We start from the raw sequence: 72,089 nt of genomic DNA, 5'->3' as shown, positions 1-72,089 counted from the left end.
AATCAAATAATAACTTGAAGGTGAAGGGAAAGAAAAAAACCTGTTGCTGGGATTCCCACGCCGCAGTGCCCTTTCCTGGCAGAATATTTACTTCCGCTCTCCGTGTTGCATCCTTTTGATCAGCACCTCGTTCTACTCTTCCCCACACAATATGCAGGGATGGGGATACGATCATATGCCTCGGACTGTCTGTCCGTGGTTTCATTCCCATTGAGAGGTTATTGAAATAAAGCACGTGAAGGACAAAGTCCTTCACAGAGTGGCAAAAGACCATCATCAGTGTCATTCTTCAGCTGGGCGAGACTTCTGTGAAGCACTTGTGACAAGGCTCATTCCTCAGAATACTCTTCTTAACAGGGTGAAGGCTCCGCCATTTCGTATACAATCCATCTCCAGCGATTTGTCTTTCTCCTCTGCAAAGAGAACACTTTCAGACAGGCCTGTATGAATCTTATCTCGGTTAACATCAGCAAATAAACCCATGGCTTTTTCAGCTGAAACACAGAAGTCTTTATCCCTTACACTGAAGAGCTGGTAAATTCATAATTTTTCACATCCTCTTTTCTTTGGGAGCAGTTACACACACACACATACCGGTGGCTTACACAAAAGAAAAAAAAAGTAATTATTGAAACATGATTCCTGTTCATCAGGAATTCTACATTATTTCCCTGATTTTGGCATAAAAGCAAGGTTTATAGTGGGCAAAGGCTGAATACTCAGAATTTATAAACTGGACATTAGTCTTCAAGACGGGCACGATGCTGTTAAAACTGAACACATTATGCAGCCAAAAGATGTTCCTTCATCTTGCAGAGCATAATTTACACATAGATGGTCTTCTGATGTGTTTATACAATGTTTTGAGCATGCAGCATTTGAGCCAATAAATTATATTGCTCCAAAGTTGAGACAAGTATTTAGAGATCTTGCTGGGTTATTGCCTATGGAAAGGCAGGTACTTCCCAATGGCAATCCGGTTTTGTTGCAGGGAATGCACGAAAAATCCTGTTATTCTGAAGTCAGTAAGGAACAAGAGGGGCCAGTTCTCCCTCTTTGCAGTGAGCAGTTGCTCTAAAAGAAGCCTCTTCTGGCCTTTTCCTCCATGCCACACTCTCATCGCTTGTCTGCCTCCCTGATCCTGGCTATTCCTACCGTACAGACGCAGTTCTTGAACATTCCTGCTCCAGCCGTCGATGCCAATGCTTGGCCCGTAGAAGCCTGTAGCCAAGCTTCTTCCCCCAGCCGCAGTTTGCACTGGTTGAGAGCTTGTTCTCACACTCACAGGTGCTTCTCAGAGTGAAAAGCAGAAATGCACTCAGGATCTGATTGATGTCATCAAATAGTAAAAATAAATAATTGCTGGAGAAGTAAAGCAGCTTTTTTTCCATGCCGCTGTAATCTGTAGGTGGACACACACGCTTGAAAATTTTATTAAGGATCAAATCTGCAGAAAAACAGTATCAAGTAGAAAAATCACTTGTCAGGAGTCAGCTCAATAATAAATAACAATAACAACAGTAATACATAACATTATATTATTGCTATTAGTAATTGACATTGTCATCCTATTATTCTAAGTTGGATTTAATTAGCTGCACTGTCTCTTCTACTCTTGCCTATTGCTCAAGGCAAATTGGGAGTACTTCATATCTACTGTTGCTACTCCTTCTGTCTGCTTTATAATTTCCGTTTTCTTTCTGTGCCACTGTGCCAGGCCCTAATATGAACCTTATTAATAATTCTTTTTTCCTGGCATATAATCCAACAGTATTGGACTTTGAGATTTCAATGCATAAACCTCTGCTGCTTTTTTTCGTTGTGGTCAGTTGTCTCCTTTGCTTTTTCAGCGTTAGGTCTTTGGTAGTGTCCTTTCAAATGAACTCCTGAGATATCTTTCCTGTTTTCCTGTTTTCTCAGGTGTAGACTTTCCTTCGAATTCTTTGTATTTTCCACTGGCTTCGCCTACCTCTACAGCTCTATTCTTACTCCAAATGTACTTCAACTCTCATCCCACTACCGTTATGGCTCAAAAAAATTAATCACATATGATGGTTGCATAAATCAGTAGTTTATTTAGTTTGGCATCATGCTAATCTTCACTACCTGTGTATAAACCTGCTTTTCTGATAAAACATTCTTTGCAGTTGTTTTTTTAAGAACACCTTAAAGACATACGGCTTTTCCCTCCTGCTAGAGCCTGCAGCTAAGATGTGACAACCCTTTATTTTGTTACCTTTCTTTTCAGTTCCATTGCAATGTCACAATTTTGTGATCTAGAGCATTTGCTGAAGCCGGGTATCTGATATGCCACACTGTATTTTTCCCTTTCTGTCCTGTTTTCATTTGCCAAGCATCCCAAAGGAACCAGCTTGTCTCAACGCGCTGCTCAAAGGCAAGTGAGAAACGAAAGTACCAAGAGCAAGAAACTTCAAGGCTTTATGCTGGCTTTATCCTTCTCCTAAGTGAGGCCAGACTGTACCGGTAACTTTGTGGGAGATAATCACACAATGCTAAGACAGCACTTTGCTCATCGACGTAGGCTGTTATAACCACAATAGCAGTACTGTTGCTGCCTCCGTGCACCTTGCCCTCTCTCAAAGAGCATGTCTTGAAGGTAGTTCTCAAAGTCGCTACACGCATAAAGCTTGAAGAATATAAAAGCTTGTCACCTTTACAACCTCTCTTGGCCTGGGGAAGACCATGCACCACCAAGCAATTGTTTCTACTGCTAACAGTAGATTTTATGCTGTTACCACTTCTATTGTGAACGTTACTCCAAACTCTCCTCTCTGATCAGTCTGTTTTATTAAGGCTTCTGGGGCCTTGCTACATCTCATACACAGAGATGTAATTTACTGTTCTGCAGGAAGAAGACTGTATTCCAGATAAATTTTGTTTGGCAGAATTACAGCTTTTTCTTTTTTTTTAATATCTGTTGCAAGTAACCTTAAGCTTGCTGGAGAAAAACCATGAGGCTGCTTGTCTCTGGGCCTCATAAACTGAACTCACTCTTAGGCCTCCCTTCATCCACAGTGCTCTCCTGCTCGTTGCCTTGGGCACTGGAGGTGTGCATTGCTTTCTGTTTGCTGCTTCTTGGTGGAAGCTGGGGGCGCCTCAGCCACGGAAACCCAGTAGTAATCAGGTGCCAAATTCACGCATACGCCTCGAAGTCCTCCAGCCTTGTGCGTTATCTGGGTTTACAGTGTACCTCATTAGAGGCTTATGATAGCTGAAACAAATAGAAGCCTCAAAATTTATAAAATCTACGCTTTATTCCTCACTCCAGATAACATAGAAGTGTGTCACCATTCCCGCAAAGTTTTAAGACTGGACACAACCTTTTTCGTTACCGGCATTTGGGGTTCTGCCTCTTCACACTTCTAGGTCTGTTCTAAGTTCAAGTCAGATTGCTCTACGTGTGTTCTTGCCTCTGCAAAAATATCCCACTGCCAGGCCCTGGGTGCCTCTATCTCTCCCAGAGCCGTTTCCATTGATTGAGTTTGGGGCACAGCCCTGCTCGCAAAGGCTCACAGCCTTGTCACGCTCCGGCCTGCTCCGTAAGGAGCTCTCCTGAGCAGCCCGAGCCCACACTTGTCTCCAGACATTTAGTTTGTGGGGGGATGGGGTGGAAAAAATTCTGAATTTTCCAAAGAGACATGGGAAAAAATCGAGTCCAAGAGACCTGAGATCTAGAAAGAAGAACACAATAACAGAAAGCGGAAGATTTCAGTTATTTCTTTTCAGGTCAGCTCCTCAGCAGTAAACACATGGTTTATTTCCCATGCCATAGGTCTCCATATACAGCCAAGAAGATGAAATTTAAAATGAATTTAACTAGCATCCTTTTATTTCAGCCAGTGAATCACTTTTATTTGCCTAGTTATTTTTATGGCTCCCTTCACCATTGTGTATGTAAACCTCTCAAATAATTATGGGTTTGTCATCACAACACTTCTCCAAGGTAGACAATCATTATGAGCTTACTGTAACTGGAAAATTGAGGTGCAGAAAAATTAGCTACTTGCTCAAGGTCAAGTAAGGAGTTTCAAACAGACTCAGTCCCAGTTCACTGACTTCTCTCCCCTACTTGTACACGTTTATATATACATGTATGTGCTTTTGTGATTTTTGCAATTTTTGAGAGTTTTATAGCTGTTAAACGGCTGATTAATAGTACTTCATTCATTTATTAAAAAAAAAATAAATTAGAACATTCAGTACTGCTGAGAGGCATACTGAATTGGGATTCTTGGCATGTGAGTCACAAATTGCATGTATTATTCAGAGGTTTCATAGACAGCGATATGAGTGCAGTTTATAACCCTGCTCTCCCAAGGGATACACACTAATTTGTTCTGATGGAATCACCAGGAAAAAAAAAAGGTAGGTATTTATATCCAAACTAATGCAAGGAAGACAGGTGGTTTTGGTATCTGAACTTCCTCTATCTTTTTGTGACTGCGTAGGCAAAATATCTTACTGGGCTTCTCTGCACGTTTCTTTATATTTATTTCATTACATATCCAAGTGTCGTTGTTGCAACAGTAGTTGAATGTGAAAGGTTGCAATTCTAATAAAAAAGTGGAATGAACTTCTTTGCAACCCCATTGCTTTCCATTCTATTACAGCTCAAAACATTAAAGAAATATAAAGTAGTTTTAGTAGATAATAGGTTCTCTAGAAAGGTGAATCAAACCAAACTTAGTAAATATATGGAGCTGTGCAAATAATACTTTTTTTGTTCAAAGGCTGAATTACAAAATTTAATTAAAAAAATTGCTATCCTTAACATATTCTTTTTCAAAATGGTAATAGAAATGAAATTAATTTAAAATAATTTGAACCAAAGTAAACAGACCAAAGTAAAGACTTAAGGAAACACTTTACTTGATCAGATCAATGCATAATTTACAGCATTTCAAATAAAAACAACGAAAATTTCGTAAAAAGTAGGATACCATTTTCCAGTTCAGCACTGGTAGCCTCACTCTCCAAAGGTTACAGCATTCAATTACGGTGCAGTAGAGAACACAGAAGTGACTTCTCTAATTAGTTTTAAGTAGCCATTGCAGCTGTTTCAGTCTGAAACAGGTTGAAGCTGTTCTGCTTTTTAGCTCCATGTAGGGTCTAAAATGGTCTGCAGCTGTTCACATCATCCCTGTCCATCATTAGGTGTTTGAGTACAGTGTCGTTCTCCTTCTTTTTCTGCCTGGGGCATCCTCACCCAAATTATTTCTAATAAGGTCACTGGAGAATTAACCTAATCTATGGTCATATTCTAGTGTTTCTTTTCAATAAATAAAAGCCAAATTTAGGGGCTCAGCTCCATGCTAGGTTTTGGTGAAGCGGGTCCCAAATGCAGCGAGGTACCTGCCAGGCTGATGACATCGATACTTGTCTGTGGACTGAAAACTACTTTCACCCATAAGCAACTGTTATTTTTTCCTCGTTTCATTTTCAGTTCACTTTAGATGACTCTTCTGTGTAATTGCTGAGTGTTACCCAGGGAACCTGAGCACCCGTGGCTGAGGATGCAGGAGAGTTAGTTCTAGGAATCAAACATAGCATTGCTGAACTAAGGAATGACAAAGATCTTCCTTATCTCTCTGAAGACAGTTTCTGTTGGGTTGTGATGTGACTTGGTGGTAAAAGCTGTACTCAAAACCAAAAGTCTTAGAGCATTAGTTAGTTTTGGTGAGTTACTAAAATACGCAGTTAGGGAATGAGTGAAATTTCATTTGGCAAAATTCTGTCCCAGTTGCTGTCACTAGGAATTTTATCAGCAACTTTAACGGAGTAGCAAATTCGCCCATTTAAAGAAAGTAAATGAATGAACAAACCAACCCATATGGGTTTTGGTAACACATTTTCCTTACATAATTCTCAAAATAGTAAGCAACCATTTAATTTCATTTCATCCAACTTCCATGAGCCTCTTGGACCGAACCCACAGAAGACCCATATTCAAACATTAATCTTTAACTCAACCCCCCCGGCTTTCTTGGAAGCAGCCTTCCCAGGTTTTCCTGTTGAAAAGCCTCCTGCTGCCGTCCAAGTGCACGTCACCGGGGCTCCGGGAGGAACCTCTGGTTACGGCACGTTCTGAAGGCGGCTCACCCAGAGCACCGGGGAGGGAGGAGAAAAGGGTGTTTATTTCCATAGTGGCTAACTTTCCAAACGAAGAACCTAATTATTCAACTCCCACGCAGAATTTATGCCTGTGAATACAGTAGATGTATGTCAGTAGCTGTGGTGGAGAGGGCCCGTGGTTCTGGAGAGCAGGTGCTGGGGTGGTCCCTGCTCCCCAGCAGCACCTGTTGGACCGGGGTCTGCTGTTGAGTAACCCTTCTGCAGTACAAAGGGATGTTATATTGTTGGGTACATTTTAATTCTTGCTGGTATTAGTCATAGCCTTGGTGACTCATCAATCTGGCTCACAAAGTAAAAGCAGATTTACCCTTTATAGGGCTTGGCAGTTGGCAGATGATTGTTTCCCCTCTGTGAATCAGACTTTTATTTATTTAGTGTAATCAAGAAGGAACTGTCTGTTTTGTGACCTTCTAGGTTAGTGAAAGGGAACAAAGGATTTCTCTTTATTATTATTATTTTTTGGCATCATGCAGTTAGCAGAACAATGCAAAACTATGATAAAGGATCGTACGCTGGTTGGCTGGCTGCTTGGACTGTAGCTGCATGTCACATTATTATTCCAGTTGGTCCGAAGAATTCTTTTAGATGAGCAGGAATAACCATTTTATTACAACTAAAGTAGAATCCATACTCTTTAGAATCAGTCGGGAAAATTTACTCCCTTCCAGCAGATACCTAGATAACCATTTAACATGTAAGGCACTGAAAGTTCCTCGAATAATTTTGCTAGGCTAGACAAAAACAATAAGAGAGTTTTGCAACATGCCTGGCTATTGGACAGAGTACATCCTGCCAGATTACAGACATATCTCATGCAAATTACAGAAAAAAAAAATCAGACAGCAGGCAGGGACTGTGGTAAGCAGCTTAAGGACAGCAATCTGGGTAACAGACCTAAAATACATATAAAAGATGGCTCAATGACAGTGGAGGTGAAAGAAATTATAAAAAGCTAAGAGTAACTAACCAGAAATAATTAGTTGGTTACTGCTTCTTATACAGATAAGGAGAAAATCTCATTTGGAAAGTTCATGAAGTTCTTAAACTTTGTATTTTGTTTCAAGAAAACAGCTTCACCAGCACGAAGCACACTAATTCACTCCCTGCTCCTGGCACTCCGTAGGCATTTTGCTGAGACCTGTAAATGATCTGCAATATGTTCAGGGAATGCCAACAAACATTATTCATCACTACAGCTGCATTTGTTGCATAGTTTTCGAAGCCGGTTATTTCGAAACGTTTTTCCCTTCTACGTTTAGCTAGCGAAAGGTTTCAAATGCAGTGAAAAAACGCGGTGCTCAGTGAAGCCAAGTAGATTGAACTGTGTGGAATGGAACATCACCGATAGCGAAGGATAAAAGAGGGCGCTTTTTTTTTTTCCAAGTTTATTTCAAGAATTTTTCATTAGCGCCCCCTGTGGAAAGCTGCAGCGGGGCCCGGTGTCCCGTCAGGGTGGGCAGGCTGCAGGTGGGGTGTCTCTGCCATGGGGGGGCCACCGGCCTCCCTGCTGGTGGGGTGGGGGCTCTGGACGTTGCACCCATGAGGGGAGGGCTTCCTCTCCTCCTCGCTGCATTTCTGTGCTGCCACGCGGTGAAGGTCACAAAGTGCAGTTATATTAAGAGCCTTGGTGGTGGAAGAGTATATTTGGAAGAAAAATTAGAAAAACTCTAGTTCATTAAGCTACATACTTGAAAAGGTACATTGCAGAGTAATCCATGCTTCTTTTAAATCAACACTTTCTAGGATATTAAAAGGCTCCAACTTTGAGATGGGGGAAAAAAATCTGTGTGAGGTACAAATAAAGCATGACTGCCTAGTCAGTTTAGCGGGGATGGGGGCATTACCGTGAAAGCTCTCATGAACAATTTCATTACTAAGCAGATCTAACTAAGATTAAATTACCAAATTCAGAGTGTTTTCCAGCAAAGGGTATGATTTGCTTAGCAGTGTATTGTCAATACATCAAATAATCAGGGGATGCTGCAGATTATTCTTCATTGGGATCTATAAAAATAGGATAAATAATCATCTGTGGGGAATGGTTTCAGTGGAAGGTGAGTTAGTGATCTATTAAGGTCCCTTTCAACCTTATATTTTTATCTGCAAAAGAAAGATAAAATGATGGAAAAACATGTCAGTGGATCTGAATTCAGATACGCATAATTTGACCTGAAAGAAGATCAATTCTGTTGAAGCTAATGGAAATGGAGATCTCTGAATAGATCACAATTCATGCTCAGAGCTATTGTGGCTTTTGACTTAAAAGATGACTTAAAGAAGTGCTTATCTTGAAGAATGTTCTTAGAGCCATTCCCAAATTCTTTGACCCTGATAATACAGTGCCACATCACTGTGATCACAATTTTAGTGTGGCTTCACCTCAAATACTCGCAAAGCAAATGTTATTGAATTTCATAGTGCGGGCTGTGAGTTAACCTTTTGCAGGTAAAATGATCAAGAATACAACTAGACCAAGGAGAAAATTACTTGTGGACACACAAGCGTTCTTTGTTCTCCCACTTTCTTTTCCTCAGAAGCATAACGCTCCCAAGACCAGCAGCTGTCAACAATATAAGAGTAAAAATAATACACGGTATTAGTTCCCTGTTGTGCTGGGCCCTGTGTAAGGATACACTAATTGAAGTTAGAAATATTCATGATTTTATTATGGTTTTTTGTTATCTATTTTTAGTGTTCTTCTTCAAGCCTTTCTTCCCATTTTCTTGTGCTATGTGAGAATCTCAACTTTTGCTTAATAAAAGAAAATCTAATTCACATAACTGTGTGGGAAAAACTTAAGAGTTCAAAACCACGCACAGAACAGAGAGAAGACAGATTTTTTTTCTTTTTAATTTCTCAAGTGTCACAATTTTAAAGCCAACCTCGGAGTACCCGCGCTTGCCCTGGATTTGGGGGATTACCAACGCTAAGCAAAAAAGCAGACCCTCTGCCAGACAGATGGTTCTGTCTACGTATACAAGATAAGCAAAGGGTGGGGGAAGTTAACTATTGTTAAGAACGTGGAAATTAAGCATAAGGAGATTAAACTGCCAGCACTTTCAACACTTGGTTATGGAGATAAGGTCAGTGCCCAGGAAGGCGCAGAGGCAGCCGGTGGGAGAGCTGGGAACTGACCCTGGCGGCTCCTCGGGAAGGAAGACAAGTGGCATCAGGTGCAAATGAAGCAGCGCTCACCAGTGCAAAAGCTGAATCATCTGCAAAGCTTGGCACTTTCTTAATGAGCATCACTGTGAAAAATCTCACCGAACCGCCACGGCTGTCCTTGTTCTTGTCTCTAGGTAAAGGGAGGTAGGTGTGAAACTAAGAAAAGTGCAATTACTGTTCTTCACAGAATAGTTCAAGCTTGGGAACTGCTTGCCACGGGATGCTAAAAGTTTACACAGCATTACAGGGGAACGGGAAGAGCCCATGGGTAAGGAATCAGTAAATATCACCAAATAAAAACCAAACCAAACCAAACCCAACAACCCACCAGTACTGATCTCAGGAAAATTAGTTTCATTTTTACCATCTGAAAGTGACTCAAGGGTGAGAATGCATTTCAGTGAAATATCTTCTGTTTTCCCTGTTCTCACACTCGTCCTTAGACACTGACTTGTGGTTGCTGTTGGAGACAGGATGTTGGTCAAAACGGGCTTTTGGTGTGACCTACTGCAACTGTCCCAGGGCTATAATGTCATGAGGGACACGTATTGACAGCAGCTGAAGATTTAATCCATCAGCTGTTGGAAGTTCTCTTAGATGTTACGTGGTTTTTGTGGCTACCAAGTAGTTTCCAGAGATGCCTTTTCCCAGAATCTCTTTGCCCTACAAATAAAGCAATTCTGCACGGTTCTTAGCCACTTCAGACTGTCTGTGAGTCACTTGTTGGGACTGCAGCTTATGGAAGGGGTCAAATGCTTCGTTAACAAGGGTAGGCTGCTCCACACTGGAAAATCTTTTTTCCTCAGTATACCCTTGATAGTTCTAAAATCTAAGAAATGGGTTTCTACAAATAAACAACATCTGTGTGTTATCAGTATCATCCATCTTCGGGACGGAACACATTCATCTGGGTAGAGCCTGAAAACCCTCCCAGAAATATTTCAAATCCATTTCCGAGGTAAAGCAAACAGATACTTATGCCCCAGCCCTTCATCCACCCTGACTCCTGCATTCACCGGGAAGCCCAGTGACCTCTCTGGGTCCGTACAGGCTAACCATACTGCAAGACAGCGCATTACCTTTTATAATTAGTGCAGTATGGTATTTTGATGGGTATACTTCAATTTTGTCACCTCTTCCTAACACGAAAATTCAATTTAAATTGACACCCAAGAATGAATTAAAATGTACAAAGGGTCTTAAATGAAAAAGTGTCAATTATCTATCTAAACTCAAATTACATATCTAAATTATCAGATGACAAATGTAGCTCTTGAGAACAAAGGTACACCAGTAGACTTATTTCAAACAAATACATCTCTGTGTGATTAAGAAAGACCTGGAGCTGATGTAAATAGTTTGGAAGCGAAATAAACCACTCTGTAATCATATATTAAGAAGAAATATGCATGAATGTCAATGATTAGTAGAAACATAGTCCAAATTTGTGGAAAAATAATCACACTTTAACTATATATATATAAAAAATAACATATATATATTTTACATATATATGTAATTTAAACTTTATTTTAAATATTGCCATGTTTAGGGAAAACAAAAGAAAAAATTTAGGTGGCACTTCAATTTTCAGTCTTCAAAAGAAAGTCTACGTTTAACAAAAAGCTGGAGGATGCAAATAAATTATTTCTTGAAGTGTTTTTACTCAGGTAGGAGTTACTCTTCCTGGTAACTAACCACGTGTGAATTATTCCTTCAGCAGACTGACCTGTGCATTCAAACAATTTAATCAAACTGCGGCTCAAACTTACACTGTAATATAATTATTTGCAGAGAAATGTAGTAAATGGGAAAATCGTACCTTTTTTTTTCCCCCAAAATCCATTGGTGAAAGGGTCAGTAGTTCTCAAGGTTCCCATTTCTAATTCCCTTTGCCTTCTTGACTGCAAGATGTTACTGGCTTTCGATTGACTGGTGGTGACCGACTGCTCCAAGCGCGCTACTCGCCTGTCGCAAATGCAAAGTAAAATGGGTTTATAAAAAGTCACCGGTGGAGACTGGCTAAGCCACCTGCTTGGCGGCATGTTTGCAATGGGCTAGGACCATGCGCACAACCTGTGGTTTGACTGACAGGTAATTAGGATGGGCTGACTTGTGCTTGTGGGAACATATCATTAAAGTGCCTTATCCAGGACTTCACCACATTAAAGAATATATTATGTCAAGGTTTCCATACAAGTTTTATTTTATTGATACTGCATGTAATTAAAAATGTAGCCACGTACCAAGTGAAATTTTATGTTTTCTGTCCATGTTTTACTCATCCTAGTTTCTTATGATTAAGCTTTCTGTGTCTTCCTTTCAGTACCAAGTGTACTTACACAGGAAAAGACATTAGATATTATCACTTATTTTAGGATTTTTATTAGCATTCAGAGGATCCCGGGACCACACAAGGAGGTCCTTGGCAAACGTCGAGTATGGAGTTTTCCACAATGCTGGGTGGTTGCCTTTTTGAGAATCTTTAGCTTCAGTTGTGATCAACTGGTTACGAAAACATTTTAACATGTAAGAACTGAAGTGCTGTGCTCTTCTGTCTCAACAAGTTACTAATTCATTTTTAGTTGACGCCCCATATCTAGATAAGAGTTCCACTCCTAACACAGAGCTACCTCTCCCTGCCTGAATTCTTTCCACCAGCAAACTAGATATAAATTTAGCGTTGTTTTTTTTTTTAATCACCATGGGTGTGACAGAAATCTGTAGATTCAGTAGCAGATAGGAAGAAAAGAAATTGCTTCTCTCTGACAATTTGGTGGCCAAATGACTTCACCCCTTGTATTTCTGCATTCTGTTTGTGTAATATTAAAACATTAAAAGTTTAGGAAACTGATAGCATTAGTTTTCTCTTTCTGCTTACATGTGACAGCAGAGAGATGTAGTTCTTTTAACTTTGAATTTAAATTATATCAACATTTTGAGCTGATAAGATTTAATGTTTTAAATGTAATCTGCAGAAGATGTGCGTTAGATGTGGAATCAGTTCAAACTTTGTAGAAACAAGTAGATAATTAACCGGGATTACTTTGACCCTCTCAAAGTCAGGTATCTAGTCTAAGCTGAAGACTAGCATCAAGAGAGAGTGAGAAGGAGAGACACATGCGGGGTATGAGTCAGTCTATTCAGAAATAAATGTCTAAAGTAGGATCACCCTCTGGAGATACTTACCTCCTCTCGTTAGTAGCAGGCTGAGCTTTGATTTGACACCTTACTTTTAAATGGCCAAAATGAGGTGACATGAACCTTATCTTGCCATTATCTATTTCCACCCAATAGACCAAAGCATTTAATAGCAAGCTTACACTTAAACGTTAAGACAAGTGCCATAAATCTTTCTAAGTGTTTTGCTGGAGCAGGTCCAGAGTGCTCATCAGTTTGCGGGATCAAACACTGTGTCTTTAATGGTGTTTGGCGCTTGAGATTCCTACTGATATCCTTGCTCTAATGTGCAGTTACAGCTTTGAAATGTGAAAGGCAGACTTGAAAGGATTTGTTTATCACTATTGCATGCTGCTGTCTTTACCAGAGGGAAGTGAAGGTGTAGAAAAAGATCTTGCACATCTTACATCTGGCTGAATACTGAGTATCTGAAAGCTATTTTCATTGGGGATCTTCTTAAAAAGCCACAGACACTGGAGTGGGAATAGATTCCACATACAATTATTGAATTTACTTAATGATCTACTAAGCTTACTTCAGGCATCAGGTGCAATTCAGGACATACAAGTTTAGGAATCCAAATTTCCTTTACGGTCCATGGGAAGAGACACTCAGAGGGCCAGTGGGAACATCAGCGTTAGCCGCCCGTAATCTCCCGTGTTACCCATTTTACTGTTTAATTGCAACATTTGTGCTTGGTTGTTTCCTGGAAAGGTATAAAGTACACATGGAAAAATAAGATATTGCAAGAACACAGAGCACCTTTTTGAGCCCATTTGACTCCCCTGTAAATTGGCAAGCAAACTTTGCTTTCACTGAAGTCCTGCGTCTGGGCAGCACAAAAGTGTTTTTCACACGGTATTTACCATATTTTACAGTACTATTTCACAGCAATCTAGATAAGTGGCCTACGTAAACCGTGTTGCAGTTTAAGCATGAGAGGCTAAACTCTATTTGTGTACGTATCACAAAGATAAAATAGAAGCGACTTAACAATGTTATGCCTTGGCTTTGAACGTGGTCAGTATAGCACGTTATCACCCAGCCAAAACAAACATGTTGAATTTGTGACAAATTTCCAGAAAAATAGATTTTGAGTCACTTAGCCACCCAGTTCAGTTTCCAAAATGACCTGAAAGAGTAAAATACTTCTCTCGCCTACATTACTGTTGTTTTAGGCCAAGGAGAAGGTTGGCTTAAGCAGCTCTGCTCTGACTTTCATTATACTGTTTGACTTATTACAAATCTAGTCAAAACAAAGGAAAGAAAACATTTCAGATTTTGAAGACTATTACATACTAACTTATTTGCAGCTTATATAAAACAGGACTTTGCATTTGCTGCTCCGACTCCGGTTGCCACAATAGGTGTCTGGCAGAGCTGCTCATCCAAGATGACTCACATTTTTTGTGAGGCTCCCCTCCAAATAGCTTCATTAGGAGAAAAGTCTTATCTAAGATAGTGGACTAAATCTTTTCTCTCCCACCCATGGCGGGAAGTGAATTATCAGCTTTAGTTGGCAGACATTGGCTGGCCAGTGTTCTGGACAAGTGCACCAGCAAAAAAGAGATTTTGTGTGGGATGGATCCATTTCTACACTTGCATCACTTTCTTACACAAAGGGGAAGGGAAATTACCACCTCGATCTATTTGTTGATGTGAAACATTGTTTATTAGTTTAAAGAAAATACCTTATCCTGACATGCTTATTAAGGTAAAATGTGGGTGTCAGTATTTCTGATAACCCTCAGATATGCTGCAAACTCAACAGTTTTACAGATCCCTCTGGTATACTGAGTTCTGAAGCCAAACAGATGTCTAACAAACATCCACCTTCACCATAGTCAAGGAAAGAATGGGAGCACAGGAGGCACGCTGCAGTTATCTGCAGGACCCTTCCATCGTCTCAGGTATGGCATTATAAGCAAAACTGTAATAAAGGGCCTGTCAAAAAGGACCTGTTTTGTGATATGCAGTTGTTAGCGAGCCCTGCATACAGCTCTGGCCTTGCAGAGGTGCATGAGCTGGCGTGGCCAGCAGAGAGAAAGGCGTTCTTGCCGTGGTAGGAGGGTTACAGTCCCGTCTCAAAACTGGAATGCAGTGGTTTGGATTTTCACATCCCTTCTGATGCCAGAGCCGTCAGACTCCAGCAGAGTCAGAGCGAGACAGAGATCTTTAGATGTTTGCTTCCATGCCTACGTATCAGAACAGATGATGTAAAGTATGACTTCTTGCAAGGAAACTTGCAGAAAAGTTCAGAGATTTCCTCTTCATTATCCCATCACCTGTACGTGATTGTGCTGATGTTGCTGAGGGGCCATAAAGTCAATCTAATGTCAGGTCATGTCTAGGCTGCTAAATAAAAAAGACCAGAGACAGTAGAGCACTTGTCTCCTCATCATCCACACCGTTCAACAGTTTTTTCTCGCTCTGTTTTGGTCATGTTCTGACAGCTCCTTCTAAGTCAATACCTAGTGCAGTCTGGTGGACTAAGAGACAGTTCATTTTGGGGACCCAAAACCAACATTTCCCAAAGGAAACCATTTTTGGCTTATTCAGAACACAGTTTTCTACTATTATGCACTGGAATTTGCGTCATCACTTATCTCCAAATGGTCCCATGCTACTTTTCCAGGCGTACAGTGCATACTGCCTCAATGTCACGGTCTAAGTAAGCTGCGGCCCAGTCCTGAGAGTACGAGCATCCAGCAAGCTTTGTTTTAACACAAGAGAAACTGCCAGCTGCACCCAGATGTTCTGGACAGTGGGCTTTTTGGCCTTTTGTCCTTAGTAAAGCAAATTCTTCGCCCACAACATGTTTTTGATTAAAGCCCAAAAGAAAGAAGTCCCTCCTGAACCTGAGAAGAGTCGGGCAGTAAATGGGCTGCGGAGTGGTACAATATTTGTGCGCAGGTGGCCAGGTCTCAGTTCTGTGTCTCCCCTTCTGACAGTTCTTGCAGGGGTCAGTACTAGCAACGGCAGAGATGGTGGCATTGGCTTGGTGTAAAAGAGCTGTGCTTAAACAAAAATTATACCTTCTTTTTTTTTGTTTTCCCCACTCTGTGTGAAGTGGAGGATCCTGTGAAAATAATGTGCTGGATTAGATTATTCAGATCTACTGGTGCTTCATTTATGGATGACAGCCCTACCCCTATGAATGTAAAGTGGAGGATCCGTGACAGCTAATGGGCTGGGGCTTTGACATTCCTCAGAGGCTTCTAATTCCTGTCCTGTTATGGGAGTCTCTAGGGGACCCTTCCAGCAGAGCTCCCTCTTCCTGTTACGTCCACTAATGGGACTGCAACCTGTGTACCACCACGTATGACGAATGCTGGCAGGCTCCTTTGAGATGGGAGCCTTAAATTCCACATCCTATTCCGTTCCCACAGACTTCTGTCAGTAGCAACCTGCTCTAATTGATTTGAAAGATGAGGAACTTGCAGGTACAACCTTTTCCTGTGCTAACAAGATCTCCTACCCCATAGATGTTCTGTGAATGAATAGCAGTAATAGTGCTGCCATAGCAAACAATACTTAGAACAAGGCAATCAGAAAAAGAACATTTTGGATTATTTTGGATAAAATCACAGAATAATAGAATAGTTTGGGTTGGAAGAGACCTTTAAAGGTCATCTAGTCCAACCCCCCCTGCAATGAGCAGAGACATCTTCAACAAGATCAAATTGCTCAGAGCCCCGTCCAGCCTGACTTTGAATGTTTCCAGGGATGGGGCATCTACCACCTCTGTGAGCAACCTGTGTTTCACAACCCTCATTGTAACTTTTTTTTCCTTATATCTAGACTAAATCTACCCTCTTTTAGTTTAAAGCCATTAACCCTTGTCCCCATCTTCCCTGTAGGTCTCCTTTAGGTGCTGAAAGGCTGCAATAAGGTCTCTCCAGAGCCTTCTCTTCTCCAGGCTGAACAACCCCAACTCTCTCAGCCTGTGCTCATAGCATAGGTGCTCCAGCCCTCTAATTATTTTTGTGGCCCTCCTCTGGACCTGCTCCAACAAGTCAATGTCTTTCCTGTGCTGAGGGCTCTAGAGCTGCGCGCAGTACTCCAGGTGGGGTCTCATGAGAGTGGAGTAGAGGGGCAGAATCACCTCCCTCAACTTGCTGGCCATGGTTCTTTTGATGCAGCCCAGGATGCAGTTGGTTTTCTGGGCTGCAAGCGCCCATTGTTGGCTCATGTCCAGCTTTTCATCCACCAGTACCCCCAAGTCTTTCTTGGCAGGGCTGCTTTCAGACCCTTTATCCCCTGGCCTGTATTGATACTGGGGATTATCCCGAACCAGGTGCAGCACCCTGTACGTGGCCTTGTTGAATCTCATGAGGTTCTTGAGCCTGTCCAGGTCCCTTTGGATGGCATCCTGTCCCTAAGGCGTGTCACTGCACCACTCAGCTTGCTGTCATCAGCAAACTCGCTGAGGGTGCACTCAATCCCACTGTCTATGTCACTGATGAAGATATTAAATGGTACTGGATGGATTTGTTTATCTATCTATTTACTTATTTATTTATTATTTAAAATGTTGTCTCACGGCAAGTAAATAAATAGCTGGAGTCAGCCTGGTGTACAAGTTCAATTGGCTGAGAGAGTTGGGCTTGTTCAGCCTGGAGAAGAGACCTTATAGCAGCCTTCAAGTATCTGAAGGGCCTACCAGCAAGTTGGAGAGGGAATTTTTACAAGGGCATGTAGTGATAGGATGATGGGTAGTGGCTTCAAACTGGAAGAGGGAAGATTTATATTAGATATTACGAAGAAATTCTTCACTCTGAGGGTGGTGAGACACCGGAGCAGGTTGCCCAGAGAAGCTGTGGATGCCCCATCCCTGGAAGTGTTCAAGGCCAGGCTGGATGGGGCTTTGAGTGACCTGGTCTAGTGGGAGGTGTCCCTGTCCATGCAGGGGGATTGGAGCTGGATGACCTTTAAGATCCCTTCTAACCTAAACCATTCTATGAGTCTATGGTTCTAACTAAGTATTGAAAGTTACCTGCAGTGACAGCACTAGGGTATTTCTTAAATACAAGAAACTGCACCTTGAGACAATATTCAGAGCATGGGAGCTGAAAGGCAGGATACAACCAGAGTCTCAAGGCCCATGTGCAATGGCCAGGTAATGCTGTCCAAGAAAACCTCCATACTGAATTAGGTGAAACTGGAATGTTGAGAATGCAGGCAATCACCTGGGGTAGAACATTTACCACCTTCCACCTTCAAATTATTTTAAAGTAATTAATTGGCTCCAGAAAATTCCAGAAACATTAGTGCTGCCATCCTCATTTGAAAAATGAGACCACAGAATTAGAAAAGGTAATGGCTTTCTGTAAGCGGTTAACAGTGAAAGGAAAAAAATCCAACACCAAAATGACACCTCAGAAGTTCTGGTCCTGCATGAACACCATTAATTTTGTAATTATCACTGAAAGTAAGTGTGGTATTATTATCTTTCCCCAGCAGTGCATTACTGTAGTTCTAACTAATTAATTAACGAACTGATTAGTTAACATAAGCATGCGTGAAATTCAGAATTCCCTATCCTCTGCGGACTTCACACTTTACACTGCAAAATTGCATTTCTAACATAATCAAAGCTGGCAAAAATATTACTGAATTTGATCTTAAAATCTTGTTTTCCCCTCTGTATCTTTCACTGTAAGTAGCTTCCAGTAGAAAAGTAGTATTTCCTCCAAACAACTCACAATACAGGCAATACTGCACTTTTCTTGCTAAGTTGAAACAAATCCTCAGTTTAGGGTATCAAATTTGGGTCAGGTTTGGATGCAGCACAGCCCCGTCCCGCTCTGGAACAGCGTGTGCCTTCCAAGTCTGGTCAGATGCACGTTGTACAACTGCGCCTGAAGGCAAGTGGCAGCCGTTTACATTAAGAGCAAAACTGGGCTTGGGACAGTGAGTTCAACAAGCATGAGAATAATGCTTCTTTCTTTAGCGATCTCTGGCCTCCACCCCATTTCTCAAAATTGCTGAACTATTTACAAATGTTTAAGAGAACCTCAGTGTTATTAGAAGAATGTTTACGCCGCCGTGCATTTCAGATGCGGGCAGAGCTGTACAATCAAGGCCCACCCCAAAGACAAGAGCCGCGCTGGATTATCAAAATATGCACTGGTTCTACTCTCCACCACCATACAAGGCAGCTCTGCATTCCTGCTCCTAGCTTTTTATTACCTCCTAAGTTTTCCAGATCACTGCCAGATTTCTTGAACTTCATGGAGTGATTACAGGCTTCATAAATAATAAACCTCAGATTCTGGTTGGCAGTTTTTGTATGGGAATGCCAAAATGAAGAAAACAAAAAGTATTTCAGAAAAGACTATTAAGACCGTTAGCGTGTGGTAGCGGCTGCAGTTATACAGTTTACAGTTTCAATAAACTTCAGCAGTTAGAGTGAACCGAGCCTCAGGGTATCACTGAGATGTTGCCATAACATCCATCTTACATAGGGTGTTAGCTGAGGCGCAGAATGCCCAAGGAATTTAGACAATGTCCAGTTGCATTCAGCTGAGGACTGGAATTAGATGTCAGATGTTTCTGCTTTGCAGTCATACTCTGCAGTCTCCTAAACTATGCTGACTCCTTATGCCTTTAGCCAGGAAGAAAATATTATATAAAAAGGATTCCACATAGCTTGCATTGATACTGTCAATGCGTTATGACTACGTTAGAACGGGCCAAGAGTCCATTTTTTCATTGTAAATAAGAAATTTATAGAGGAATATTCAGTTTTAAAGATAATTCCCCCAATATATAAAAAAAGAAGAAAAGAAAGAAGGGGCGGAATAGATACAAGTCCACAAAAGCAGCCTGAAAAGCTTCTGAAAAGCGTATCATATAGAGAGTTTTCAAGTTGAAAAACGTGCTTTGAATTCCTGGAATGAGAGAGATGCTGTTTGTATTCTGCCCACAGTGTTCTGGCTTCCTATTCTGGAAGGTCATTAAAATGTTTTCTAAGAACAGATTAACTGTTTACTGATTTTATTCTTACTGATCATTCCTGATTTCTGTCCTGAATACACTTTCAAAGTTACTCGTTAAAAATGCCTCCCAGCTTGTTTCACCTGGAACTTTAGGCTATGTTGTCGGTTTTTTCCATGTTTTCTTTGATGAAGACCTGTGTCCAGCTGAGACAAGTTAAGCCCCAATAGCTTCCACTGAGTCAAATTCCTACACAACCTAACTCTTTTCTTTGCACCTGGAGACCACATAAAGGTCAGTACCTAAAACTTAGCTATCAGAATAGCTCAGTTTTAGGTCCAGAATTTGAAATGCGGAAAAGGTTAGTGCCAAAATAACCAGCATGGTGAGCAGTCACCCCACCAAAACACACCAGTAGGAAACACTGAAAATGCTGAACAGTGGATTTTTCAGCCTGTTCTGAAGCTTACTGGTGTCAGATAGAAACGGGTCCGGACTCAGCTAAAATGCTAGTTAAGGAACTTTTGGAAAGACTTTTCGGGCTGAGTCATGTGTGGACGCATTTTCCATGGCGGGGTGTGTGTGTGAGAGAGACAGAGTGACCGAGAAAGCGAGACAGGGAGATACTTCTCCTGTAACCTCAGCCAGGCTTGGCGAGGGGATGGAGATCCAACATGTATTAAGTTCCTACAAGTGTTGGGAAACTTGCGAAACAAGTTTTGTCTGTTAATGCTGAGCCTCTGCTGAGCCTCAGCCTCTAGAAGATGAGAGAAAATTCACATAGGCAAATGAGAGCTAATGAATTCCCTAACCATGGGAAACGCTTTAGTCAGAGTTTATGCATTAAACAGCAGAGAAACCTCAGACTGGCGTTCTCGCCTGCGTGGAGTCTCTGCTGCCTAGTAAAATGCAAACTAGGATTGAAGTCATAAATACATTTGTAAGTATGGTTTCCCAATTAGATTCTCTGAAGTCTGAAAGGGATAAACTCCTGCCGCAGCTTAATATAATACAGTTAGATTGTCAATTAATCACAAAACCACTGGGAGTTAAGCTGCTTTGGGTCAAGTACTCGGGAATGCTTGTTCCCAGGAGCCCCAGGAGCATCTCTTTGCTGGGGGCTTTAGGCTTAATTAGGGGAGACACAATGGAGCAATAATCTCAGCTAGAGGGAGAAATAGCACCTTGCGGGTACCTTTTTGTGATGGGTGATAGTGAAGACCAGAGGAGGCCACGAGATGCAAAGAACTAAATCGCACCCGTTGCTGGAACAGGCAGGTCGGTGCCTGTAACTCGGCTGGACAAGGCTCCGAGCTGGACAAGGCCCCGAGCAACCTGATGCACCTGTGAAGTTTGTCCTGCTTTCAGCAGGGAATGGGACTAGGTGACCCCTGGAAGTTTTCTTCTCCTTAAATCTTTCTGTGATGTTATGAGCCCTCAACTGTGACTTCACAGTTAAAAGAAACATAATTATTTTGCTGGAGTAAAGCGTTACCAGTGCATGAACATTTGGCCTGGATGCCCTTAGCTTTTGGAAAACCTAAATATCCAGCAGTGTCCTGCTTGTTTGGGAACACAGGGATCGTCTCAGTCTTTTCCAAATGCCTTCTATCGCTATTCCTGTGTTTCACTCCCGATCTGATTCCTCAGAATTCCACTTCCTAGGAGGTGCCATAAAGTTAACCTCACACTGCAGATTTCAGCACAGAATATCAACCTATTATCACACAAAAAACACTTCGCTTTTTTTTTTCTAAGTGGGACAAGTCTGTTAGTGTACAGGCACAACTGATGGGATTTTAGATACATCATAAGCACGCAGCAGTAGGAGCTGAAGAACACCCTTTCCCCACGGCCTGTCCTCTTGATGTCCTCTCTCCTTGTCTCAAACCTCGATTATTGCAGGCTGTTCCCTAACCCCATGGTCTCTCTTTTCTACCCATAGCAATTAAACCGCATCATCAGCTTTCCTCGTTTAGAGCAATTGCCCTTCGCCACCTTTAGTTTTCTACCCTTTCTTAGTGAGTCAAAAATTATTCCAGAGTGCCTCCATGATCAGCATTATCTCTCCTTGCTTATTTCACTTTTTTCCCCCTTTTTCCACTCTACTCATGTTCACTCTAAAATACCACCCCTGTGTCTCCTCCTCCTATTTGAACTCATGATCATGCTGTTTTCCACTCCCGCACAGTCTCCTGCGTTCGGAGCCCCCTCCTCAGCTTATTCCTTTCTTAAAACCTTCAGAACATCTCTCTTTCAGCTCAAAACTGCTTTTTTTTTTTCTGCTGGGTATTTCCCTGGGTCTTGCCTTGTGGGTGCAGCACCGTGCTCAGCGTAGCACAGACGGCATCTGCTGGGTAACTGAAGAACATCATCCGGCTGCTGGGAATATTTCAATCACTGCGAACATAAAAATCAGGTCGTGACTCATGTAAACGACTCATCCAGGGCAACCAATAAATACTCTTGATGTTTTATTGTGACACTACTTTTTTTTTTTTTAACAAATGAAAAGTTAACAAATATATGAAGCTTGACTAGTTTCTCATAAACTGGGCGCAAAAGTTTTCTACAACAATGCTAGGCTTGAAGCCAAATCTCAACAATGCTGGGCTTAATCTGTAGCAGAAACATCCTCTTATTTCGGTCATTTTTCACTTGTTTAGGGGGGGAGGCAGGGGGGGAAACTCTGACCTGTTACATTTTGTTGTGATTGCTCATAGCAACCACAAAACTCAGCACTGGTGCTCTTCGCGGTGGCACAGCGAGGCAGGTGGTGCCTAGGTGCTTGCTAGAGTGCAAGGCAAAAAATAGCTGTCTCGGTTTCGGTGATTTAAGCAGTGAACACGGGGTGGCAACCTACAATCTGAGCCTAGTCCTGGCTCAGGTGGTTTTGGACTTTTGTTCCCTAAAGCTCCTTTATCCACCTTTTTGTTAATAAAGACATTGAAAAAGTTAGCATGTCATTTTCAATATTTTGACTGAATTTTTCTCTCTCCGCTTCTCTTGGACTGCTGATGATGTTTAGATGATTTGTTTTCCGTTAAATACCTACCTCTGGGACCTCTTTGGCAGTACACTTAATTTTATTAAGTACCATTCTCAAGCCTTATACTTAATAAACTCAATTTGCTTATTTACTGAAGGAGTGAGTAAAGATAGAGTGGGAAGGTGCTGGGCTGTAGGCTTTTTTAGCCTCAGCACTTGGAAGCAGTAGAGCAATAGATGTGATACGTGAAAGTGGATGATCGCTTACAGCCCTTGTAAGCATGGAGAGTCTCCAGCTTTATGCCATTAGCGAGCAAGGCAAAGGCAAGGCAAAAATCACCTAATCTAGCTCTGCGTGATCCTACACAGTGCTGATGCTAATGACGCAGCGATACAATTTTAATAGCGTATTTTGGTTAACATTCGCAACCAGGTATCGGCTGCCCCATGTGGTTTTGATTGACTACGACATTCTTAATTGCCATGGCCTACCTCTAACAGCTGGCATAAAGAGTGCCTGCCCAGAAGTGACACCACAGCTCAATGACTGGGACACTCTCCTAGAAGGTGTGAGGCAGAATTTGGAGATTAAATGCTTGAGGGCAACCTCGCATCCAGACTTTCCACTTCCGGAAGCAAACGCTTCACTCATCCAGACATACAAAAGAAGATAAACACACCCTTCCTGTTGTTTTACACAGTAATATAATGAAAATAATATTTGTGCTCAAATATTGTGAAGTGTAGAATCATAGAATGGTTTGGGTTGGAAGGGACCTTAAAGATCACCTAGTTCCACCCCCCTGCCATGGGCAGGGACACCTCCCACTAGACCAGGTTGCTCAAAGCCCCATCCAGCCTGGCCTTGAACACTTCCAGGGATGGGGCATCCACAACTTCTCTGGGCAACTTGTTCCAGTGCCTCACCACCCTCATGGCGGGTACGTGGGCAGCAGGCCTTACACCAGCAACTGGACTGGGTTCCTGTCAGTTCTAGGATAAAACAGGGCACTCTACAGTCCTGGCACATGACAAGGTATGGAGGCCTAGCAAAAGATTTTCTATTGGCCTGTCACATCCTTTTCCACCACACACAAAAGCATTCATATATATTGATGTGAATCAGACTGGAATCTTCTCTTATAGTGTGTTGCTTGGGCTGGGAAAGGAGAAGACCACATTGGCCCCAGTGACCCAGTGGACTGCTGTCATAGAGGTGATTTTTATGATGGCTTTCCACTGAGATGCCACAAGGTATGGAGCTCTGCCTTGGTGGGAGAGCACACCCAGGACCTGAGGACATCATACAGGAATTCTCAAGTTTTTGGAGCAAGTCCTTGCCCTTGAACTTCTGTGCCCTCATACTAGCTCCCTTCATCCTGTTCTTAAAGAACAGCCATTGTGCCCCTACTCCCTTGGGGACGCTGGTGCTAGCTGAATTGTTGACCCTTTCTTGTATTGCCAACCTTCTCTTTGCCACCCATTGCTAGCTCTAGCATCCCAAAACCTTGCTAAACTTGGCAGAGGTTTTTGAGCCAAGCGTTACCGTCCTGTCACCTCTACCTTGCCAGTTCTTCTGGGAACAGATGGTCTAGAGCTTCCAAGCACCTCAAGCTAGTCCTGAATGTAAGTAGTTTTGTGCTAATGGCCATTACTTCAACAAAGGCAGATAATTTTCTTCACACCATCAATTGTGTTCCGTAGCACTCAAACCCTAGGATTCTGCAGGAAAAGGGGAAATTACTGTGTTGATTGTTCATTAGCATGCATTTTAAGAGACACAGATGTTAGATTTCCAGAGGTAAAGCATACATACAAAAAGCTCCTTAAAGTATGTTTTTCTTTTCTTTGTAGCATATAACCATAATAAATCTGGGATGCGATGCTAATCTCAATAAAAGTTACAGGTTATTCCAACCATTTATAAATATCTGTTACTAATTCAAGGATGCACGTACTTAACTTAGTTCAAGTTTTTGCAAAGCCTTTGCCAGCCTGGACTTTACAGGCCTACAGGATAACTCTTCCTTAAATAAAATGTAATATTAGATTCTGACTATATAATAGTAGTAGCAGCCTCATGAAATCCAAAGCTAACTGCATCTGTATGTAAAGTGTGCTCCATCATGTACAGAACTGAGTCTGCTTTGACTTTACCTCTTCCCAGAGAAAGGAAATGTTTTGCCACAAGTTCACATAACGTGTATTTTTGTAGCAGTAAGTCATTAAAAAAAAAAACAAACCAAGAAGCAACCTTGTTCTTCATACCATAAGAGCTACAATGACGTTACCATATTTTCTTCACCCAGAGCGTAAAGACACCAATTAATGCACTAATATTTGGAATGACATACACAACTTAATTCTACTGTATAAAGTGGTTAAAAAAAAAGATTAAAATGTAAGTGTGCTAAAAGCCCGTATCATGTGCACAAGCATCCGTAACTCCCGAAGAGCAGGGGGAGTTACGTGTGCTCAGAGTGCCACAGACATCCTTTGCTCTCGGGGAGCGGAGGAGGCCGGGTTGCAAGGCTTGTACAATGGGCCTCCTGGTGCTGGTGAAGGCTTCTGGGCTCTGTGGACAACCAAGAGGCAATCCCTAGATGCTCCAGCCAAGGTTACAAACAGGTTGTGTGAAGCAAGACTTAGCCACGCTCTCCAGGGCACTGCGCCTTGTCTGTAATTTTTGGGCACAAGGGAATTTTCAAAATTTCAGGAAGCATTAGAAGCATAAGTGGACAAAAACCTAATAGAGTCTTTTTTTTTTTAAAAAAAAAAAAAAAAAAAGGAGGCTGACTGCCCCATGGAACAGAACATTCAGGTTAAGTCAGAGACAAGATGGTCTCTTTGGTGCCCTCTCCTGCCATGGTTTAAGCTACACCCCACTTTCATTTAATCCTTACTGTTAAGTTGTTCTACTGTATAACCCCACTTGTGCTTCACAGCCAGTCGCTAAGAAACACAACTCTATTCTAGAACCTCAAACTTTGAGTCAAAACAACCTCCCACCGTCACAGTAGCCACGCAAAATGCAACACAGAACATAAAGCTGTGACAGGCAGCAAAGTTACATCCCAAAGGTAAATTTGGGCTTTTCTTTCTCACACACGGCAATAGTGACAAGGAAACACTTGCCTTCTGCTGTGAATCTTTGTCTTCATTTGGTGCTCAACAAGCGAAGAGTTAAAATCAAGTGTGTCACTCTGGCAGTGACATGATAAATAGGGCTGGCTAAGTGCCTCTTCAGGCTCTTTCTTGCAGCTAATTAACTATTTCTGTAAAGAAGAATATATTGTTATAATGAATGCTTATAAGGCTTTCTTACCAAAGTTTTACTCTTAAGGGTAGAACTTCAACTTTCATACTTTGAGTTCAAAATTTTGTCTGCAAAGTATGTACTTTTATTACTGAAGTATGCAAAAGCTTCCAGCTTCTATTCTTAGCTTACTAAGATAAATAGATCCAAAGGGACCTCCATAATAAAACAGCCAAAAAATACAAGAGGAAAAAAACCCAAACAACACTTCAACTGCCAATATTTTTATTATGGCAGTGAGAGAATGAAATCTCCTTAATGCTTGTTTTCAAGCTCCAGTATGTTGATGTATCTTTCAGCTAACACCAAAAGCATTATCTTTAGGAACATGAATTCCTTCCTAGCTCATTACAAGAACGGTTCAGCACTCCTAATCACCCCCTGATCTATTGTGCAGTCACACAGCAGTATCTTTGTCTCACCCCTCTCATCTGCACATTACACTTGACCTTCCTGTGACACGATCCTTTCCAATTACTGCACGGAGCTAGATTAAACTTTGGCTACCCCATAGCACAAACACCTAGAGGCATCAGGTTCCAGGGAAGAGAGCCAGAGGGGATCAAGCAGACAAGAGATTAGGCTTCTCAAGAAGAGAGCTAGCTAAAGACAGCAAGCCAGTACACTTCAGAAGAGGCACAGAAAAAGCCAGGCCCAGAAGATGATGGACTATTGAGATGTTTGGTTTGACATGAATTTCCTTAGCAATTCTGTCTTGATGGAGTAAGTCAGGCCCAAGGTAGCACCTGTTCATCCTTTCAGATGAAGGTTACACAGTAATGAAGTCTGATAAACAAAACTACACAGAACAAGATTTGAAGTGAAAAGTAAGACCTGCCATCAGTGCAAGAAATTGCATTAAGGAAAAACAGAGCTGTTACATGGGGTGGGCAAGGGAGGGGCAAAGCTGCACAACAGCTTTTCAGAGCATTCTTTATAAAGACCAGCTGCATCTTCTAGGATAGATGTTAGTAAGTGGGTGGGGACAGATGCACTGCAAGTAAAACCCAGGCAATATTAAGCCAGCCTTATAGACAATAATTAAGTAAGACCTTATCCTACCCCGCCCCGCCCCCAAATGGCATTCTCACAGTATGTCCTGCAACAGATAAGGAACACTTAAGTGGAAAAAAGGAAATACCTGCTCTTACTGAGGCATCCTGGTTTTCCTTGGTTTAAAACAGCAAATCTGGCAAGAACACTTTTTTTGTATATCCTGAGGGTCCCTGAGAAAAGCTGTACAGGTTTCCAGAATGTGGACCTAAAGTTTACATCTCAATTTAGACAACATACATATCTCATACCAGTGTCTTATTTTTGCAGTACGCGAAGGATCATGATGTGCTTTATTTTCTCAGCACATTAGCTCACCTGTGTGAATTCAAAACTTCCCATGCTATGTCTTAGTATAATTAAGGCCATAGTTTACATGAACAAAAAGTAAATTCACACTAAGTTCCAACAAATACACAACTTCAGAACAAGACTCATTGTTTTGCACCTATAAGCACATCAACAATATCACACAAGACAGTAAGCACTTTACAGTGAATACAGGACTTAAGTTTTTTCAGAAATAGTGTCAAAGCTAAAGAGAAGCATGGAAACATTTCCCCTTCTCTTTGACTCCCCTAAAGGAGATTCAACAAGAACAGAATTAGTAGACAACTCACTTGAACAACACTAATTTTTATTTGTAAGTGTTACAACCACCATAAAACATTAAAAAAAAAAAGAACTGAACATAAGACTTGCATAGGTTTTTTTTTTTTTTAATTTTTTTTTTTTGGGACAAAGACTCTCCATTCACTGGCACAAAGGTAGCTAACAAGTTTCAGTGTAGATCTGTAATCCTTAAGAAAAAAGAAAGAGAACCTCACATTTGGTTTATCTAATAAGCAAAGCTAATATAACACCTGTGACTTTTTTCATTCAAATACCGGAAGTCTTCTGGGAAAGACTTCTTTGTGCTTTGGTTAAGAACTTACAAATGAAAAGCCTAAGTATGATCCTTCTGCAGAATTACATTCTTGAAAATGCATACGGTATTGCGCGCCACCTCTCTCCAATAGAAGGCACAATTATGAAAAGAACATTCATGAAAAAACAGAAGCCGGTTCTGGAAGAGCGAGAGTGACACCCAGTAGTGTTGGTGGATTTTTTTTTTTTTGTATCTTTAATCTAGACAAGACCTCCTCACATTTTCTCCGACAACCACCCACCCCCCCACCGCTCCCCCCAAAAATAAAGTAACTTCAATATTCATAAAATGAGCAAGTTTTCCAGGCATGAACAGTTCTAAGAGAGAGAAAAACCATGAGCCACAGTCTTCTACTGTTGCAGAGTTACTTTACAGACCAGATGTGAGAGTGGTCACTATCCTCAAGAAACCATGTGTCAACAACAAGCAAATGATTACCGACAACTTCTTTTTAAGCTTCATTCTCCCTGCATACTTGAGGTCAACTGAACAAAACTGCATGTGGCAGTAAAGCTGATCATTTTGTCTAAAGTGCTTGATGAAAGCAGGGAAACTATAAAAATGATAAATTAGTGAAACCACAAGTGTAAGAGTTACATTTATCGTACAAAACAAGAAAAATCGGAGCATTTTCACATTTTCGTCTTCCATTTGACAACATACAGCAAGATGATCCTTCACAGTGAAGAGCTCCCTTAAAGTATATAGAAAAAAACCCCATTTTCTTACATTTCTGGGATACAAAGTCATTTGACATAAGACTCAGGAACAATATTCCAAAAAAGAAAGTATTATTACGACTAAGAAATGAAGGTTACATAGCAGGTTTTAGTCATTCAAACAAAATCTTTGGGAAAATGCTATTTAACACTTTCAATAACTTTAAATGCCCCAAATTACCATATAATTTACAGTAGAAATGCAAGAGCCTTTGGAATGCAGCAATGCTTGGTTCTGTGCACATCTTCTCTTAAGACATCATCTTTTTCTTACATTCCACTGAGCAAAAGACCATCCCTTCCACCGGCATGAACTTCTGGCCAATTAGACACTTGCTGCAACAGGAACACAAGAAGCATTCCTGCGTAGCATGCCAGTTGAAGTTGTTGTACGCCACACGCTGAACTTCTGGATCTATAGCATTATGACAGCCTTGGCAGATCTGCTTAGAAACAAAAAGACACTTAAATGAAGCACGCACACCCTCTCTACAAGTACAATAAAAGCTGGAATCCTTAAATGTTTTTGGAGAAGACACAGGTGTTAAAAGAGGCCTTTGAAACAGGTCTCCAGCTTTTGATTTTCCTCTAATTTTAAAACAGTTTCTAATTAAAATGCAGCTGAGGACACAAAATGAGAAAATAAAATGCATACAAGAAGTTAGTTGCTGCTGGGACTAAACTTAGACAGTTACGATGGTTAGGATTTCCCAATCCCCAAATAATGATAAAAACTTGCTGTGCCAAACAGCATATTAACTCATACATTTGAAGAGACTAGTTACAAATCTTCCTGTGCATTGGCAGCTGTAAAGCAATGCCAAAGTAGTAAAGGTTACTAGAAAGCCTTGGATGTAATTCATCTTAAAATCTGGTTGTCAAGAAATATCATTTAGATCTCAAAGAAGTTAATGTTTTAAGAGGAAAAAAAGCCTCTCCAAAAGATAATTCTTTGCATCTACCTCAGCAGATTATTAACTGCCAGCTAGAGATAATAGTTTTTCCCCTCCATTAACTACATAAACAGTCTACATGCATATTAGACTGAACTCCCAACAAATAGTGTGTTGATTGGTAGATATGAATGGACCATCATCTCATGTTAGAGTTCCTAGTCTAATTGGGAATCAAGAACTACATCCTTTCCCAAACTTCTAGCTTTACCCCACCAGTCACTCTCCTGATCCCATCAGTCACACTGCTTATAACTCAGGCAGTTAGAAACACAAAGAAACAAAGTACCCAGACTGCAGTTGCCACCACAGGCTTTTAGGAGACCAGCTGAAGTTGAATCCCACTGCTCACAATGGACTATGATTGGTACAAACTAAAGGTTTAGCAGCATTGCTCATCTTCACCTACTTTACTCCTGTTACAAAAATCTTGCTTCGCCACTTGCAAAGTTAAAGGTATTTTCAGAACAGCCTCCCCCCTCCTCCAGTGGCTTTTGTTTAAGTTTAAAAGCAGACAAGGATTTTGTCAATTCATGTTTGTTTTCAAATGGGAAAACGACGATTGACTTGATCTTAAACTTGCACTCAATTTATACTCTTCAGATACTCCCACACAGGGAGAAAGTAAGAATTTCAGGCTCCACAGATGTACGTTCCCTTCCTTCACAGCACCAACATGTCTGTACGGATCTTACCGCAGCATGGTTCTTCACGTAGCAGGGTTTGCAGACTGGGTTGTCGTTTACCATTACATAGATTTCCCCAGCCAAAACACAATCACAGTCAAAGCAGCAGAAGTGTTTCAGATGCCAGTTTTGACCTTCCGCTTGAGTATATTCATTGCTGAATATAAGCTATGTGGAAGATACAAACAAATATTAACATATGCATTTGAATAGTCTTTCCTTTGATAAAGCTAGCCTCAAGGTATTTTGCAATTTCCCAGAAACTCCTGGTGGTTCCACTGTTTCAAACAATTTCAACAATAAAAACAAATACATTCACTTGTTACAGTTTTCCAGAAGACTCCATTTGTTTATTAAGAGCCAATAGATGCCAAAGACATCAGGCAGGCCTCTTCGTGCTGCACAAAGTGTAATTTAGTCAGGCGCTCCCCCTAGTGCCCTTCATGAGGAAACCACCACATAATTTGCACACACGTGCACATAGACCACACAAAATCCCCACCAAATCCAAAGCAGATTCCTGAATGTGGAGTGTCCATATCAATTTTGGTTCCTTGAGACTATGATCAGCTAAAACTGGTGAAGGCACATCATGTCCCTGCACTGAAATATTTTACTAAAAATCATACTCACTTCTCAGAGGAGCAAACCTGTATGACAAACCAAAGGATAAGGATATTTCCTACCTCATCACATCCAGCACAGCGGGGTTTTTCGCTATCGCAATAATGTCTTCCACAGTACAGGTTACCATTCTTCCAGAAATAGATCATGTCTACTAGAAGCTCACTGCAGGTGCAACAGACAAAACAAGCTGGGTGCCACAATTTGTCATATCCAGCACGTTCTGCGTAGACAGCCGGGTCACCTTCTTTCATGTTCAGTTTGCAGCGATAGCAGGACTGGAAAGAAGTTATTACCAAGTTAAATAAGTCTTTGAAGAGGTACATTTATAGCATTTACATATTACTGACATATTTGATAAATCCCACCTTCCCAGACTGAAATTCAAGCATTAGTTTACTCCCATGATCAGATAGTAGCGTGACACGATGCCATTGTACAGGCTGAACTAAGAAATTCAAGGTGATGTACATTCTACTGACATAGCACTAGTGCTACTTAAAGGGATTATTGTATTTTCCCATATTCACATTCCTGCAACTACAGTCCAGTTCTTAAAAAAAAAAACAACAACAAACAAAACCAACCCAGGCAACTAAAATTCATGCTATGTTCTATAAGCCTTGCATACTGAAGAATAAGGAGAGAATAATAAGAGGACTCCAAAGCTAACTGACTAGACTATGACTAGAACACATGACAAGGAAATGCTCTATTATATAGGTCGTGAGAAGATAGAGCAATAGCTGCATCACTACTGAGAAAAAAAATAATTGTGAATATTTCAAACTCATTCTGTTTAAAGCTGTGTTCTAGGGATGCTAATTACTCACAGCTGTTGTCCAATAGTCTGTGATTAACAATGTTAGGATTATAGAAAAGGAACTACAAAGTTCATGAACACAACTACACTACAAATAGTTTCAAAACATTTATAGTCAGCCTTTTGTCCTATACCTGCTTACAGAGAGGGTTTTGCCATCGAGTCAAAAAATGCAGGTGGTTTAGTTATCGAAACAAAAATTTTAATCTACAGTTTAATCACCAGTTTAGCATTTCCTGCACTCCAGTTGGTCTGTGGACTGGGCTGAACATCCTGGAAAGGTTTTTTCTATGATTCACATTACTACAAGCCCAGCCACAAATGGCCTCAGTTTTCAGTTGTGTGTATATATATATATATATATATCTCTGTATTTTATTTTTTCAAAGTGTCTCAGCTGTAAGGCGTATTGATCAGATCCCCACACTAGTTTTAGATAAGCAGTTTCAAAATATACATGGAAAGAAATCAAATATATCAAAATATACATAGAAAGACATCACTGTTTTGCTGTTGTTTTTAAAAAGAATAATTACTCAAGATGACAGAATGCCTCTTGCCCTTGACGTAATGTCGTCCAAGCCAGTTGGCCACAGGGTACAATGCAAGGTGTGCATTTCTATAGGTTTTTCCTCAAGGAAGCAAGTGAAGAATTGCTGTGGTGAAGCTAAAGTAAGCCAGCAGGAGAGGCTGGGTTACACAAAATGACAGCAACCTCATCAAGCCATGATAAAGTAACTTTTTAGTATCTTAAGATCTCCATGACAAGATAATGGCAAAAATAACTGAATAATTAATTTTAGAAAGTAGCTACAGGTAACCAAATGGCACAGCATATGATTGACTAAGGTAAGCAGGCATGTTCAAAGCTAAAACTTAAGTGTTAATTTTATATTCCATTTGTATTACACCAGAAGTAATATACTGTGCCAATTTAAACAAGCAACAAAACCACATCAAAAGCAGCACGCAACACCCCCCAATAACACTGAAAGCCATATTCTGCAATGATGTTAACAAACTTTTATCTCCATCTAGAACTCATATATTTGTTTTCTCTAAGTAACCTGGAAAGAAATAAGTTTTGCGATTCATACATGTAATAGCAACATTTCTGGAAATCAAGTTACAGGATCTTTTGCCACTCTGAGGTGAAGGTCTACCTTCACTAAGCTAATTTAATGTTGTTTCAGTAATCCTACCCCTATTTTGTATTCATAATTGGTAGCCGAGACATCTACAACAGAAGTTAGCAAGTTATGTCAAAAATACTTTATTAAGGCTACAGTTTTAGAAATACCAATGAAAACTGGATAATTTTACATACCTTATTTTTTGTTGAGCTATTACAAGGCAGAAATCAGATGCCAAAGGAAAAAAAAATAGACCAAAAAACCCAGATCTGAATATGAAAAGAAGGCTACTCAAAAAAGCCATTCTACGGCTTGGCTTGTTGGACATGGGAGAGAGGTGTTACTTTATTTCTTAGTTTCATTTAATTTAAACACAATTGGTCAAGTGTGTAATTTTGGTGCTCTTCCAAGAAAAGGAGAAAACAGACTTCTATAATTAAACTAAACTCTTCAAGAGAAGAGTGTAGCAATTAGTCTGTAAGACTATACAAATTTCTTTATTATTCTGTAAAAGCCACCCTGCTGTAGTATATCTCCAAGCTAACATGTTTTTGCAATGAGGATGAAAAGGTCATCTAGGAAGTTATTTGCTGCAATGCACTAAATACAGTCAGAAACCAGGGCTCGGTGCAGACACTCACAATGTTTTCCAGTTTCCCTTCTTTCTTTCCCTCCCTAGATTTTCACTATTTCAAGTTCACAAACAAGTTAATTGCATTAAAATGACCAAAGAGAGCACTCGGATGGTAATATACCTTCTTGGTTTATCTTTCCTTTCTTATACTTACATATTGAGATGCCTTCTGACCTGGGGATTTGTCCTCCATCGCTCCTACAGCAGCTGAGGCACCTCTGTCACCATTCTTCACATTACTCTTCTCAGTAGCTCTCATTTCCACCTCACCAGGGAGCTTGACATCTCCTACGCCAAGAGCCTCGGTTTTGTACTTCTTCACAAACTGTTCCATCTGCTTAACTTCATTGGGGGAGAGCTCGTGGCATTTTGAAGGATCCTGATCGTGAGCAGGCAGCTGCTTAGCCAACTGCTTCTTCCTGTACTGTGCACCTTCTGAGCCAGCAACAGGCTGCTTCTCCTTTGGTAGCATCTGCATGTACTGCCTAGCCTGAACCAGGAGAAATTAGATATCAGATGCCACTTCAACTATAGACCCATCCTTTTAAGCAAACACCCGACTATAGTCATCTCTACTGTTGTTAGCGACAGTCAAATTTGTCAAAAACAAGGTTCTTTCTATAAACATTAAGCTCCCAAAATACAGTAGATGGAGATAAAATACAGCAGATGCATTAATTGGCGTCTTCCCAGAGTAAAAGACAGGCTTCCTTTTAAGCCTTTTACGGAATACAGTTATTACTTCTCAGAGTAAACAGTAATTAACATTTACACAGCACCTTGTCTTTTCAAAGCTATATAAAACTACTGATCAGCAGTAGAGCTTTAAAAAGTAAAAGCTGAAATAGTTTGCCTGGGGCACACAGTCTATTGCAGAAATGATTCTAGCTAAATAAAGAAAAAAACGCTAATTTTAAAAAAGCAAGAACGAGCCTAAAAATCAAAGTCGTAACTGAACATTAAATAACAGTTGATTTAGATGCACAAGGTTTGATTAATTCACTGAAAAAGGATATTTTAAGAGGTAGGTCAGAGAAAGTGATTCCGTCATGGATCACACAACACGGCAGTACAGTAAGTTAGCAATCAAAGCTTGAAAAGTGAAGTAAAACCCTCAGAAGGCTATCTACCATCTCATCTACTCAGCTGAAAACATACTGGAAGGGAGTTGCTCTTTTAGATGTCAACACTGACCTTGTTCTTACCATATACAGTAAAAGATATATGCAAGACTGAGTGTTCCCCTTAACTTTAAGCAGTGACATAAATTGTTGTGGGGTTGGTGTTTTTTTCTTTCTTTTTTTTTTTCCTCTTTTAAACACACAGTCCATGCAAATTTTTCAAGTGTACTAGAAAAAGGCAGGTTAGAGAAATCGGACTCCATGGACTTAGAAGATAACACTTAATCCTATCTATTAAAAACCACCTTATGTCCCCAGTTCTTGAGAAGTTCCATAGACAAGCATCCATATCTGCAAGATGACACAGGCAAGACTCATTAAACAGGCAGCATATTTTCGGTTTTGAGGAGGAAGAAAAGAAGAGGTACATACAGAATGACTACAAGAGGCAAATTTATACTTCCTGTAAGTTCTACTTCTCTATCTCCCATCAATGCCTCCATTGAACATGAAGAAAAAAAGTGGGTCGGACTTACAAGTGTCTGATTCTGAACAGGAGGAGCCCACTCATAAGTCACAGTATTGATGGATATGTTCTTCTTGGCTGGCACCGGATTAGTCAGTATCATTACATTGCGTTTATACATGGGAATGCCATCATTCTTCAGCTTTGCAATAAGGGTTGTGTATTTTGTATCTTCAAAGAGTTTCCCCACTTTCCGATCTTCCTCATTGCTTGTGAGGATATCATGCTCTTCCTGGCCACATTTGCAGTTGCGGCATATTTTTCTGAAATTTAATGGCAACAGCAACAAAGTTACAGTCTCAGCTGAAAACTACACCTCACACCACCTGCATTCCTAGTAACACCACCACTGGGAACCCAAAATCTTGTTTTCAGTGCTTTGATTAGTTATTCTATTAGTTATTCTACAATGTGTCAAACATCTCTTGATGATACTCTTTATTTCTCCTGTTGTAGTATTTACATTTTTTTGTTCACAGAGATTATGATCAGATAGATATCAGTCAAGTACACTAATACATTTTGAATACGATGCTATATCATTCCTACTGTTACACCTCAGTACTGATCACACACATACATGTCCATTATCACCCACCTACCAGATTTATTATGGGTACTGACCCATGAGTTATCTTCAATGCATTAACATGGTACCCCCAGAAGTCATTTATTTGGGCTTTTAGTTTTTCATGCTCTCTTTATACCCTCAAAATTACACATGCTATACTATTTTCTTCATATGCATTTCACTGTATGCATGATATTTGCTTATCACAGGGTTGCTATCAAGTGGAAACAAATATTTCCTAGAAAGGAAAAAAATGCACACGGCCATATATACAGTGTAATTGCACTGAGTTCTGTTCAAAGTTCAGCATTTAGAAGATGAAAGAAAAGTGAAAGGCTTATATGGACAAAGTCTTTCAAAGGGCTCTGAACCAAGTCAGAGGTACTCCGGCACAAGCTGTACAGAGAATTTTCACAGATAACATCCTTAAAAGGTAGAAAGCTTTACTTAGATAGAAAGGGTACTCTTTCATATACAACACATTTGAACTCTTTTTGATTAAGAGGTATTAGATAGCAATTTATTACCTTAAGCATAATTAAACAATTCACATATATTAAACAGAACCTTGGATTAGACAAGCTAGTTTACTAGTTATTAATGACTTCCCCAGAGCTTCAGTTCAAAGCAGTCAGCCACAATCTATGGAAAACAGCGAAGCTGAAGGTTAACTAGAAGTTCTTATTATAGACTAAGAGAACAGATCAAGCTTCTGAATCTCTAGAGTTTGAAGAAGTATGAGTAATAATTCACTCTATTATTTATTCTTCACATAGCAAATAGCATAAAACTCCTACCTATAAAATACTTCTTAACCCTGCTTGCCAAAACCCACCAAATTCTAATGTTGTTCTGCATCTTGCTGTCTAAAGTCTTGAAGGCAAGATACATACCTTACCTTAAACCACCTGACAGGTGCATGACAAGAACATGCCATGATTACAGCAGGCCCATTAGGTGATGGGAAAAGAAGGAAGGAGGAAGAACCGGCATATAACTGGTCTTGTGAAGTGATGCACAGCCAGCCCCAAAGATGGGCACTGCATATGTACACCAGTTTATATGGTGTAGGGTACTAGCATTTTGGTGTGCGATGGATGCTGCCCTGGCCATAAGTTATGGTAATCTAAGTTATGAAGCCCACACCAAATAAAAATAGCTAACGCTGCAATAGAAATGAGCCACTAAAAATAACAAGCCAAATAAGAACATTAAGCAGAGCAGACTCTGCTTTGCAACACATAAAATCCTAAAGAGATCAATAACTGAAATGTAGGCTGTCTGACAGCTTGCATGACTTCCAACTCATATCCACAACAAGAAAGATGCACAGAATTTCAAAGCTGATACTTATCTGGATACCTAGTAAACACTAAGCACTTTGCAGTCTCCCAGCTTACTACAACATTCAAGAATGAACTAGCATTGCCCATTAAGACTTAATGCTGTACTATGCATCACAAGCACTCACAACATAAAATTTTGCAGGATCTTCACCATCAGTCTACATGAGTCCTTTACTTAGCCAATACTTAGAGACTACTTAACACACTAACAAAGCAATTTATATTCACTTTGCTCATCTTTGAAGGTGTGCACATGATTATACCCTATTACCAACTCCCAATCACGTCTTCTTTGAGATCTAATACTAGGTGACAGAATCAGACCTTACTTTTTGCAGGTTTAGTTCATTATTAGATCACGACCATCAGGCAGCTATATGCCTCACAGGACACATGCAACTTGAATTCAAGCAGTTAGTCCATCTGAACAATAGCTTGCCAGATATTTCCTTCACGTTTTTGACTTAAATCTTTAGCAATAGTAAGCCACAGCTTTAGTCTTGTCTCTTGACAGGGTGTGATCTAATAGGATTGGTGAACAAACAGGCATTTTCAGGTAACCTGCACAGACGCATGGAAGTAAAGTATAGTCTTGCTGTCTAGAACTGCTCTGCTTGCAAAACACAACTCATTAAGAACAATTCATATTGTTGTGCTGCCTGTGTGGTCACAACAGCAGTGTGACAGTTTGTGTAGCTCTCTCCACTCTGTACAGCATCCAACTGCAGCAAAGCAGCATCAACAGCCTGCAGAGACCAGAGCCAGCCCCAATAAGCCCCAACATTCTTCCCCTGAGAATTTCACATGGTTTGGAAGAGCCACAAGGGCACCTCTATTTTCGCTCATGCTATGTTATGAAATTGCATATTTATTTTCTAGTAGTATTCTCTCAGAATGCAGAACAGCTCTGAGATCCTGTTTCTGTTACCAACTAGAAGAGCACCCTGACTCAATTGCTTTTTTCATCCTCAGTCCCACCTTGAAGGCTTAACATGTTTTATTTCAGTATCCTTGAGAGATTTTTTTTTTTGTTGTCCTGATAAACAGATGAACAGGTACTTGCAAAGAAGTGAAAGCACACAACTTGTCCTCAGGTCCTTCCTGGGTCCTACTGTGAAGACTGGCATAAAACTACCATGCTTTATACTTGGATTGAAAAGAATGAGATACTCACTAATTCCCGCCACCTCCAACTTAAATTAACAACTGACTGTGTATGTTTCAGTCCAATGCTATCTCCCTGCTCTTTCAAGATTAAGGGAATGACTCTTTGCCTTAGTGGAGTTTGCAACAAGCTGTTACAGGGGCTATGTTACAAAATTACAAGTGTAGTGGCCCTGGCATTAGACCTTGTGGATAATTAAGTCTCCAAATGGGGCAGAAAACAATCCAGAAAGAATGTAGAGAATGCTGAGTCACAACTGACGTCAGCATATCTCTGAGTCAAAGGAAAATCCCTGAGGCTGTTGCCACCTCCCCTGTTCCCTAAGGCTCTTCTGGATCTCAGCCACATGAAGATGTCTGTATGCTGCTAACAGCCAAAACAAAAAAAAGTTTCCTGTCCTGATTTATAATCCCTTTTCTTGAATAATTTCTAGTCCTAAAAGACATCCAGTTGACATTTACACACATAACTCTTCCTGCAGAGTACTGTTTACAATTTAGTCATATCTTCTCCTACTAAGTTGCCACATCAGAGTCCTGTTCATTAGTCACTGTCCCTTCTGCAGAAGGAATACAGCCAATTACATCTACTCAGATTAGATCAGCCAGTCATTTCTTTGACTATGATAGAGCTATCTTACTGAAACAACCCCGTCCCATTACCTCAAACTTATGCTTCAGAAGTCTGTCTGATAACTGATGCCTAATTTTTATTTTTGATGTTAAAGCAAACACCTCACATGTGCCAGGAAAACCAGTTCCTATTATATACACACACAGACATAAACACATGTATAGGTATAGACTTAAATTTATCTCCTTTGGCTCTATTGAGAAGACAGGCAGTGAGAATTTCATGTTTGCTCCATCTGCACTGCCAAAACGATTTTCCCTTCGCTTGAGGACATTCAGCAAGATCCCTGCTGAAGGAGGTATTAGGGACTTCTGCTTATGTGTTCACAGCTCTCAGGACTTCAGCAAAGGAGAGAAGTGTTCCTCCAGACAAATCTCAGCAGTTTGGGATGCTTTTACCATTGAAACCGTGGAAGATAGGGAGGAAGCTTCGATATTTGTGGAATTAAGAGTTGCATATCACTGTAAAAGACCGATCTAGTAGATTGTGTCTTGCTTCCAGGTCTTGGGTGGGTAGAAAGAGGAAGAAGGAAGGTAAACAGATTCCACCCTCTCTTCCAAACCAGTGAATTCCAGTGATGTCTACTGACAGCAAGGATCAAAGACTTCCAGTTCCTTTTCCAAAACCAAATGTCAGCCATCCTCCTGCTTTTCTATGTTTTGGCATATAGAGAGGAAAAATAATTTGGATCATGATCCTTACTCCACTAGCTTTGCAGTGGCTCCCAGTGACAGCAGGTGGCAACTGTAAGCACAGAGAAGCCCTCATAAGTACCCAGCAAGTCCTGAGACTTGTTTTCTCCATGCAGAAAGACTAGCCTCTTCCTGTGATTCCTTCTGTTATGTTTTCTTGCTATTAATGCAGCTATAGTACTTGCAAATTCTTCGAACTGTGCCTCAGTACTTGCCTGTCAGCTGTATTATCAGAAAATGTTAAAGCCAACTTAAAGCTGTCCCTGCCTTCCAGGGATTCTATCCGTGCAGAGAAGCCAGATGCTGAAAACCGTTGCTCCCAAGCTTAAGATTCTTCTCTCCAGAAGCTTTTTAATATCTTGGCAAGCCGCACTGGAGACAATTATCACTTTCCGGTATATACACAACCAAGATAAATCAGAACCTTCCCTCCTGCTTTTAGCAACTTCTGACTCCTGTCCCACACCTCCCTCTAGTGGGAAACACATTCCCAAAGAGCAAACATTTATCCAACTGGCAGTCTCTTACAGCCAGCCTGCCCTGCTAATTTTGCAGGGGCAGTTTTGCAGTCTGAAAGAAGTTTAACACCTGAACTGAGAAGACCCTGCCTGCTGCTACTATGCTTGGATGGAAGCACGATTCTGAGGACAACTTTAAAAGCAAAAGCTATTAACACACTAAAACAAAGCAGGCAGTTGTTCACTGTTCAGCTACTGTTACAGACCTGTGGCTCTCCCTGTATTGACTTTGTGTTCAGCTCACAACACTGAGGCTTTCAGAACTTCAAAGTTTAGGAACAAATTTTACTAAAGGCTTTGTTTGCCACCATTTCTATACTAGCTTAAATTAACAGTTCTACACCTATATAACCATCCCACACACTGTGCCAAGAATTATAGCCCAAAGTGCTTGAGGAGCACTTGCAACCTCAGAGGAGGTATTTTCCAAACGCTCCCAGTATAGAGAAGAACAGTGTAGCAAATCCATGTAAAACCCTGCTACTGCATAGGTACACTTGGATTTTTTTTCATGCACTTTCCAATCTGACTCACCAAAGGCAGAACTGAGGCTCTTTTGTATGGAAATACAGAAAGATTACATCTTGGCTCTTTGAGGTACAGCAGAGTCTTCATGCCTCAGACCAAGAATTACATGATCTGCGGAAGCTCCTCAGCTCCACCCAGGAGAGGGCAGTGTCAGCCTTACAAAGACCACAGCAAGGACTGCAGGCTGCAAACGCAACTGCTGCCTCACTTACTGGACTGGATCTGGCTCCTATGGAGGTAACTTTCTTCATAATGTCTGTATGGTGCTGTGCTTTGGATCTGTGGCTAAAACAGCGTTGAGAGCACTTGCTATTGTTGAGCACTTCTGGCACACTGTCAAGGTTTCCTCTTTTTTGGACTCTGCCCCCACCTCAGCAAGCTGGGGGTGGGCAAGAAGCTGGGAGGGGGCAACTCAAATTGGCCAGAGTGATACTCCATACTATATAATGTCATGTCTAGAACTAAGACAGGGGTTGAGAATGAAGAAGGCAGAGTTTCTGACTTCCAAAGTGGACACTGCTTGGAGACTGGCTGGGCATGGGTCTGCTGGTAGGAGGTGGTGAGTGACAGCTTTGGCATCACTTGCTCCACCCCTCACCCCACTTTCCTTCACCTATTAAATTGACTTTATTTCAACGCCCCCGTGAATTTTCTCACTTTTGTTCTTCCTTTTCTTTCTGCTACCCCACAGTGAAGGGACAAGGAGTGAGCAGCTGTGTGGGTGCTTGGCTGCTGGCTGGGGTCAACCCACCACAGTTAATCTTCCCCGCAACATGTAACTGTTTCTCTAACTACAATCCCTACTTCAACACCTATCTTTTATAGATGAGTAACAGTGAAATTAGTGATTAAACTTGAAGTGATTTCAATCATTCATGTTATAAAGACCATATTCTGTCCACTTGTGTGACAGTTGGCTTTTACTTAAAATAGTTTCAGATTTTAAGGCTAACAGGACTAAGTGAACAAGTATTTGAGATCCATCCCTTTCTGTTCAAGTGGTAGACGCCCAAAATCTCATGCAAAGCATATTAATATATTTTTCCTTTTAAAACTGTTTATACGAAACCGATTTCAGACTTCAGATTCACACCCTTACTGTCTCCAGCAGCAGCTCTGCTGGAGAAACAGCTATTTTCTAACCCATTCTTGAATTGCCTCAATGGCTAACTTTCCAGCTGTTTCAGAGGTATGTGCCACATTTGTCTGACACCTAGCTGATGCTTCTCAGACTACTTCCAGCCACCTTATTCACCTGTCCTATCCTATATAAATTCGATTTCCAAATTATATCTTAATCTTAACTAAATAGCTACTGGTTTTATGTCTTTTTCTTACTTACTTTTTAATTCACTGCTGTCTACAAGCTCTTGCTTTCCAGGAGAAACAGTGCTCTGACAAACTATGTATTCAGGACCTGGCACAATGAGCCCTAACCACAGGAGCACAGTGAAACATGTATAAAGAAAAACACACACAAAAACCTACAAATACACACACAGAAGGGAGATATGTTATAACTTGGTAATCATGCTATTATGTCACTAAATCACTTTAGGCATTTTATTTCTTTTTATCCCGAATTCTTCCCTGTTAAAGAACAAGCTAGGAATTACAAGGTCTAACAATGGGAACTAAGAAAAAGAGGACACAAAGGAAGAGAAAAAGTTAACTGGACTAATTCCCCCCCCTTCTTGTGATTTCCCCATCTATCACACTATGAACAAAAAGCTTTCTCAAGTAGGAAGTGACATTTCTCATCTAGCCATGAATAAGCAACACTACTTACTCCTGCAATTTTTTTATTCTGTTTTAATGATTTACCTACACGCATTCACTGTGCTCCGTTTTATTTCAGTACCTCTACAGGTACTCACCCCTCAGTGACTGAGTACGTCTTTTCATAAATTAATAACTTCTTTTATGTTTAGATGATGACATTTATTCATTAGTGTGTTACCACTTCTTGCTCCATGTCATTATTTGTTAGTTGTTTCCTACAGCTACATGTTACAGATACATAACCAAGAAGCTATATCCCCATCGACTTATAACAAGCTTTCGCTGTGGTCTGTCTGGTTATTTTCTAACCTGAGTCTCAGCTGCAGTCAAATACTTGGGCAAAGAAGTAAAATCTCCTAGGCCTTATCTGCACCTGATGCCACTATGGCCAGGATAGAATAAAGACTACCTTCAAAAAAAAAAAACCACAGAAGAAAACCCTACTGCAGATACAGTTTTGACTGTAGCTAAATAGCATTGGTGAAATGTCATTGTTTTCATTGCTAGTGTGTGCTAGTGTTACTAACAATTATTTATTTTTATGTCCTTTCAACGCTGTTCCCTTTGAGAGATTTTTTATTTTAAATCAGAATCACTAAGCTACATCTTAAACCACACCCAGTATAATCAGTGAATTGGGATAGCTAGACGCATATGTTAACATCTATCTTGTTTCAGGAAAATAGGAAAGGTCTTAATGGAATACAAAGTTTATGCAGAAGCCACAGCATAGACTATTTACTGCTGCTATCATCAGCTCTTACTGGTTTAGGAACAGCCCATCATCCAAGGCCACATGCAATCTAACTAATTTGAATTTATTACACCTCTTCCCCCTTTAAGTCACTTGTAGATGTATACAAAGTTTCAATATCTTTTCTACATAGATAAGATAATTTTACCTAAAATCTCAGATCAAAGCTTACATATTTGGTCACAAGCTGAGAAAGAATTTTATTACTGAGATAATGCACACTTCTTTCCTGTCATCTCTCTTACTGTGATGAGAGATGTTTTTATAAACCTACTTCAACTGTTTATTAAGCTAAAGCAAATGCTTCAGTAGAAGTACTACCATTGACTCCAGTGCAGATGAAATGGATGATCATAAGTGATTACATACTTAAACACTCTGTTGCAAAGCAGCTGAGAAGCCCTGGCCCTGAACCTAGATGCAGCTTCTTTAAAGCATCTGAACAGTTTAACTGAAAGAGAGAACAAAAGCTGTTACTTACTTATTTGCATACATGTGTTAAGATCTGCAGTGCTGAGTCACAGCTTAAGAGACATCTGGTGTCACTTACCTCCAGAAATGAAGCTCAAATCCTTCACACTTATCCTTGCATTTCAAGCAGGGGGCACCAAATCCTTGCTCGTGGCCCAAGCCCATCTGTGTACAGAGCAATATGCCTACAGTCAGCTTTAAGAAATACGCTGCGTGAATGATCTTATGGCTGCCTTTATAATCTACAATCCACAACTAAAACAAAAGATTAAGCATTTGACTAAGCTGACATCAGAACAGTATTTTGGGGGCCACTCACCTTTCTATTGTACCTACGTAAGTGACAGTGGTTGCACAAGCCTGTTCAGAGGGTTGAGCTAACATGCCGAAAGCCAGCCTTAGCCAAAACCAAGTATTTTTCTGGTGACTTGTCCCCCCAGCCCAGCTCACTCTACAAGCTTCTCACAAGCAGAGAAGCAGATTCTTTGCAGCCCACCCTTAGGTCTGTGACTGTGAAACCACAGCAAACAAGGACCTCAAGTTAAAGCACATTTAATCCATCTGTCAGTACAAAGTGATCTGCAGTATATGACTTGGCAAAATACATGAGATCAAGAAATAAACAGACCCCACATTTATGTGCACTAACCCGGGCATCTGATAGGAATAAAGAAAACATCTAAGTGATTTGTCTCATATTTCCGAGTATATTTGAAATGCCTGATAGCGATCGAGAGCAGAACATACCCTTTTACAATTATATTTCAGCCAGACTAATAGCAGCTTTTTTTCCGAGGAGGAGAAACAGCACAGTTAGTGAAAGCAATGACCATAAATGATATGCAAAGGGTTTCACTGGGAAAAGATTAAAAGTACAGATGACCAGCTCATAATGCAGAGGAAATATGTGAGAATATAAAAAACAGTGCAGGGAAAGGCTGGGTATTCACACAATATATCAATGCATCAGCAAATTTAACTGAGGAACAGCCACTGGAAGTTTGAGGTGAAAAATAGGCACCAAACACCATAACTTATGCATCCACATAACACAGTAAGTTTAAAATGCCTCACTTCGGTTCTTTAAACCTTCGGAGAATGCTGCTCTTAAATCAGACACACGAAGGACCGTGGAACTGCGGTCATGGTTGGATGTGCAGCCTCATGCCCAGCAGGCAGAGGGGAGCCCATCTCTGTGCTCCCACCCACTGCTCCAGCAGCATGAGGAGCGCTCCCAGTTAGCTGTGGGTAGACGCAGTGGGAGGGATGGGCATTGCAATGGAAACAGCTCACCTCCAGTTTGGCTTCCACCACAAATGAAAAGCGAGCTAGAGCTGACAAGTTCTGGTACTGATCTCAGTTCCAGCAACAATAGCACAACGCCAGGGTTAATGAGATGTGGTGATATGGTTTTATTATTAACAAGTTTGCAATTTACTCAGAGAAGTCGTACCACTATTGTTGTACGTACAAGGACATAAACAGCTCAACTTTCAATTTGTTTCTGTCCAAAATGAAGGAACGGATTATTCACAAACCACTCGCTCAACACAAAGCATGCAATAAGATGCAGGGAAGACCATGTTTTCAGTTATTTTATGATTTGAAGGATCACCGCCTCGAGGATATTATAAAACTTTCCTGCAGATTATGGGCTATTTAGGGAGAAGAGATACTTTGGCAGCTATTAAGCTACTGCTTGCAATCGCAGAGATGGGTAGAGGGACATGAACTTATTTCTTCCTTTCTTATCTGGAAGAAGAAATACAAGCCTGCTGTGATCACGGTGACATCTTTGTCAGCCTAATGGCTCAAGAAGTTCACGTTTTAGAGGCACTAATCTGAAGCCAGACCAGTAGATCACCTAAAATAAACATAACTTTAAAGATTAAGTTATCTTTCGTCAACTACATTTTTTATTATGTTGGATATATAAAGCTAACAGGTTAACAAAAGTTCCTCTCCACTGAAAATGGGTGTTTACAGGGGTCTTCTCGTCTGGAATCCAGAGCCCCACCATACACACACTGTACCTCGTACACACACCCCGTATGTCAGAAAAAAAAAAAAATTAAGTCTCTCATGAACATAACAAAACATTGGCCAGGATGTTCTCTGAAGAGAAAGAGGAAGCTAAGGCAACACAAAACAGACCGCTTTTTTTTTTTTCTTCAGGACAGGTTGTTTTTTGTTTGGGGTTGGATGTTCAGGTTTTTTGGTTGGTTTTTAAAATCATCCTTGCTAATAAGCCGCTAAATTTAAGATGTGCTTGCATTGCGCTCAAAAAAAAAAAAAAAAAGAAAAGCCAACATTAACCCCTTCTCTCTAGCTGCTACTTCAGCTACAAACTGGCATTACTTTTTTATGCTTGGGCTCTGCCCTCCTTTAAAAAGAGGGGAAGGGGGAGAAAGAGTAATAATAATAGTTTCATTAGTGTTGTAATTAGAAGGCTTAGAAACCTAGGATCACTTGTGTATATAGAGTGCTATTGTAAAGTACACAGAGGAATAGTCTTAACATTTTGAGAATTCCCAAAACGGAATCTGAAATGCAAGTAAGAAAATGAAAATGGGCTTTGCAATTTTTTAATATATTTTTCACAAGCATCCTAACATTTAAGGGTTTTTTAAGCTAAGAATACCTCTCCCGAAGAAAATGGAAAAGGAGATGAAATGTGTGGTGTCTAAATGCTCCACCTAAAACATGCTCCCTCCTCCAGACTAGACAGACAACAACCAGCCAGCCTAGTTGCATCTTCACAACCATCAGTCTCAGTGCAGATTTCTTCAGAAACACAGGATTCCACATTCTTTCCCCAGTAATAAACAGGACACCATTAAGTAAACGCTTATGAGGCTTGAGACAAATAAGATTTAATTAGCAAATGAGATAGACTTGTTTTGAAATGCATTTCTGTTTGCTGTGAAAGAGAAAGAAGGGGATAACCTTTCTATATGCAACGTCTGGTCACCTTATGGTAAAGGCTTAGCTCGAAACTAAGGAGCACATCAAGAACTGAATTAGATGCGATTCCAGATGCATGCACAGCCTCTGCCTTTGTTCTGACAGAGAAACTATGTGGCTGCTTGCCAAAAATAAAGATATAAAATAACAACAGCACACCATGCTTTTGAGTTTGACTATCTAAAGTCAGTGCATATCAAATAGGCCTTCACAGTGCTGTAACAGCACCTCCTTCACTGGTAAGAAAGCATCAGCCTCAGAAGCGACTTTCCTCTTCAGCATCTGATTCTGCTGCAATTTGGGAAATTCAGTGAGACTAAAGCTGCAGTGTGCTGCTTCATTGGTGCCGCCTACTTTTACTCCACATGCCTTCTAAAGGACATGGCCGGCTCTGTGCTGGAGCAGCCAGAAAGGGCTGAGCACACACTGGAGCAGGAATGCATGCCTGAGAACAGGAGGGAATCCATTTTCCCCATACATGGAGTTATGGGAGAAATGACACAGATAGGTCAGCTGAAATAATGCCAGAAGAAGGTTGCTTCCTGTCTACTGCCATTACTTTTCATTTTACAGCAAAAGCTATCCAAAACCATCTGGTATTACTAACATACCCAATACAGATTTAAGTAGTCTGAGTATGCAAGATGATATAAATATGACTGAGATCATCCCTTGCATGTTGCTTTCAAGACTGAATAGTCCTCAAGGGCAAAGAATTTTAAATGGTTACAGCAAAGTGAGTATTAGTGAGAGACTTCCCCATTTCAGCTCAGACCAGAATCCAGTGTCAAAAGTTGGCTATCTTTATATTAAGGAGCCATGGGTGGAAGCTTACTGTCATCTTAAAAACCCAAATGGTCCAGTTCAAGTGTCTAATAGTTTTTTCAGACGTGCAAGAGAAACACAGCAGTCACTAGAAATAGTTTAAGCCTGGATTATCAGAAGTGTTTATTGTTAAGTTTATTGAACATCACTGAGAATGAAAATTGAACAAATCTTGTTTCTCCCTCCTATCAATTTAAATCCTCTTGCAAATGTTGAAGTCCTGCTTCATTGCAATTTTAGAATAATAATTTCATAATTTGTGTTCATGTAAATACAGCAGACTTCAGAGCATCAGACAACAAAACATTTCCCACATGGGAGAAAAAATAAATAAATGAATCATGGACACAAATAGACCATGCATGTAGAGGTAGATGGCCAGTTTAGTCTGCAGACCAATACAAATGCAATTATATCGTCAGCTATAGTTTCCCTTATGTGGTAAAACATGTGAGTTTAAGAAGTTTGTTCCTACCCGGAACGGACTGTGCCACAGCTCACAGTGATGGTTAAAAAATAATGTTGTGATGAATGGAGGAGTAGCTTTTTAATAGGTAAGAGTGTAATGTCACGGAACTCAAGATTATTGTTGACAGTTACAGGAAAGACAAAGATAAGTCTTAAAAAATCTTAGATGAATTAAAACATAAGACAGAGCAGTAATTTTTAAAGTTGCCTATACTTGCTTTTAATGAGCATAGATTATTTTAAGTTGAAAGGGCTCTCTGGAGGTCACCCAACTGCCCACAAAGAGGAACAAAATCAGATTTGCCCAGGGCCTTGTCCAGATGTGGATTCAACAACTTATTACCATGTTGGACCACACGGAGGAAAGAAAACCTGTATGTTTAATCAGAATTTCTCACATAGCAGCTTCTCACATCGTCACTGTACAGTGACTAGAGTTCAATTCTGTGTTTTCTATTCCCTCCCACTAAGCATCTGGGCACACATGATACAAAGAGTATCCTGACAGAGTTCCACTGGAAGTCTTTAATTATTTTAATAGTTGCCATTTAATAGTCATCACACCTGGCACAAATATAGCCCTTGAATAAAGCCAGCTGCTCTGACCTTCCTGCCGCTTTACAAAACAACCCCAGTGGTAAGGAGAAGGTAAAAGAGGAATCCATAACAAAATGCAGAAGCTCTACTTGGCATTTCTAGGTCTCCTTCCTACAAGATTTCTTTTACCTCCTCAGTCCCACCAAAAGACCAGAGCTAACTCAGGTCTTGGCTCCTTTTGCCTCCTACTCCCAAGGCGACTCCTGTACCACCACACAGGTGAGCTGTATTAATCTTTCACCTTGCCACAGACAGTAAGACACAATACCAGTACTCAGCCTCTGCAGAAGATCAGAAGTCCTTCCACTGTGTGAGACCCCTCTGGAATTTGAAACATTGCGGCTGTACAGTGAGAAAGTTGTCATTAGTGGACTACAATAATTAACAGTGAGCCCCAGAATAGACTTAAATCCTCATCACTGCCCATTTTGCAGATCTGTCTCCATGTGCCTTTGGGTGCTCCAAGGTCAGAAGTGAAGAGATCCATGCTAGAGCTACTCTTGGATTTAGCACAAAATGCCAGGGATCTTCTGGTTTGAAAGTTACCTAACTGTTGATCCATTTGCATGTTTCAGGGGTCACAACAAGTGATACTGCTTCCCATTTCCAATGTAGGCTTGAGAAAAACACCTGTATAGCACAACAAAACAGATTTCTAGCATATCCTAAAATACCTTAGGAATTTCCAGAGAAGTCAAGGTAAAGCCAAGTATGCATAAAAGCCCCCTCAAAACTGTGAGAACAGGACACATTAGAAATCTCAGGTGCTGTGCATGCTTTATTGATGAGTCCTGATCATGTATCACTATTTTCTGTACCAACAGAAGTCTTCTCTAGTCTAAGAGAAAAAAACCCAGAAATTAAAATAGGTTACAGCATTTAAACTTTTAAAACATAAGAGCTACATTATTTCTTATGTTTCCAGAATAAAAAACCCAAACACAAAGACATAATTATATCTGGACAATGTTCTTATAAGATTCTACAGACAGCGTACAAGAAGAGAGGAAAAAAGTTTAACTTGTAGCGAAGAGCAGTATCCCACAGATCATTCTGTATTTGTTATTATTTATCATGTCTATTAAAATTGATGGCAAGTCTGCCATAGTTATTTTTTGGCTTTATTTCTCCTCCTCAAATATGCGTTTAGATTTAGGGAAAAGTTGACCAGGATTAAGATGTAGAAGCTTGGATAAGGAAGTCCACTTGCACAGAGAGAAGGATGACAGAAAGAGGTTGCAGCCAAGAAAAATATTTGAAAGATGATCCGGGCAGGATCAAACAGCTCAGAATATAAATATTTAAGACACTGCTACACAGTCTACTGTCAAAAGACTAACAGCTATTAAAGATATCTTAGCTGAATAGAAAGCAAGTGGTGTTTATTCACAAAGTCCAGTATTACACTAGCTAAGTTTGAATGCAGTTGACACACACTATAACACTGTCTAAACCTCCTATACAGCACTATCCACCACCCAATGCTGCAGAGGCATTTTCACAATACTCATGTATTTTGTTTTGACGTCGGTGCTCTTGCCCAGCTGCATCTTCTAATATTAGGTTTTCAGAAGCAGATATGGAAATCTACATATTCACTTATTAGGATCTTCAGTCAGGCAGGAAAATAGCTTTTCTGTCAGCCAGTGCTTTTAGAAGCTGCAGCTAACACAACCTCAGACTGAAAACAATGTAGAAAGGGAGGGTTAGGCAAACTTTAAAAAAACCAAAAAGACCAGAAACACACATACAGCAGTACCAGAGTACAGTTATGTCTGATGCAATCTGTAATTGCCACGACAGAAACCTCCTTGCTCCCTTAGCAATTGACCCTATTCATTTGACCCTAGATAACAAGCGTGACAAGCTCTCATCTTCACAGCCCTACTCTTCCTGCAGGTCTCCAGAATCTAGAACCACCTCACAAACTCTTCATGTTAGTGGAAATTATGTACTAGGGTTGTGTTGTGGTTTTTTTTTGTTTGTTTGTTTTGTTGGTTTTTTTTTACATATACACCCTATATAAAACACATGTGTATGGGGTTTATTTATTATATATATGCACACACTAAATATGCGTATCTATTTAAAATAGACTGTAAAAATATAGCCTTTAACTAAAGCATAATATATATATCTACATCCACCCCATTACATCTGTAAACTCTATATTTGCTAGGAAGAAGCAATTAATTTGCAAGAAGTGTTCCATATACTTCCTTGAGGCAGAAGAAATGTGTTTTTAATCAACTTTTACCAATAAAATTTCATTCACAATTGCTACTCATTATTATTATTTTACTTAAAGGAAAGGAAAAACACTTCCTTTTTCCAGGAACTTGCAGAAACAGATCTTTGTGCCTTTAATGACAGCATACTTTTAAGATAAAGTTAGTTAGTTTTCCATCTCACTGTTTAATTCTTGTCTTGGAATTATGCCATATTGAAGAAAGTTTCACCTAATCTTAGAAGTCGTGCAGCTCTGCATCCAAGAAGTCTCTTGGCTTGCTATTCAGGCATTTCTTTATATTTTATAGTCAAACACCTGGGGAGTACTTTCTCCAGAAAAAAAAAGGTCAAGAAAACTTAACTTAGCCTTGCCGTCTTTGCGAAGCTGATATCCAGGAATGACGGACAAAAAGTAACTAGGGGTGTGCCTTCAGACAGGTATTCTAGAAAACAATTCACATCAATATTTTGAGGGGAAAAAATCCCACCACAACACATGCAGGAAGCATGTTAACGGTTTCCTTGCTAACAAACCTGAAGTAGTTCCTCTCACATCTCCACACTTGTTTTCATACTTCTCCTTGCGGGTAAAGCTCACCCATGAACAAACTTGCATTTCCTCAATCTTACTATACATAATGAACAGCAAAAAAGATCTACTATCTAGGTTTCCATGGCAGTAACACCAAAACAAACAGTGACCTCAACAGGAAGCAGGGGCCAGCAGATATTACTAAATCATGCTTTGCAAAACACAAAAAAAGTTGACTTTGCTCCTATACATGCCTTACTCACTGTTCACTTACCAAAGAGCATTACAGCTATTGACTTAATGATGTCTAAAGCACTTTGTTTGTTTTTCCACCATAACAGAACAAACCAAGTCTCACGCCCATAGAAAAACCACACAGACATTCCACATTGGAGAAGTTGCACCTCTTCCCTTCAAACTCCTCTGCCCCTTCTCCATCGCAATCAAAGTTCCTTTTATAAAGCAAGCATTCTCCTGTGAAAGCCTATACAGAACAGAGTCACTGCCAGATTCTTATTTTCTCTAGCGAAGCACGAGACTGTGCTGCCAGCAGGACTGCAGAGCAGGACTGTGACCTACTGATTCATTTTACAAAGTTCACAGAGGTGATAGACAGGGCAGGAATCCAGACTAGTAGAACTTTGTTCTAACAGAATCTTCAACAAAAAGCATTCAATCTTCATTTTCCCTGTACCCTCAAAGCATGGTTTGAGAACACAGTGTGTATTGTATTTGGGAGAATTAGTGGTCTGTTTGTTGCACAAGTGCTTTTCAAGCTGGAGCTACTGTTTTTAGGCTTCAGCTCTGTTGTGCAATCTCTTTTTATATACAGAGCTATCTTTATGGTCCTCAAATGCAACAGTAAGTCAAATTCCTCCCCCCCCAAAGGAAAAAAAAAAGGGGCAAAACTACAGTCAGCCTTGAACTCCCCATTCCCTTTAAAGGGAGATTATACCTGACAGTAAGGAATCAGACTTAGTATTTACATAGTAGCTAAAAAGACTGCCTTGCAACTCTGTTTTCCCACACCATTCACGGCTAGATATGTGCCTGAGTTACTTTATGTCTCCAAGATGCACAATGACCTGACTATAAAAAAAGTTACACATTATTCCACATGTATTCTCAGTGCTCACAATTCATTCTGAAACTTGAAGTCTTTCTTGCAGACTGTGGTTGTCCAGAACCCAGGATCCTGCTTACTTCTGCCCACTGTTCTTGGAACTTCATACCCAACAGGCAGGTAGCCACTCAGTCCTTAACATTTACCTTCAGTTGCCAGGTGGTAAAAATGTACAAGTCACTACAAGATAAAAAGCTCAGATAAGGTAGAGAGCAGATTTTGCCAAAGGACTCAAGTTATTTCAGCCCATGGTGCAGGAAAAGACGGGGTGAGAACCACAACGCGTACTTAAGTAACTCATCACTGCTGACATTACTGGGACATCTCCACCTCAAGACAAGTTTCTCTTAAAGGCCAGTTAGTTTACTGCTTTTGATAAACTTGACTGGAAACTTCCCAGAGTGTTCTTCCATCTTTCATGGCAGAGGGAAGTCGGCAAAAAAAAAAAAAAAAAAGAAAAAAGAGAGAAGTAAAAGATAAGGAAAAAAACAGGTTGAGAATAGGAATTAAAGGATGGAGACTGAAGACATGCAGCTATTGCAGAGTTGACATGAACTGTTACTTATTCATTCCAGTGTACAAGATCTGAGGAAGTTTTGATTACAGTAAATACTGGCAGTCAGAAAGAGAAGGAAAGGATTTAGTACCAAACGCACTGACACATAGCAAAGCTTCCCAGCTCTCCCGCATTAGCTTCTCACAGAACCTTGTCTGTTCTCTTGGGAAATGACTTCACCCAGGTCATAGAAAAAGAAGGTGATGAGGAGATGTGAACAAGGGAGGGCACACAGAGGAAGGACAGAAGTAGTTTTCTGAACATATGTACAGTAGAAACAGAGAAAACATGAAGTTCTTCACATCATACACATCTCTTAGCAATATTAATACTAAAACTGAACAGAATAGAAAATACAAGTTACTTTCTACAAACAGAGCTTTGCTGGTTTCTTTTGTGGCGCTAGCTTCTATGTCTGCCTGCATGTTCAGAGAAGTCTTCGGGAATCTCTGAAGTTGATGAAGGAGAAGAGTAAAAGATGACCAAAGAAAAATATGACAAAAATAGTCAAATATAAAGTTACAACACACACACAACTACCTAATAATTACAGCGCAATTTAAAGTAGCTGTTCAGCAACAACAAGTTCACTCAAACCAACAGTCGACTATCAGCAGAATTTTAGCAATATTTCACAGCACATATTTATTTTCTCTTTAGACGGAGAAATTTGAACAGGAATGCTCTATCTTCCACAAATATGCAACTCTCCCCTCTCTGGAGTTCTGAACTCTCACGGAGTTCAAAAAACTTTCAGTGAACAAGCTCTGCAATGCTGTCAGCTTAAGTTTTAAATTGTGCTTAGAAAAATATAAGTAAACCTACTCAAGAAGCTTGCTTTCATTACATACAAGCAGTGACGCAAAGGAGACAACCCTGTGCACACAGCTAGCTTCTGAAGACAGTGATAGCACTTAGCTAAACCCATCTATACACAGCCTAACGTTGACTGGGGATGAGATATGTAGTTTCTCAAAACCAGGATGCTCATCCAGGTGATATCATCACATGTTGTGACATCACTCTGAGAAAGCTGTGACTCAAGGCTAGTCTGCTTCAACAGGATTCAGCCCTGACTTAACTGGTAGCCTTCCACACTGTGCAACTACTTCTATAGTTGCGCCAATTTCTAGCCTACAAGTTGGAAAAGCATACAGGTATACAAAAGCGCATAAGCATACTTAAAACAAGTTACTACCCTTAAATATAACAATTCCAGAATACAAACTACACATGTCCACATGTACAGATTTCACCCATGTTCATATACAACGCTCCTTCTGCCTTTATCATATAGTCTTGTAACAGATACTATAAATAAGTTCTTAATAAAGGAAGTGATGGCTTAAGTGCTGCATTCGATTTGCAAAAGCACTAGAAGCACAGATTTAGAGGTGCATCTCACATGAAATGAGTTTTACAGATGAAGTTTTAAATGGCGAGTTTCGGAAAGGGACCTAATACAACTGGATCACTTACACTTTCTGTTACTTACCCTTCACTCCTTGCCAGTTTGACTCTAAACTGACGAGTCAATATGCCTTTAAAAAAAAAACCCCAACCAAACCCGAGTTTCTGTCTCGGGAGGGTAATCCATACAAACGCTGACGACACACTTACGATGGGCCCATCACATCAAAGGTCAGAAATTAATCTTTAGCATACCTGGCTGCATGCAACTATTAAGATTTCGGGGTTTTTTTGGGGGGACACGTTTTTACCTGACAGCAATGCTTGCATGGTAGGACAGGGGTACCGGTTGGCGACCTGAGGAACAAACTGCAGCGCCTTAATTAGGGGAGAAGCTTTTCCTTCCTCTCGAGACCGAGGCACCAGGAGGTCATTTCGGAGGCAGCTCCCTCCCCCCTCACCCTTTGGGACGGGGCGATGGAGCCCGAGCGGCAGCAGCCGGGCGGCGGGAGCGGACGACCCCAGCGGAGCGCCCGCCACGGGCGGCGGCGGCCAGACGGGTCCGCGTCCGTCTGTCCGTCCCTCCGGCGGGAGGGAGCCGTCCGCCGAGTTACCTGCCGCGCCGGCCGGCGGCCCCGACCTTACCTTTTTCACTTTATTCTCCAGGTCCATGCTGCCGCCTGGCCGGGCCGGGCTCCGGAGCGGGGCTGGCTGTGAGGCGGCTCCCGTCCGGCGAGGCTGCGCTGAGGCGAGGTCGTGCCCGCTGCCACCGCCCCTCACGCCCGCCGCCGCCGCACTCAAACTTCCGCTGCCCTGCGGCAGTGGCTGCAGCCGAACAAAGGCAAGGCAGCAGCCAATCCCCGCCCGGCCGCCCGTCGGCCACCAGCCAATCCCCGGCCGCCGCCGCGCCGCCCGTCCCGCCCCGTCCCGGAGCCGGGCCCGGCCGGGGTCCTGCTGGCGGGCGGGGGTTTGGGCTCACCCCTGGCCGGGTGTTGAAACCGGTGAAAATTTCAGCCCGCTGGGGCTGAGCTCCCGCTGAGGCGAGGGAGGAGGGTTGGTTGTGGCCGGTGGCACGAGGGGTGGTGGGGAGCGGGGCGGCTGTGAGGGGGGCGGCCCGGTCGGACATGACGGAGGCAGGTGTTGGGACAGGGCTCGCTGTCGACCCTCAGCCCTGCCCCGTCCCCCAGGGCGGTGTAGGACTACTCCTCCATCCAAGTTCCGTGTCCTAATTCTGCTCCCTCTCCCCGCACATTCATTAGTAGTTTTGCCCAGGTGGAATCTCTGCTAAGGCACATGGAAAATGAGGTGATTGGTGACAGCCAGCATGGCTTCACCAAAGGCAAATCGTGCCTGACAAATTTGGCCTTCTACGATGTTGCCATGGCATTGGTAGATGAGGGGAGAGCAACCGATGTCACCTACCTGGACTTACTTACACAAAGCGTTTGAGACTGTCCCGCACGACATCCTGGTCTCTAAATTGCAAAGGCATGGATTTGATGGATGGACCACTGGGTGGATAAGGAACTGGCTAGATGGCCATACTCAAAGGGTTGCGGTCAACAGCTCAATGTCCAAGTAGAAACCAGTGACGAGTGGCATTCCTGAGGGGACAGTACTGGGACCAGTGCTGTTTAACGTCTTTGTTGGAGACATGGACAGTGGGATTGAGTGCACCCTCGGCAAGTTTGCCAGTGACACCAAGCTGTGTGGCACGGTCAACACGGTGGAGGGAAGGGATGGCATATAGAGGGATCTAGACAGGCTTGAGAGGTGGGCCTGTGCAAACCTCATGAAGTTCAACCAGGCCAAGTGCAAGGTCCTGCACCTGGGTCATGGCAATCCCAAGCACAAATACAGGTTGAGGCGGATAATGGCTTGAGAGCAGCCCTGAGAAGAAGGATTTCGGGGTGCTGGTGGACAAGAAGCTCAACATGAGCCAGCAAGGTGCACTTGCTGCCCAGAAAACCAACTGCATCCTGGGCTGCATCAAAAGAAGCATGGCCAGCACGTCAAGGGACGTGATTCTGCCCCTCTACTCTGCTCTCATGAGACCCCACCTGGAGTCCTGTGTCCAGCTCTGGAGTCCTCAGCACAAGGAGGACATGGACCTGTTGGAATGGGTCCAGAGGAGGGCCACGAAGATGATCAGAGGGCTGGAGCACCTCTCCCATGAGGACAGGTTGAGAGAGTTGGGGTTGTTCAGCCTGGAGAGGAAAAGGCTCCAGGGAGACCTTATAGCAACCTTCCAGTACCTAAAGGGAGCCTACAGGGAAGATGGGGAGGGACATTTTGTCAGGGAGTGGAGTGATAGGACAAGGGTTAATGGTTTTAAACTGAAAGAGGGGAGATTTAGATTAGATATTAGGAAGAAATTCTTTACTGTGAGGGTGGTGAGACACTGGAACAGGTTGCCCAGAGAAGTTGTGGATGCCCCATCCCCAGAAGTGTTCAAGGCCAGGCTGGACGGGGCTTTGAGCAGCCTGGTCTAGTGGGAGGTGTCCCTGCCCATGGCAGGGGGGTTGGAACTAGGTGGTCTTTAAGGTCCCTTCCAACCCAAACCATTCTATGATTCTATGATTTGCTTCCACCTGAATCCACTCAAAAGAAGTTTTGATGCTCCAGAACCTGATCCTGTCCTGTGTTACCACACGTTCTACAGTAGAGATTTTTCTGCTCGTTGAACTGAAAAAAATCTTTTTCCCCTGTTGGAACTGGATGAGTATCATGAAAAAAATTTAGACTTTGATCCCAGTCTCCAAACTCATATGGACATGATCAGTCCTGGGATGTCACTTATAATGTAAACTATATTTTATATAGAATGTATAGGTAATATAAAATGACAGAATAATTAAGCATTTGCAGGATTGAATACTTCTATAAATATTTTCTTCTTTCATATTTCTTTTGGTCTTTGGAAAAAGTAGCAGACTTTCATACTGAATTTATAGCTACCCTAGGAAGTGGTGGTGAATAATTTGATAGATTATTTTGTCATCCTTCTGCAGAATCTAATCTTTTCTCTCCGTACATACCAACTTTTCTCAAGTAAGTCTTAGGTCATTTTGTTTCTTCCCCAGAGGCCAAATATACTTCTCTTTCAGTGTTTTATTTTTTTGTCTGCCATCACTTGTTGAACGATATTTGCAATAAAGGAAAATGAGACATGGTCTGTTTATTGCCTGTTAACAAGTAAAATCAAAATTCTGCTTGACTTTTCTGCTGGGACAGGCATCATGGTGTATGGCATGGGCCAGCAAAAGAAATGAAAAACAAAATTTCCAAACCAAGTAAAATTCATGCAACAGCCCTTACTATTCATCTCTTTGCAGCAGACCTTGACAAAAAAGTTCAATACAAAACTAAGAAAAGATGGTCTCAAGGCATAACATTAAAAAAATGAGAGAACATAGACCATCAATCGGGTCTGTGCTCGGTGTGTGTCTGTTCTGAAGAAAGATGAATAATAAGGGCTGTTGCATGAATTGTGTTTGGTTTGGAAATTTTGTTTTTAATTTCTTTTTCTCATTATGTTTTGTTTGATGTAGTGGTTCCTTCCTGCTGGTTTTGGGGGTGAAAGACAAGGGGAAGTTCGAGGGCCTGAAATGTTAGTGTGCCTGGAACAAATATAGTTTTCAATACCATCCATGCTCCTAACTTCCTCAGACTAAGATCAAAGGACTAAGCAGGCGATTTTTCCTGTTCAGTGAATGCGCTGCTGAGTGATATAATGGAATAGTGAAAAATGCAAGAAATTACAAAGACTGTGCTAAGCAGAGAAATGAAAGAATCATAGTCCTCATTATATGCTTTTCATATAGGAATGGATGTAAAAGCGTATTTGCATTTTAGGAAGCTAAAAAAAAAGTAAAACAAAATCTTGTATGTTTTAAGTGTATTTTGCTTATTCTTATCTCCCTGAGAATGATAGCATAATCATAGTTTTGATCATGACATTTTTCTTCATTTTTTCCCCTACTAAGGTATGACACTGCTGGGTTAGTAATAATTTCTTTTGATTATATTTTTCTTGAATCTCTTGAGTTGGAGATGCTCTGGTTGTGATTTGTGCGTCTTTGAATTGTGTAATTTAGTGACAAATTACAGTAAACTAACAACCTTCCTACCTATGAATTTGTATCTGAAGCCTACAAATTCATAATATGTAATGGAAAATGCAGATGATAATATAAGTCTTCTGTTTTGCAAACCAGAAGGTTGCTGTTGGAACACACTTCATCTGAGACCTCGATTAATAAAGAATGCATTTTAAGATTCTAAGTCTTTTCTGTGTTTTCTATGACTTTAATTAGTCTGGCAGAAATAGCTTCCTCTTATGTGAATGTGATCCTGCATAGCTCTTAACCTTAAGGATTCTGAAGTTGCCAGGCACACGGCATTGAAAAGTGACAGGGTACAGAGCTGGGCTTTCTCCTTACTGTCTAGGAAAGACCAAATGCCTGTTTTAAATATTATTATTTTTTTGAAGAAAGAGCAAAGAGCATCCCAACGTTAACTTTCGCGCAGTAACTTTCATGGACACAACAGGCAGAAGATGGGGAAAACGTTAATGCTTCTACCATACACGCTTCCGGGAACATAGACAACAGAAAATGGATGATCTGTCAGATTGTCTTCCTGGTTTTACAATTTTCTTTGTGCTCAGATACTGTAACGATGAATGCATTTGGAGTAACTATATATCTCCAAACATTAGATATGTAGATTATACAGATGATTTTTAAGTCTGTCCTCAAATGAGAGGAAGGATAGCATCATAATGACTTAGCAATGCTGTTCCTAGTAAGGCTGTTTATTAAATAAACAGATCTTTTGTTTAAACTTTGAAGCAAATACTTCAAACTAGCTTCCAGCTAAATTCTTCCAGTTGCGCTGTTTACTCAGTGCTTCATAGGTTATAACTAATGACACTGTGTGCTTTTCAGATTTTTTTTGTAAGTATAATCTTAAGTGTAATATAAATATAGGAGTCTGTCTTGCCTCAAAGTGGCTTAATACACTAATTTAGTTTTCAAAAAACATTTCAGTTTGAGAAAGGAATAACATTTACCTTTTTGTATCTATTTGAGTAAAACAAGGGAATGTTGCATGGAATGTCTTGGGTAGGTCCAATAAAAAACCCAGAATGGAACTTGAGTACCTAAATCAGAAGTTGAAAATCTTACTGCATTACTGATTATCTGCCTCCCAGCTAAGCATATACTTAGCTCTCCATTGTACGTTAATTGTTTTACTTTTTGCTTACTTAGTTTTGAGATTGTCTGAATGTTAGTATTGATAAAATTATTTCATACCTGTCTCATGCTTGGTCCATTCAATATCTAGAGATTAAACTTCATTGTATAGAGCTCTTCAGAGAGGCTTAATGTGTTGGGAAGTTTCAGACCATGTGTGAAATAGAGACAGATGTAAGATCCTTACAAAATTCCAAAATGGCTATTGCTTTTTAAAAATAATATACTGAGAAGGGGCTCTGCCCCACTTTTTCTGTAATGCCCTAGTAGATAGTGAACATGGAATATGAAGTTATAAGCTTTCCTCAGCCTGATGAGGATTCAAGCTACAGCTTCCGTCTGTTAGGACTGTGGCCTTGCTGCCAGACTTTGGCTACATAGATGAGATGTTTTAACTATTCTTTTGAACTAGTGCCACTGTACAGAAGAGAAAAAGAGTTCCATTGAAACAGTGAGAGAGTAGTATATCTACTTAAGTTAGTGGTTATGCAGTCCCAAGGCTTTCATTAACTAGGTAGTGGGTAAACCTACCGTTCTATATGTGAGGAGGACTTGTTATCCAAAGAACCCTTAACACAGAATCGCAGAACCACAGAATGATAGGGGTTGGAAGGGACCTCTGGAGATCATCTAGTCCAACCCCCCTGCCAGAGCAGGTTCACCTAGAGCAGGTTGCACAGGAACGTGCCCAGGCGGGTTTTGAATGTCTCCGGAGTTGGAGACTCCACCATCTCTCTGGGCAGCCTGTTCCAGTGCTCTGCCACCCTCAAAGGAAAGAAGTTCCTCCTCATGTTTAGGTGGAACTTCCTATGTTCAAGTCTGTGCCCATTGCCCCTTGCCCTGTCACTGGGCACCACTGAAAAAAGACTGTCCCCATCCTCCTGACACCCACCCTTTAAGTATTTATAAGCATTGATAAGATCCCCCCTCAATCTTCTTTTATTCCAGACTAAAAAGACCCGAGTCCCACAGCGTTTCTTCATAAGAGAGATGTTCTAGTCCCCTAATCATCTTTGTAGCCCTTTGCTGCACCCTCCCCAGCAGTTCCCTGTCCTTCTTGAACCGGGGAGCCCAGAACTGGACACAGTACTCCAGATGTGGCCTCACCAAGGCAGAGTAGAGGGGGAGGATGACCTCCCTCAACCTGCTGGCCACACTCTTCTTGATGCACCCCAGGATGCCATTGGCCTTCTTGGCCACAAGGGCACATTGCTGGCTCATGGCCATCCTGTTGTCCACCAGAACTCCCAGGTCTCTTTCCACCGAGCTGCTCTCCAGCAGGTCAGCCCCCAACCTGTACTGATGGATGGGGTCCCTACACTTCCCTTGTTGAATTTCATACGGTTTCTCTCTGCCCAACTCTCCAGCCTGTCCAGGTCTCTCTGTATGGCGGCACAGCCTTTTGGTGTGTCAGCAACCCCTCCCAGCTTTGAGTCATCTGCAAACTTGCTGAGGGTGTACTCTGTCCCTTCATCCAGGTCATTGATGTATATATTGAACATGTTATGGTCATGTCTTTCCTGTTCTCCCTGTCTGTCCCTGTGAGTCTTCAGTTCTTGAAACAGAAACAAAGCAAAATGGTGGAAAAAAGTGCTGTAGCTTCATTGTTATGGCAGCTGGGAAAATCAAAGCTTCCCTCGATCAGAAGAGGAACTTGAACCTTTATTTTCCACCTTGCGGACAGTATTAGAGGCAGAAAGAGAAGGGGAGGGGAGAAGATAAACATCCTCTTCTAAAAGGAAAGGATGAGCTGTGCTTTGTTGTTTGAAAGAACTGGGGTAGGAGGAGGCTCTGTTTTCTAACAGGCAGAGATGTTTTCTGTCAAGTATGGGTGATTCAGATAAGTTGGGAGGCAGCTGCTTGCTGTCTGTGGTTCCTTTCTCGCTCAGTGCACTTTATGGCTTGGAATCTGTTCTGTATTATGGAACTGCTCCATGAACTCTATGAGCTTCAGGTGCCCTAGCATAGAAACCAAGCGTTATAGTGTGTGACTTTTAGGCTTTTAAGTCCTTTGCTGGATATAACTCAGAAATTACGTAGTGGGGAATGGAGCTAATTATTTAATCTGTCTCTGCTCTTTAGCACAAAATCAGTAGCCACTGATGCACTGACGGCAAACATGCCAACCTGAAGAAGGTTCCTGCATTATTAAATCTCTAATTGAAGTAAATTTACTTAGATCAAAAACCCCTAACACTTAGTCAAAACGTATTATAAATTATATTATAAATAAATTATAAACATGGTAACAGAAAAAATGCTGAGATACACTTCTTGTTCTTTGAAAAGTTTATTGTACAGTAAGTTTCCATAAATATTCATTCGTGAATGAATAAAGAGCTCCTGGCAAAACTCAAACGTAAAAAGGGTGTGTACAGAAGGTGGAAGCAGGGACAGGTAACCTGGGAGGAATATGGAGGCAGTGTCTGAGCATGCAAAGACAGGTTTTGTCTTTGCACACCTGGAGTTGAACCTGACAAGTGATGTCAAAAGCAACAAGAAGCGGTTCTTACTACACAAGTAGCAAATGGAAGAGTAGGGAAAATGTGGACCTGCTGCTGAATGGGGCAGGGGTCCTGGTGACACAGGACATGCAAAAGGCTGAGGTACTGAAACCCATCTTCACCTCAGTCTTTACTAATAAGTCTGGCCTTCAGGGACTGTAGCGACAGGACAAAGGGTAATGATTTTAAACTGAGAGAGGGGAGATTTAAATTAGATATCAGGAAGAAATTCTTTACTGTGAGGGTGGTGAGGCACTGGAACAGGTTGCCCAGGGAGGTTGTGGATGTCCCATCCCTGGAAGTGTTCAAGGCCAGGCTGGATGGGGCATTGAACAACCTGGTCTAGTGGGAGGTGTCCCTGCCCATGGCAGGGGGGTTGGAAGTAGTTGATCTTTAAGGTCCCTTCCAACCCAAACCATTCTATGATTCTATGATGCTAAATCCCAGAGACCAAGAGGAAAGAGTGAAACAAGGAAGATGTACCTTTAGTGGAAGAAGATCATGTCAGGTCATATACAAACAAACTGGACATATGTAAGTCTGTGGGCCTTAATGGGTGGTACCCATGACTGCCAAGGAAGCTGGATGATGCCATTGTGAGGCCAATTGATAATTTTTGATCGATCATGGTGACTGGGAGAAGTCTTTGAAGGGTGGAGGAAAGCAAATGTCACTCCTATCTTCACAAAAAGCAAGGAAGAGGACCAAGGGAACTACAGGCCAGTCAACCTCACCTTGATTCTTGTGAAGGTGATGGAACAGCTAATCCTGAAAATCATTTCCAGGCACATAAAGGACAAAAAGATAGTCAGCATGGATTCACCATGGGGAAGTCATGCTTAACCAATCTGATAACCTTTTATGATGAAATGACTGGCTTGGTAGATGAGAGCAGCATCTTCATTAATGTATGATGGGGCAGAGTGTATCCACAGCAAGCTTCCTGATGACATAAAACTGGTAGGTGTAACTGATACACCAGAGGGTAATGCTGCTATTGAGAGGGATCTTGACAGTCTAGAGGAATGGGCTGACAGGAATCTCATGAAGTGCAACAAAGGCAATTGCAAAGACCTGCACCTGGGGAGGAAAAACCCCAGGCACCAGTATGTGCTGGGGGCTGACCAGCTGGAAAGCAGGTTTGCAGAAAAGGACCTAGGGTTCTTGGTGGACACCAAGTTGACCATGAACCAGCAATTTGCTGTTGCAGCAAAGAAAGCAATGGTATCCTAAGCTGCATTAGGAGGAGTGTTGTCAGCAGGTGATCTTTCCCCTTTACTCAGCACTGGTGAGGCCATACGCGGAGTGTTGTGTCCGCTTATGGACTCCTTCATACAAGAGAGACAGAGATATACTGAAGAGAGTCCAGTGAAGGCCAGCATATATGATGAAGGAACTGGAGCATCTCTTACATGAGGAAAGGCTGAAAGAGCTGTGACTGATTAGCCTGGAGAAGGCTCGGGGGGATCTAATCAATGTTTGTAAATGTCTGAAAGGAGGGTACAAAGAAGATGGAGCCAGGCTCTTTCTAGTGGTGCCCAGTGACAGGACCAGAGGCAATGGACACAAACTGAAACACAGAAGGCTCCGTCTGAACATCAGGAAACAATTTTTTACTATCAGGGTGACCAAGCACTGACACAGGTTGTCCCCAGAGTTTGTGGAGTCTCAGTCCTTGGAGATATTCAAAAGCCATCTGAACAAAATTCTGTGCAGTAGGTGGCCCCGCCTGAGCAGGGAGTTGAACCAGATGATCTCCAGAGGTCCCTGCCAACCTCAGCCATTCTGTGATTCTGTGATTTGATTTTTGACAGTACTGAGAGGTGCTGTCTCACCTAAAGCTGTGAAAAAATAGCAAAAGGCAGATATGATTTTGTTAGGAATTCTGTTCTGGCAGTTTTTCCTTTGGATTTTTTCTGTTGGATTCTAATCACAGAATCTTCATGGTTGGAAAGGACCCTTAAGATCATCGAGTCCAACCAAACAACCTACAATCTCTGCCACTAGAGCATGCCCTGAAGTGCCACATCTAGACGTTAATATTTTACTTTGATTTGTAACAGCTATCTAGACACTTACATCTGAAGAGAGATTCAAAAAAATTGTTTATCTATTAGCTGCATTGACTTTATCTATGTCAATGAGTTTAACCCTTTTTTGTTGTTAAAAATTATGTCAGAAGTCTCCCAATGTCTAGTAGAAAAATTTTGAAACTAGAATTATTTGGAAATTTTATGCCAATTTTTTTTATTTTATCATGACAACAGGCTACTTCTTCAAAATCAAAACTTTCTTCAGGAGTTCAAACACCAGAAATGGAATTTCTGATCACAGTGAGAGAACACAGGAAAAAGATTTCCATTTCACCTGGGATTAAGGTATTTACATGAGTTACAGAAGACCAATATCTCATCCTGCTCTGCCTGGCTCAGACTAGAAAAATGTAACCATGGTGAATGCTTTCACTACTGGAGTACATTCAATAGAGGGCAAAGGGTGTTTCTGTCAGGTTTCTCACTTAGAACATTCTTGGTTTCATTCCAGTGCAATGCAAGACAATTTTTGATCTCTCAAAAAACTGTGGGATGGGAAATAATTTCCTATACAGCTCTGCTAACAATATATTATGAGCACTTGTTTGGCTTCTTTCCCATGCAAGAGAGCTCCAGCAAATATTCTGCGGTTCTCAGATTTTCCATTAGTAATAATTTACATAATGATTGTATATAATGTCTAAAAAGGGATAACATAAGTACCAGCTGGATAGAAACATAGCGACTCTTTTGCCATAATGTAAATTTAATAACTTCAGCCCAGGCTTGCAGAGATGATGTCTAACACTATTGAAAGAAAGGAGTTACAGTATATGAGATCATGCTTTTATGGCTACAAATGCCAAGGAACATTAATAGGGAATTGAATTCTTCATATGTCCGTTCATAATTACAGACTCTTACTATACTTGCCACCCACATCTGAGAAAAGCAAGTCTGTTAAGTCTTAGGAACCAGGAACTGATCATCAGCTTTCCTGCATACCAGACTCCTTTTATAGCCATTGAAAAATCTTCTGGCTTGGCTCTGCAAGCAGAAATTTTTCTCTCAAGTGGTTTGAGGTTGTCATTAGGGTCATACATCTCCAAGCTGCCACTTCAATAGATCAGACACTCTTGCTTTTTCTGTCACTGATCGAACCCACTCAAAGAAGTACCCATTTGAGATCTTACCCAGTAACTTACAGCTTGTCAAAGGACCACTCTCAGTGGGAATGATTTATAGTTTCTGGTGTTATGTATGGTATTACAGTAAGAAAAATTAAAATTAGGACAATTATCTAAACTACAGTAACTAAGCTCCCTGCTTGGACTTGCTACTTCTCTTTTTTTTTCTTTTTTTTTTCCAGTCCTGGAAGATTTTCTACTGCACTCTAATCCTTCTTCAGAATTAAGTGGTGTCATATAATATAATATGACTTTGCTATGAGTCTAGCACTTGCTGCCTGTATTTAAATACAAGTTTAGGCCCTAATCCAGCAGATGGGAATGTTAATTGAGATTCATAAGTCATCCATGGAGAGAATTTCCCTATATTTGTGCCTTCATTTAAATTGAAAAGCTGTCATTTATATCTGTGGCAGCTGTGGAGTCTGTCACATGCAATTCACTTTGGCCGTTGTATTCTGATGTTTGATTTGGAGGCCTTTGGTGCAGAGGTTTTCTAGCTCTGAAGCAGATGAGAAACGTGGCTCAAGAGGACTGATCTGCAGGAGTGGTATTCGCTACAAAAAAGGTGACATTGTCTCAAGAATAGATCAAGAATCAGAGCAAACTACGTTTTCAGCAAATGAAAAGAATTTTCAAAAGCTTTTAGGAAACTTGATTTCTTTTCCTGTGACAAAGACCTTAAAAGGCATGAGCTCAGCCACAGGTTGGTGCTCACGTACACTTGCTGCATTTGGTCTTTGTTAGGCCTGGTCCCACAAGTAGTTTGCCTGTGTGTTGAGCTTTACACAGGCACACAGTGACAGTGACTTTAAATGGTTTATTGGCTTGCATACAACTGACAAGAGTGTTTTGGGGAGAAATAAAAACATTCACTTGCTTACAAAAATAATTCAGTAAAGGTACCTAGGTAGCTGAGGAGTAATTAGAGAAGACAACTGATCATATCTAACAGGCATTTCTGACTAAAGCAGCAGTTCTGTTTCTTCCTCCTTCCCTCCCTGCTGCCTTTTGGGCAGGCTCATGACTGTCCTTGTGCCTCCTCTGGTGTTTCTCTAGTTCCTTGAGTAGCCAGGTCAACTCATTAGACCATAATAAATGTATTCAGGTTTTGATTAATTAGTTTCCCGTCAGCTTACTGAGCTGAATTGGTTGTGGAGGAAATCAAACACCCTATGCACAAACAGACGGGCAAGATGGTGTACCCGGGAGCAGAGAATTTCTCTTGGAACTACACAATGAGGGGGAAAGATAAAGAGAGAACTTATTGCAGAAGCAGAAGTGGTAGGACTATTAAATACAACCGTGAGACAGCTTTACTACAAAATGATGTCCAGAGGGGATTAGGGATTGGGCCTTGAAGATGGGATAGGCATAGGCAAGCATGGGTGGCTGGTTGTTCAGGAGACACTCTAGAATTCCTGTCTTCTGTACTGTATCACTGGGAAACTGGCTGTTGTGCATATCACAGAGCACGAAACAAACCCGTGAGTCCCAAAGTTTGTCAGTATGTTTGCACACCTTGAAGTACAGTACTGTCTAGATTCTGGCTTGTTCAAGGGGCAGGAGTGGAAGAATTACAACATATAAGCTAAGGACTGAAAAACGAATAATTCACTGGTCAAGCATCTAGTTCTAATGAACAATGGGTGTATTGCTGTCTCAGCGCTGTTGGACTGAATGTGGTGCATGAATGCTGAATAAACCAGAAGCTGTTGAAGTTATATCTCATTTTGTGTTTTCCCTTCTTCATTGCCCATCTGGTGTGTTTCTTCTTTTCTGTATGTATTAGGCATGAAAAATTACAGCAGAATTTCTGACAGCTGTTTTATATATGCATCAGCTGTACTCCTTTGCTGGTAAGGACTAAAGGATTCACAAGACATTAATAAAAAGAAACAGCATGAACAATATGGTTCATCAGATCAGAGTTTTTCATATATTTTCCTTGGTTTTTTCTATGTATGCATTCTCTTACTCTTTGCTGCTCTGTCACTTGGTTTCCATCTTCTTCCCACTCCCTTACATGGAGTGACTGAAGTCTTAGTTTACTTTTCTTATCCACGTTTTGCCTTCCTTTCTCAAAAAAAGTATTTTAATATAGCTTGATAGCATCTTGTGTTTATCTGTTACTAAGGGAATATACACAAAAAGGTACAAAAGAAAAGAAAGTCAGCAGTCAGTGTGCCCGCACAGATGTCTGCCTCTTAATGCTTTTTTCTTTTGTTTCTTTCTTTGCTTATTTTTCCATGAATGACAAAATATAGTACCAATAGCCAAGGCTATCCTACGTTTCCCGGTACAGGGTCTATTTTCAGTTTGTTATAAGTTTGCCAAACATCAACCATTTTAGATGAAAGCTTCCCTGCCTCATCCTACCCAGCATCATTCTTTTTAAAAAAATTGTTTATTTTTGTTTATTTTTTGTTTTATTTGCTTGTGGAGGTGGAACAATGGAGGAGAGAAAGAGTTGATTTATTGTTAATGTCAGATAATTAAGGTGTTTCCTAGAACTCAAATTATGGAGAATATTTTGCCTTATTTTGTCAGGGTTAAAAATTCTTGTGCCTGTTTCGCTGGAAATTTTACTGACAGCTAGAGGCTCATTTTGGAGGCATTTTGAAGAGATGTCAATGGCTACATCCAGCAAATAAGCTAAGTGGATGTGCTGATCTCCTTTTGGATAGTCTTGTGGTTAGAGCCTTCCACTGTACAAGTATGGGAGATCGTCGTCTAATAGTTTGTCTTTTTATACTGAATCTCCCACACAAATCCTGTGACCTATATAGTGAGGAAACAGTCTGTCTCACCAAGTGTGTACTTAAAATATTTTGTACTAAGCAGAACAGCTTTGACAAGAAGTGCTCTTTTTCTGATGAATCCCTGTTTGTGCAGAACCCCTGCTGTGAAGGAGCAACCCCTGCATCTGAATAATTATCCATTCCATTTCTTATGCGATGGTTGCGAGTGCAGTCACATTTAGAATATATAAACTAGGCAGTTCCTATAATCTCTGGCAACTTTATTATGCACTAGCAGATAAGATTTTGTAAGAAAATATACCCGTCTTTCCTGGTTTTGTAAATGTCCCCTGTAAATGGCTTTTTTTTTTTTAAAATAAAACTTATTTGCCAAGTTCAGCCCAGCTTCACAAATACCATCAGATGAAGTAAAACTGCCTTTTTGTTAATTCAATTGTTCCCTCCAAAAGTACATCCAACTGTAAGTCTAATATTTCTAATCTGTGCAATGAATTTTTGCTTGAATTTTTGCTGAAAGTAAGTCTGGATTTTCTCTTTCCATGTTTTGTAAAGAATAAGTGAATTTGATTCTAAGTTTGCCATATTATAAACCTCTGAAAAATTTTTTTCACAAAAACTTGTCACAATTTGGTAGCTCAGTTTGAAACCTGTCAATACAATGTAGCTCAGCAATCATTCACCCTAGGCTCAGTAACCTGAAATGGTTACATGACTCTGAATAAAGTGTTGGAGATAAAAACTTCAGAAAAAAGTCAGCTAACATTCTTTAAATCTTACTGATTTCCCTTTCGAAAAATCTGATGTTTCTATATCTCAGTATTTATGTATAAAATATGAATAATAATTCTTCCTTAAACCCATATGACCTTTGAAAAAAAAAAAATACAAGAATGCAAGAGCTTCATATGCAGCAAGGGAGTAACTTCATAAATACCTAAAATAGACACATTGCTCTGGAGCAATCAAATAGAGACTCAGTTCCAACATTTTACAATTTCCTGATGTTAGTTAAGTCAAATAACATATCTTTATTTATTTCTTCTGGACTAGCTTATGTTTCCTGTTGAGAAGCTGCCTTGTTTAAACCAGATAATTCCCTTAAGATTTTGATCCACTCAGATTATTAAGAGAAGTTTTTCTGCCACCAGCGTGCTTTGCATCAGATGGCCAGCTACATCAAATAACGACAAATTACAGACTTGTTTTATCAAGTGCTGCTATGCTTTTAAAGGTCTGCTCAGCACTGCAAGTAAAAATTCTACTCCTTCTGGCAGAAGAGTGCTGGGTTTTCAGTTAAATTCAATTTGCAATTCAAATCATGTCTTCAAAACAGGATTATCAAACATCAGGTCTATGCAGGATTCCAAAAACATCTTAATGCAAGTTGGCAGTCACTTATCACACATTATTAAACAGTTTTCAAAAATCACAATGTTGTCGCTGTAATTAGAAGCCTCTTTATATTGTACTACATAAGTGGCTTGTTAATCTGAAAAGAAAGTTATTAATAGAAGGGTCTTAATTGCTATAATTACATTAAAAGCAGTCTTGTTGTGAAGTCTGAGAATGCTCTAGATGCTTTACAGACTTTCACATCTTTGGATGATCATTATAAAATGCCAGTGATTTTGGATTAGCTTTCAGAGATAATTATGATTTAAATTGTAAACCCCATATTAGTATAGTATAGCATGAGTATACTTTCTGCTTTTAAATTCTAATATAGATAAGGATGCAATTCTACCTTGGCTGCCATCCCAATTTTGGTATCATTTTTTTTGCAGGAAAAAAATTTCACAATTTTCTTTTTGCTTTTGAAGGGAAGATGAATCTGGTGAGAAGCAGATCATCAAACTACAGTGAGATCTTAGAATACCACAGATTGTAGTCGTGGCCTACTTCAGGGGGCAGTGAAGGGAAGGTGACACTGTTCTCAGAATATTAATTTTTGTAAGTATTTTTAAGGCTCCCACCTATAAAGAAAAGTAAGAATTGAATTTAGAAAGCCAGATGGGATTTCCAGAGTAGCTGCTGCATGGATGGGAGCGGGATCCTCACCATTCTCAGTCATGTCCACTCTCATTCACAGGGTTACCCATGATTTGTCTCTACATACAAATGATGGAGAGGGAAAAGAATATTTCACAAAAATATTCAGATTGGAAGGGTGCTCATCTACTTCAACCTCCTGGTCAAAGGTATTGAGCCATCTTCAGTAGATGGAGGCCAGGGCCCAGCACACTGCGATAAATTGTGCCTCTTTAGAATAGCCAGACCATCTTTCTTTCAAACATTTGATCCCTTCATCAGGATCCTGCACTTGTTTGGGAGTTAAGTTGCAGATCACTGGAGGGGAAAACCTTTCTAGATACCTGCCTGTATTTTCCCACATTCCTTGCTACCTGTAATCACACTGCCTTGGGGCCTGGGTGATATTCCTAAATAGTTTAACCTTAGAAAAAGCCAAAAACAATATTCCTAACAAATACCAATAGGAGTATTTTGGTTACCCAAGGATGCTCAAGGTACTGAAGGGCTCTAGTAATGAGGAAGAAAACATTACAGAAGAAGAGGTGTGCAGTCAGCCACCTCACCCCAGAACCCCTTTACCTGGCAGCCTCAGCAGAGCACACTTGCCACAGATGAGACAACCATTAAACCCAGCCCAGAGGCTCCCTGCAGCCTGTCACCCAGCCACATCACAGCCACTCACCCTCCAGACTGCAATCAGGGTTGAGGTCTTTTATGTCCCAGGGTGCTTTCTCCACCACACGGCACGTCGCCACCATTGCTGGACAGTCCCATGCCACCTGGGGCTGTTGTTTTTAAGACTTCTCTAAACAAGCTGCCCTATTAACTACCAAACTCTGCTGCATTCCTATTTAGTAGCTAAACAGGTGTCCCCATTGTGGATGAAGAGCAGATTGCTCCCTAATCGGTAGGAAGCTAATAACTATACAAGGTAGGCAATTTTTAATCATGAACCAGTGAAAGAAAGCCTGTCAACCAGACTCTGTTACCTGTGGGTGTTCCTAGAAGCTACCAGAAGCAGCAATCTGAAGAAAAATAATAAACAGAACCAACCCCAGGCCAGAATAAGTAAATAAAAGAACAAACCTCAGCTACTGGGGAGAAAAGAGCTACCAATGGGAAGCATATGTGGTGTAACAGCAGTGCTCCTGATAGCAGTGCCTACTTTTAGCACAGATCACTTGCTTAGTAGAAGCCTGTCCAATCATCGTTATTGCTCAAGTATAAATGCAGGTCATAGGGTATTCTACAACTTCTTGTATTCCCTCTGAAGACAGATACAGTTGTCTCTCATTATTATGCAAGAGCTTTTCATCATTCAATTTTAGAAGTGTAGGAGTTAAATGTATGAGTCACAGATAGTCACTCCCAGCTCCCTTTATAGCCTATGGAAAGAAATAAGTACTACTGGTGTGTGATTCATCTGGCTTACTTAGGCACCAGTCTTAGGATGATGTGATTCATCCTTTAGGGACAGCAATTTGTTTTTATCTTTGATGTTTAGTTAATCACACTCTTTCTTGTCAGATCACCCCTAGCTGTGGTGAGTATTTGCAGCCTTGAGGCCAGAGTAGTTTAACTCATTTTCACAGAATCACAGAACAGCTGAGCTTGGAAGGGCCTCTGGACATCTGTTAGAGCCAAGCAAAGGTGGCAGGAGGACGGTATGAATTAACATCTTAACTGGGAGTAACCATTAAGTAAGGTTCCAAGAAATATTGCTTAGTTTGGCTATCTCAGGTATTATTAGGCATACATTTTTCTGTTAAGAGTTTTTCATCAAAAGAAGACTGTAGAAGCTCAGAAGAAAGTAACCTTGAAAGCTCCTTTGGGTTGTAGAAACCCAACCAAATAGTTCAACCAAATTACTCATAGGACCAAAACATAATCTGGGTACCGAGTCAGTACTATTTTGATTAAACTAAATGTGAGCAAAATGCTAAGGAATTTAGCCAGTGAGTTTCATCTTACTTGGATGACTTTGGTTTCTTTGCCTCCTATTCCTCCACTCCTTAACCCCTTCCCCTCACCAAATTTTAATCAATGCTTGAATCAGTTAGTGATGACAATACTACTGTCTTTTGTCCTTTTATAAGGCTAAGGGACTGAAGTTGCATTTGGCATTGGTAAAGTAATGTAGTAAAATTAAGATTTAATTACTATTATGTGAAGCAGAAAACCAAACAACATCATAGGCATTAGTTAGTCA

At 40.9% G+C, this 72,089-nt stretch overlaps 1 protein-coding gene across 1 annotated transcript; it reads right to left on the bottom strand.

The window, feature by feature from the left end:
- Positions 1 to 27,464: 27,464 nt before the first annotated feature.
- On the bottom strand, positions 27,465 to 54,929 carry TES (testin LIM domain protein). Its single transcript, XM_063323227.1, has 7 exons — positions 54,751 to 54,929; positions 43,481 to 43,566; positions 34,952 to 35,204; positions 33,449 to 33,784; positions 30,767 to 30,982; positions 30,090 to 30,248; positions 27,465 to 28,884 (listed from the first exon to the last, which is right to left on the bottom strand). Exons 1-7 carry the CDS (start codon positions 54,775 to 54,777, stop codon positions 28,693 to 28,695), a joined length of 1,269 nt encoding a protein of 422 aa, XP_063179297.1. The 5' UTR covers positions 54,778 to 54,929; the 3' UTR covers positions 27,465 to 28,692.
- Positions 54,930 to 72,089: the final 17,160 nt, after the last annotated feature.

This window comes from Chroicocephalus ridibundus, chromosome 1, assembly GCF_963924245.1.
Source record: "Chroicocephalus ridibundus chromosome 1, bChrRid1.1, whole genome shotgun sequence".
Classification (NCBI taxonomy): Eukaryota; Metazoa; Chordata; class Aves; order Charadriiformes; family Laridae; genus Chroicocephalus; species Chroicocephalus ridibundus.
This window is presented reverse-complemented; position numbering and strand designations above follow the sequence as displayed.

What these genes read in the sequence shown, in the direction of transcription:
- TES (XM_063323227.1), bottom strand. Translation starts at nt 54,777, where the DNA reads ATGGACCTGGAGAATAAAGTGAAAAAG. An exon ending in GTCAGAAGGCATCTCAATAT is followed by an intron (nt 30,983 to 33,448) that starts GTAAGTATAAGA and finishes ACTTCTTTCCAG; the next exon opens with TCCTGCTATCGCTGCAAACT. An exon ending in ACGTGAAGAACCATGCTGCG is followed by an intron (nt 28,885 to 30,089) that starts GTAAGATCCGTA and finishes GTTTCTAAGCAG; the next exon opens with ATCTGCCAAGGCTGTCATAA.